Below are 72089 nucleotides of genomic sequence, written 5' to 3'. Positions count from 1 at the left end.
TCCCTTCCCTTTGCATTTCTTCAACTTATTCCCCTCCTCCTTCCCAATCCTCTTCCACACCTCCCACCTCATGTCCACCTCTTCAACATTCCTCACTGCCCTCCTTTCCCACCTCCCTTTCCACCTTTCTCATTGTTGCCTTCTCCCTCCCTTATCACTTGCCTTCTCCCCATTTTCACCCTCTGCACCCCAAGACAAAACCTCAGTTCCTAACCACTGAACCCAGAAAAAGCCCGCCCTACTGTGAGAACTCACTGGGAGTAGCCTATACAAGCTGACCTTCAGATATCTATTTCCCAGAGGACAGCAAATCCTACTCCAACAATCTGCCGACCAATTTAGCAGATCCAGCAGCACAAAAGTTCAGTAGTTAGTGCTGCTAGAAATGTAAGGGGGCTAACAGAGAGGATGAATGGATCCAGGTTAATTTCTGGGCATTTGTGGTCTAAAGGAATTGCCCACCTAGGGGAGGCATGCGAGAAAGGGTTGAAAGGAAGGGAAATGGGGTTAGGTGGCCAGTTATGGAGTTATAAAGAGGCATAAGACTCTACAGGGACCTAGTAAATTCAGCCAGACATAATAAAGCACAGAGATAAAACACGTACAGTGCTATAGGGTCCAATATAGACAGCCACACGAAGGAAAAACGCAAGCATAAAAGATACATGGAGACAAACTGCTGTACAATGCAGAAAATCTCTAGAAGGAAACAACAGTTAAAGTATTGGAATTAAATGCACTCAGGAAATTCTTTTCATGGTCAAATCATTCTTACTGTAAGATAAACACTGTGTACAAGACAAGAAAATCAGACATCCAGTGACAGTCACCAGGTTTAAAGACACCAACAAATGTCAATATGTGACGCACTTCATGAAGTAAAGTGGTAGAATCATTAAAATGCAAGATTTGAGCCTCCAGAAAATTGAGTTTCATAATAATCTGGCACCTAACATATCAAACATTGCACACTTTGTGCAGAGGCTACATATGCATTGATGCCTCGACAGTAGAGATTTGCTGCTCTCTGAGTATATATCAATAATATAGAAATCAGTGTGTCTACAAGTGAATTTCAGTACACTGGTGAGAAACAGGTAGCAGGGTAATGGGCTGCTAATGGAGATGTGAGGGAGACCCACTATACCACTTCCCCAACTGAACTATAAGGCAACATTTAACTTGTTTGGACTTTAATTTTTACTTTGAATCATAGAATCCCCACAGTGTGGAAAGAGGCCATTCAACCCATCAAGTCTGCACCAGCCCTTTGAAGACCATTCTACCCAGACTCACCTCCTGATCCTATCCCTGTAACCCTATGTTCTGATCTACACACCTTTGGACTGTGGGAGGAAATCAGAGCATGCGGAGGAAACCCACTCAGATATGGGGAGAAGGTACAAATTCCACACAGTCGCCTGAGGGTGGAATTGAACCTGGGTCCCTGGTGCTGTGAGGCAGCAGTGCTCACCACTTGTTTGTAGAGGTTTCTTGAGACCTGAAAAATGACGAAGGCTGGTTGTCTAGGGAGGTGAAGGAGTTTCACATACAGCCAAGAACATTATGGGGCCTGGAATAATATGGACCCATATTATCCTGGAATAACAGGAAGTCTGAAAGAATCACTTGTGATGTTCAGTGGATCTTATCTTGAAAGTTGCATTTTCAAACAATCTTCTGGACATTGAGTCGAGATTCTCATTAGAGAGCAGGGAGATGCCCATTAATTGGGAGTATTGTTCATTATCCATTCTCATTGACACTAAATCTTACATTTTTTAATATCAGCTTCCTATTCTACCACCCACCGGATAGAAATATCCCAATGTGACAGAGCAGGGCCACCCCCATGTTTCCTACATCAGACTTCATCCCCTGAAGTAAACTGTCTCTCTCGCTTCATGGCATTGGCGTTCCTGATGCTGTTGACTTCAGCTTACTGCTTGGTCCTCCAGATCTTCATTTTGGGCAACCAGTAGCCCTAAAGTTATTTTGGAGGGAATCGTGCAACCTTACTGATATGGGTTCATGGCTTTCAGGAGCTGTAGGGAAATACTGTACTCATCTCAGAATCTTATTCGACCAGGCTTTTCCATTTTAGATTGATGGATAACATTTAAGGTAATGTAATTTCAAAGTAAAACTAGGCCTGAATGAAATGTTACTGTATTTTTTGCCGGGTGAGAAGGTGTTCCCCCTGTTCTTGTATGATGTGTGGTTTGCGTAGCTGATAGCAACCAAAAGTCAATGTATCCACATCCGACTTACATGAGTGTTGTGCAGACCTGGGACTTGAAGTCAATGCATATGTCTAGGGGGTTAAAAGTGCTAACTCAGGATACCACACAGTGAAATAACTCCAAAGAGGCTGGTATCCCATCGCCAAGTTACCCTTCATCTCCACGTGCAGAGTCCTTGATACTGATTTAGCTTCCTCAGAGCCAGTTCTCAGAGTGAACAGGATGACTGACACTCCTGTTTATATCTGTCAGCAGGGCTCCTGGATTGCACCAGATTAACCACTCCAATCAGGAAACTCATATTTTATGATATCCACCCGGTTGACTTCATTACAATCATTATCCCCAGCATCCACATTTAGCACTTCTACTATTAAAAATCTGACTAGTTTTAAAATTAAATACCACTAATGTAGAAACCATCACATAGAAAATATTTCCCTCTGTTTAGGAAGTGAACAAAATGGCTGATTTTCACCAAACTTTGTGGAACACACGTGCAATTGCTTAGCTTAACTGGAATAAAATGATAGCAGGCAGTTTAAATATAAATGTAATAATGACATCTTAATAACTATCTGATTGTATATTAGATAATATGTCTCCAAAGATATTTTCTCCCAGTGAGAGAAGGTTTCTTACTTGTTCAGGGTTTAACGGTAAAACCTTACTTTGAATGTTGATGAACATTCTAATCTTGGAGATTGCTAGATGTTCTTAGGTTTTCTTGAATAGCTATGAATAACATCAAACTGGATTATATTAGATTTGGGATTATATTTTTAATAGTTTTTAGCATAGCAGTATACTTGTCTCCTTAAAAGGTATTGCTGTTTGGAAAGCAAGTAAATTGTCTCATTTAAGATTTCTTTCACAACTGAAAAGGACCTTACTCTCTACGTACTCCTTAAGTGGGAAGCTATATACACTGGAGAAAGAAATCCCAGCTCTTTAAAATATCAAGGCTGTTTATAGCATTGCTAAGCCATATTAAAATTAAGCAGGTTATTTGGAGGAAAGCAGCATTCTTGGGCAGCTTCTTTCCCTGTGGGATGGTTACATCAATCCAATAGGCTAAAGACTAAGCAGATTGACAAATTTGAACTCAGCAGTCAGAAGTTATCAGGGAAATAATCCCGCATTCCTTATGCATAAGGGTTGTGAGCTATAAATCACTTCATAAATGGGTATAGTTATTGAAAAATTGTCTGGCGTGTAATTATTTGTGACAATTTATTCAATACCAATTTTAAACTGAATGGCAAATTAAAAGGAATGTGCGTCCAATTGTAATTTGTTACACGTGATATATGACCGAGATTTTAAGGTTTCTGAAGGAGCAAGATAGGAGGCTGGTGAGTAGGGAGCAGAAAATTCAGAAGAGAGTGTGGGGGTGTATGGCCTTCATTTTCTCCCACCATGGAGGCAAGTGGTGAATGGGACTTCAGAGCTTAAAGTCAATTGAATCACTTCAGTTACCAATTTAAGGCTTGTCTTCATGATATTGGCATTTTACTGGTGAAAGCAGGGCTGTTGTGGAAAGACTGTCAGATTCCCTTTAGAATCAAAAGGCTTTCCCAATCAGACATTGACCCAGAGCAATAGTCATTCCCATGGCAGCAACAAATCTCACATCACCACATCCCATCCTCACCCCATCCCATTTCTACCTCTACCATCCCTGTCACTACCATCACCACCATCCCCACCACTACCATCCCCATCACCCCCCATCTCCACCACCTGCCATCCGCGCCACATCCCATCTCCACCATTACCATCCCACCACGTCCCAATCCCACCACCTCCCATCTGCACTACATCCCAACCACACCATATCCTAGCCCCACCATCTCCCATCCCCACCACCTCGCATCCATACTACATTCCATCCCCACCACCTCCCATCCTCACCACTTCCCAATCCCACCATTACCATCTCCATTACCTCCCATCCATACTACATTCCATCCCCACCACCTCCCAACCCTACCACCTCCCATCCCCACTATCTTCCATCCCCATCACCTCCCATCCATACCACATCCTAACCCACCACTACCATCCCAACAAAATGACATTCTCAACACATCATATCCCTCTCCACTAGCACCCTCACCTCTGCCGTCCCCACCACTTCCATTCCCACCATTCCCCTGCCCACCACCTCCTATCACCATCATCCCCACCACCTCCCATGCCCAACACATCCCATCCCCAACACTGCCATCCCAACCACCCCCAATCTGCACCACACCCCATCCCCACCACTACCGTCCCTATTACGACTAGCTGTCAGTTCTGACGTGTAAGCCATACACTCTGAAGACAACCTGAAGGCACATGACCACAACAAAGAGAAGAATATACCAGAGACTGGCAGTGTCAGAACACAACACTCTTTGACCCTACTTTAGATATCAAAGGGTTTTGAGGTTGCCAACTCATCACTGACTTTTCTCATCATTTTGTCATGGACAGAGGATGTCACATGGAACATCCTTCAGTAGGCAGTCAATATTCTCCAGTCGTGAAAATAGGCCCCCTCATCTCATATGGTTGAATGCCTTTGAGAGATTAATAGAGGAAATATATACAGGCTGTTCATGTTATAATGTATGTTTCGTTAATGCAACTTTGCTGTAACATGACTGATGAATTAGAGACACTGTTTGTATAGCATGAAGTTTTAAAACATGTATTGGCTATAACGTGATTCTGGCCTCATTAGTTTAAATGGTGCTGCTATTACGTGATTATCTTACAACATTGGGTTGCATGAGAACAGAACTATCGTGTTATAGCAGTGATTTGGAAATGCTGGTGTTGGATTGGGGTGTACAAAGTTAAAAATCACACAACACCAGGTTATAGTCCAACAGGTTTAACTGGAAACACTAGCTTTCAGAGTGCTGCTCCTTCATCACGTGATGAAGGGCTTTTGCCTGAAACATCGATTTTCCCACCCTTCGGTCCAACTTGTCCATACTGATTAGATGTCTTAAATAAATCTAGTCCCATTTGCCAGAATTTTTCCCATATCCCTCCAAGCCCTTCCTATTCATGTACCCAACCAGATGTCTTTTAAATGTTGTAATTGTAAAGGCCTATGCCACTTCCTTTGGCAGCTCATTCCATACATGCATTCCATTCTCTGCATGAAAAGGTTACCCCTTAGGTCTCTTTTAAATCATTCCTCTCTCACTTTAAAGTATGCCATCTTGTTTTGGAGAAAATACCTTGTATACTTATCCTGTCCCTGTCCCTCATGATTTTATAAACCTCTATAAGGTTGCTTCTCAGCCTCCAGCACTCCAGGGAAAACAGCCCCAGCCTATTCATCTACAGCTCAAACCCTCCAACTCCAGCAACATCCTTGTAAACCTTTTCTGCATCTTTTCAAGTTTAACAACTTCTTTCCTACAGCATGGAGACCAGAAGTGAACACAGCATTCCAATTACCTAAATCACAAAAGGTTAGCATGCAGGTATAGCAAGTAATTAAGAAGGCTTGGATTGATCTGGCCTGGTGGCTCATCACCAGAGCCCTCACTGTCTCATAAAATCCCAGCTGTGCTGTTTTGATTAAATAAACGTCATTGTATTAACATACATGGCTTTTTCGGAAATGTCTCAGATAAAGTTGTGGAATTCATGTTTACTGTTACAACTAGAGTGGAGATCTTTCAATTGAGTTTTATTTCCTTTGCTCATTGTCATATAAGGTCATGCATCTGAAAGGGTTAATATTGGAGAGTGCAATAAGCTCCACCTAATCTGGTAGTGTCATGTAGTCTTAGATGGGATAGAGGGGAATCTAGCTCAAGGCAGCATGGTAGTATTGCTGTACTGGTAATCCTGAGACACAGGTAGTGTTGTGCAGACCTGGGTTTGAGTCTGACAAAGGAAGATGGTGATATTGAAATTGAAGGGCCATTTATGGCATAGTGTTAGTGTTCCAAGAGGCTCAGATTCCAATCCTACCTTCTCCAGAGGTGTGACACAACATGTCTGAACAGGTTGATTCAAAATACCTTAAAAAGGAGGATTGTTGGCAGCGCTCTACCCCAACCATTAGCTGTGATAATTAGTTCCACAGTGTATACAACATTCAACATGACTTCTACATTGATGAACAAGTGTTTAGTAGAAATGTAGCTTACTAAGTTAGCATCTTTAGCATCATTGGCCTGAAATGATCTGAGCAAAGTCAGGGACTGAAACTATACGGAGCTTTCTTTTTCTGTGTTTCTCAGTTTCTTGCTGCAGTCCATGTTTGCAGCATAGTAATTTTGTGTTTGATAAGGTTGAGATCTTGTGGGTATGAAACTTCACATAAAGCGCATGCATGTTGCAAGACAACTTATAAAGTACACAAAAGCAACCCCATTCCTCCCTGAGGTTTGATATTCGATTTGACTATTGATCTGTGGGATGTGAAGTGGAATGTACTACTGTCAAGTCTACGGAGAAGATAGAGGAGACAAAGAAATGCATAAGCACATTGTCTCAAATTGGACTTTAGTCATGTGGGACAGTTGTGAACCCTACTTTTTAATTATGCAAAGTATTGAGCATTTGAGTGCAACTTTGTGGACCCTTTATCAATTTATTTGGAAAAATATTATTCAATTGAATAAATCTATATTTCAGTGAGTGTTTCCTTGATATAGAAGTTTAAATATACGTTTGTGTATGTAGTTCAACAGGTTTAATTGGAAGCGCACTAGCTTTCGGAATGTCGTTTCTTCATCAGGTGACACAATCACCTGATGAAGGAGCGTTGCTCCGAAAGCTAGTGTGCTTCCAATTAAACCTGTTGGACTATAACCTGGTGTTGTGTGATTTTTAACTTTGTACACCCCAGTCCAATACTGGCATCTCTAAATTGTGTATGTAAGTGTCCACATATATGCAATACATCTATCAATTGTATGTAGAAACCAATGGGAATATTGCATTGTTTAAGCCATATTCAGATGTCTCTGGGATTAAGGAAAAGTTATTTTAAAGTGAAGCAATTTCCCGAAATAAATGTCTTTAGGCCACATTGACCCAGTTGCATTAGGTAGAAACATGTAACTTTTGTGTGCCTTAAATTTTGCATGAATAGCTTGTCTTTTGATAAGAGTCTCTGATGTTTGAGGCAAGGTACTGGCTTGGATAGAGGCTTTGCTGACTGACAGAAGGCAGATGGATTAGTACTGGGATCACAACTATTCACATTAAACATTAACAATCTGGATGAAGGACCTGAGGGCATTGTTGCCACATTTGCAGATGACACAAAGACATGTGGAAGGACAGATAGTGTTGAGGAAGTGGGGAGGCTGCAAATGAACTTGGATAGGCTAGGAGAATGATCAAAGAAGTAGCAGATGTGAGGTTATGCTCTTAGTAGGAAGAATAGAGGTGCAGACTGTTTTCTACATTCAGAGCATGAATGAGATTTAATAAAAAAATGAGTTAAACAGGTTTGAATCTTATTAAGACACACTGAGTAGCACATGTTTTGGATAGCGAGATGCTGAACATTAAAACATAATAAATTGTGAGTGCTACTTCAAATCAATGAGATTTGACAGGTCTGACAGCATTGCAGTTGACCATACCTGACCCCAGAAGTGATGACTTGCTTCTGCTATAGTACATAAACTAAACAATGCTTCTTTACTGTTCATTGGACCAGCCAGTGGAGTACAAGATCCTGATTTTCATTCATTGAACAGAATTCAAACCAACCCTTGACTGCTTTTCCCGTTTGGTACGTTTTGGGCAAAAGCCCTTCATCAGGATTCTTTTGCCCGAAACGTCAATTTCGCTGCTCCTTGGATGCTGCCTGAACTGCTGTGCTCTTCCAGCACCACTAATCCAGACTCAATTAGTTAAGACAGAGGGAACAGTAGGTGTCCCATTTGATTTCACTCTGTCTGTAGTTTTGGCTAATTTTTGAATGGTTGCTGAGGCAGAATATTATGTAGCAATAAAATGCCCTGGGCTCAGAGGTGAGTAGAAGGGCAAAAATGACAATAAAACTATTCAGGCCACATGAAGTATTGACTAGAATAGCATTCAAAAATAGCCTGTTTATGAGTGTACTATTGATGTGGGTAGTGTTTGAATTCAAAAATACAGTAGAAAAATTTCTCTATATGCTCAGTATTCCTTTGTGTTACCATTTAGTATTCCTTTGTGTTGCCTTCCACAACTTTAATACGGTAAACAAAGAAAAACGTTAACCTTCCCATATTGTGTTCAGTTATCTATTTGATACCATAACTTAGACAGGCATATCTGTGACTTAAATATGGCACAGACACAATTTACAAGAGGTAAGACATGTTCTAAATAAGACTGCAATTTTTCAGTCATCAAAACATAATTGATTGGTATTTGTCACAAAAAAGGCAAGTATCAGGCTAACAGAGTATAGATAAAAGAATACCTGGTGACTTTCCTTTGATGTCCCTTTTACATAAGTCCTTGGTAATACATATTGATGAACTCCAAATGGTCTTGCCTGAAGGGAGAAGTACACTGCTTAACTCACTGTTATAAATATTCATCAAAAAAGGACAGGAATCATTTTGTCAAGCGTGAAATGAATAATTACATTGGTATGATTGCCTGGATCCATACATAATTGCTAAAACATAGGTACAGCTCCACAATTTTAAATAGGCTCTTCTAATATCTTCTTATAGCAAAAGAAATGGTGATGTGCAGATGCTTCCATCAGGGATTTTGCACAGCATCTTCTGAATTTGTCACAGTTAGTAGAATTGTTTGTATTCCGTTCATATTTATGATTATGAACAGTTTTGATTTTAATATCAATTGTTATCTTGCTTTTTGCTTGGACCGAGAAAAGGCTAATCCTTAGAGTAACACACTTTAATAAACTTTCTCAGGCTATGATGTGGAGGTGCCGGTGTTGGACTGGGGTGAACAACTTAAAAATCACACACCACCAGGTTACAGTCCAATTTCTCAGTCTAATTTCCCAGGCTAGTACTTTTAGTGCATACTTCTGGGGGCTCAGGTTATTGCTAATAAATGGATTCCACAAAAATAAATATATTTTGAACTGGCTAATTTTAGTAGTTGGGGGTATGTTCATTCTGTTTCTGAACACAACAGGTCTGTGGTCTTTTGAATGGATTTAATGATTTAAAGTTGAAGTGATGTTTTGTAAAGCAAAGGGCTAGAAGCGGATTGTGAAGTTTCTATAGTTGAATAGCAATTCAGAACTTGCACTGAATTTACATCAGCTGTAAGAAAATTAATTCTCCACAGTCCCGTGAAGACTTTCCTGTTCATCGATATCTATTCAAAGCCTTGACTCAAATGCTTTGAATGTTCACATATAAATATTACTATACTAACATCTATACTCGTCAGTACAATTTTCTCTTTTATGTTATTCCATGCTTGAATATGCTTCTTCTTAATTTCTCTCCTTTCTGTCTTGAATTCATCCCTCCACCACTGGGTCCATTCTTTTACTCTGCTTTCTCCTTTGTTATACTTATTTCACCTCCTTGCTCCATTGGAAAAATGTAACTCTTGAGCAGACGAGTCCAGAAGCATTTGGTGTTTCTTGGAATTAAAGAAAAATGATAAACTTCAGTCCTGAAAATGGAACTGCGAGGAATACATTCTATACAATGACTCCGGTCTCCCAGGCATTTTGACAGTGTCACTGTAATTGAACCAAATATCTTTTGACAGTCATAATTTAACTACCAGAGCACATGAGTAAATTTCACATCAAATGTTCAGTCTGCTTTAAAACTAAACAGTGAAGGTTTTTCAGAGAAAGGGGAGAATTAAAATGCAACAAGCTGATTGTGTGTTTGGATACTCTTGGTGCAAGAGGTACTGAATAAAAAAATGGTTCTACAGTATCAGATGTCTTATCAATTTAAAAGATTGAACAGAAAACCATGTTCTGTGATCTTGTGACCTCTTGGCTAAGAGCTCCTGTAAATTGGTGTTATAAAGTTCGAGTTCAAATTGCATTGTAAACTCCAATGCCAGTCCTTGTTCACAACAAAATCTATTTTAAAGACGCCATCATGTATCTCTGTTATCCATTGGAATTTTTAGGTGGAATGTAATAGAAGACAGCAACATTCATTGCTAGTATAAAAAATATCACGAATAGGAGCGCAGCCCTGAAATTTGACCATGAGCATTCACTTCTTGTGCACTAATTATAAGCCTGCAGTACGGTGGGTAGAAAATATGTATTCATTGGAAACTGGAAGCAGTCATCCTCCATGTTAATACAGATGAAGAAAAAGGCATACCTACCAATGACTTAAACATGCATATTAAAATAAATGACCTAATGCTTATTTGATTATGGAAATATATTTGTTCAGGATATTCAGTTATAGACCAGACCAAACCTCCTCAAAATATTTTAATAAGGTAGTATAGATCCTTTGTTTTTCTTATTTTAAAGATAAAGGCTAGCCATTGTGCTTTAGTTGCAATTTGATTGGTCAAACTACCAGGTTTGAAACAAAACACACTTTATTCATACACTGTAAGTAAAATACAGACAAAATAAAGAGAAAAGAAAAGAATTGGCTTAATTGTAACTATCCAAATGCTTAACTAAATAATATATATTAATTACTACTAATTAACTGTTCCAACATAGTAACAGCCCACGAAATATGCCCTTGGCAAAGCAAATTCCTGAAAATAGATTTTCTCACATGCATTCCTAGCAGTAATAAGAGAACCCCAGCTTTTAGCTGTAACAAAGAGTGGAATAAGAGCTTCAACATCCAGCTCCAAGACCTCAGCAATTGCTACTGAAGGCTTAAGCAAAAAGAAAAGTCCTGGTTCTGTGGGAGCTTGACCTCACCCATTCACACCACTCCTATTGTTCCAACTTTTAAAATAAATCCAAGGCCTCACAAGCTGTTAACTTCATTGCCTCTGGAGCAGACTTTATTAGATTAAATTAGATTCCCTGCAGTGTGGACTTCTCATCACCTCTGTCTCAACCTTTCTTCACAAAACAAAAACCAGGATCAAATACACCTCTTAAAGCCATAGTATTGTCACAGTTCTAAAATATCCCCTTGAATATCTGCCACAATAGACCTATCCCCTCATCTGATACTTATGATAGTTCACTTCAGCTAGCACAGCTTTCATGCCAGTAAAGTTACCCTTGAATATGTTTCAAATATTAGTCTTCAACTCACACTTCTCCTTCTTAATCCAAAGGTAAAACTCAATATTAGTCTTCGACCCAATCCTCTCCCTCTTAGATGAACGGAAAATTCAATCATACTGTAATTCATGCTGCATGCAGGTATGTTTACTCTGCGATCATTAGTTAATGACCTCTCATACCGTAGAGGTCTGACATAATGTAAAAGTAAAGCTACATACTTTTAACACTGGGGCAGGCACTTATTGCCAACATTTGTTTGGGAAAGCACTAAATGACTTGCTAATCAGTCTTTGATTTAGAAAAGGACTTTTGGCAACCAAGGTGAGGAGCATGAAGTAGGAAATTTCCTGACTTGCAGATGTGTACCCATATAAAATGAGTACAGGAGTTGGGAGGTCATGTTGCGGCTGTACAGGATATTGGTTAGGTCACTGTTGGAATATTGCTTGCAATTCTGATCTCCTTCCTATCGAAAAGATGTTGTGAAACTTGGAAGGGTTCAGAAAAGATTTACAAGGATGTTGCCAGGTTGGAGGATCTGAGATACAGGGAGAGGCTGAACAGGCTGGGGCTGTTTTACCTGGACTGTTGGAGGCTGAGGGGTGACCTGATAGAGGTTTACAAAATTATGAGGGGCATGGATAGGATAAATAGGCAAAGTCTTTTCCCTGGGGTTGGGGAGTCCAGAACTAGAGGGCTTGGGTTTAGGGTGAGAGGGGAAAGATATAAAAGAGACCTAAGGGGCAACTTTTTCACGCAGAGGGTGGTACGTGTATGGAATAAGCTGCCAGAGGAGGTGGTGGAGGCTGGTACAATTGCAACATTTAAGAGACATTTGGATGGGTATATGAATAGGAAGGGTTTGGAGGGATATGGGCCGGGTGCTGGCAGGTGGGACTAGATTGGGTTGGGATATCTGGTCGGCATGGACCGAAGGGTCTGTTTCCATGCTGTACATCTCTATAATTCTATGACTCTAAAAGCTTCCCCATGAATTATACTTAATCACGGAAGATGGACGTGAGAGTGGAATGGAATTGAGCCCAGCCCCACTGGAAACAATTCTCATGCAGCTATAGAGGCAGGACAGACTGGCTGGATAGAAAGTCCAGCTTGGCCCTCTGAGACTTCATCTCAGTTGCTATAAACATGATTAATCCCTCTAGCTATTATTCCTCACTGCCCCTGATGATGGTCATTTTGTCCCCAACTCCTTGTCCCTTCTATAGCCACTGGAATTCTCAATGCTCACTCATCCAGTGTACACGAGATAAGCAATGAACCATGTAAAAGCAAGTCTCGGTTTGCATTTTTGAAATTATCAATACAAAGAGCTGCTATGAACTTGGTTGCTGCTTTCATAACCTATCGAACAGAACAATTATAGTATCAATTGTAGGTGCTTATCTTCACTTCACACCAATTAGTTTTGGTCCAATAAACTTCCAAAGATTGAAAGCAACAATTCAGAGAATTAGTAAGTTATTATAATCTCATAAAGATGCAATTTCTTAAAGCAAATGCTCTACTTCAGCCTGTGAGAACAGGTTACTTGCTGACGTAATCCATTAATGAGCTTTGGAGCTCAGCCAAGCTTTCGTAACAATGCTATCTGGAGAAACGGATGTCTGGCCATCTGCTTCAGTTGATACAGTTCACAAATGGTCTCATTATGACTGTTTGGCTGGTCACTAATGCCCCCTACTAGCACTAGGGCAGGTTTAGCAGTAATGTCACTGAATGAATAATTCAGAATCTTGGGTTAATGTTTGAAACCCACCAATGGCAACTATGGAACTAAAATAACTTCACAGAGGCCGATTCATTCTTTATTTACACATGGAGAGTCCTTGAAACTGATCCGGCTCCCTCAGAGGCAGCTCTCAAAGTGAATAGAACCTCTGCCACTCCTGTTTATATCTGTCAGTCAGGGCTCCCTGACTGGACCAAATTAACAGCCTCAAACAGGGAACTCATATTCTGTGGACTCTATTACAATCACTATACACTTCCCCCTCGGAGTCTGAGGACATAGGCCGTTTCTTTTTTTATTATGGTTCCTCCTGGAGCGTTTTAGCACCGGGTCAGGTTCCTCCAACACTGCTTCTGGTATGGACAGAGCGGAATGCACAGTAGCTTGTCTCTTGTGCCCGGAGTGTCTTGGAAGAAATACATTTTCTTCTTCAGGCAACAATGCATTGAGGTGGCAACATCCAGCGTATCCATCTCAAATTCCAAGGTATCTGAAATGCTGGATGAAGAGGGGCAACCCATGGGTTCTGGAACAATGGAAAAGGCTGTAAAGGAGCCGTGCACATTTTCCTCCTGCACCTTTTGCGAGTTTAGCAGCTTACATTTGATTCATGAGCTTGTTCATGACCACTTCTCCTGTCCAAACTTTGTACATCACGGGACCTGACCTTTTCAGGTCTTCATCGGGTAGTAACAATATTGGGGCTGTCACATCTGCTGTGTCTATCTCATCCTCAGAGATTTCTTCAGAGCAATGTGGAGGGGGAGAACCCACAGATTCTGAGACCCTTGCTTGATGTATTGGGGGGCCGGATATGTTTCGCTGTTCCCCTGTTTGCAAGGTTATAGCTTTCATGTGGGCCATGTATTTCTTCATGAATTCCTCTCCTACCCAAACCTTGTACATTATGGGACCCGACCTTGTGTCCACCATGCCTCTGACCCAGGCAGGGCCTTTCCTGTGGTTTTAAAACCAAATTTCATTCCCTGAATTAAACTGTTTTTCTCGCTTAGCAGAGCCTTGAGTCCGACATTAATGTCCCTGATGCTGTTTCACCCTGTCTTGGAGAAATGTGTTCAGGCTATGTCCAAATTCTCTCAGTGCTTCTTATTGGTCTTCCCTGTTATTAACACATCATCTTAATACATCATGACCTGGGGTAGACCTTGTAAAATGCTCTCCATCATTCACTGAAAAAATGTATAACCTGACAATGCTCCAAATGGCAGTCTTATATATTTGTCCAAACCCTTATTCGTATTAATTGTAGCATATTTCTGGGCATTCTCATCGAGCTGCAATTGCAGGTACACATGGCTTACGTCCAGCTTTGTGAAGACAGCCCCCCAACAGCTTTGCTTATAAATCCTCTCAGAAAGGGATTGGGTATTTATCCAGCTGCAAAAAGTAGTTTACCATTTGTTTAAAACCCCCACAAAGGCAAACCGCCCCATTGAGCTTCAGAACTGGCATAACAGATGCTGCCCATTCTGCAAACTGGACAGGTTTGATGATTCCTTCACTTTCCAGCCTTCTGATCTCTGCCTCTACTTTTGCCTGTAAATGGCACTGGGCAGGCTTGCAGAATCATGGAATTGCTTTCTGGTCAACATGCAAGATGGCTTTGGCTCCTTTGATTGTCCCTAGATCTTCCTGAAAAAAACCTTCAGGTATTTAACTAGGACTTCACTCAGGCAGCATTTTCTAACCAAAGAATGTTGGGGCAATCAAGTTTCTTTCTCAACCAGTCCTGCCTCATCAAACTTGGGCCCAAGCCTTTTACTGCTATCAATGGTAACTGAACCAGCTGCTTCTCAGAACCAAAGTTGTGCCTTTAGTCTGTAAAAGTTCCTCAGTGTCGGTTTTCAGTCTAGTTAAGGTTGAATGCAAACTTAAGGGTTGGAGCCCAAAGTGAATCTTGTTAAAGACTTGTTCTGCAATTATTGAAATGGGTGACAATTTAACCTGGCATTTATTTTGATTGGCTCTGATTTGGATCTTGCTAAGCAATTCAACTGTTCCAAACCAGATTTGGTGGACTTTCCAGGGTATGCACTCTCCTGCTAGCAGCCTATGAATTCTCTTACTCAACCTGGGACACATTTGCTGTCTTGAGTCGAATATTGGCAGCAACTGTAATGGCTAGCCAGTCCATGTCCTGTAGAAAATTTGAACCATTTAGCCAAGGCTTGATTTTGTTTTGGGGTTTTGCTGTGCACTGGCCTAGATTACCTCTGATAAAGATATGTCCTGAATGAGGCTATGTAATTGCCTTCACTCAAGTGGTGTTCCCCAAGCTCAGTTGTCTGGTGAGGATGTCCATTTCCATCAGAAACCCTGTAACTCATATGCTCCACTTGCATTTTCCATTGACAAAACCAGTTGTGGAGCCTGTTGGAAGTCCAGTTGGACTTCAGCTATTAGGTGCTTTTGCATAGTTACATCACTAATCCCATATATCAAATAGTCTCTGTGCATCTCGTTAAGTGTTAAACCAAAGTCACATAACAAAGTCACAAAGTCATCAAAAATCCTGAAAAATGTTCCACTGTTTCTCAAGTGGCCGAGTAAAGCCATTAGCATCTCAGAACTAGAGGAGGCATAGGTTTGTAGTATTCCTTAACTAAATCTGTCAACTCTGACAACCACGTTTTCGTATCTGGTGCCTCAGAGAAAGTTAGGGTCCGAATAACGAAGAAAGCTACGGGTCACAAGCTGTCAGGAGAGTTACTTGTCACTTTTTATCTACCACAATGCTGGAAAACATAACACATTCTTTCCACATTTCACAGTCTTCAACAGCAGGATCGAATTAATCAAACTTCCTGAATAATGGCACAATGCCAGAAATGCTTACCTGGACTCCAAGATGACTGTTGTGAGCGAATTTCTTCAGGAACATGCTTTCTCCCATCACCACTGAAAAACCTCCACAGAGTCAGGTTCTCCTTCACCAAGTCACCCTTTATTTACACATGGAAAGTCCTTGACACTGATCCAGCTCTCTCATAACCAGCTTGCAGAGTGAACAGGATGTCTGACATTCCTGTTTTTATCTGTCAGCCAGGGCTCCCTGGCTGGTCCAGATTAACAACCCTCATGTTCTATCTTGTTACAATCACTACAATGGGTAGCACTGCAATTCAGTTCATAGAGTGAAATGAAATGTACTGACCTTCAGATGGATGGTAGTAGGCAGGGAAGATATTCTGGACAAACGCATCAGAAGGCTCCATCAAAAATTATACTGAATGGAAGTTGAAGAAAACCACTTGAAAACAGTTGGGGCACTTGCACATACCTGCCCCGTGCTCAATTAAGTTCCTGGTCACTAATTCTGCAGATTAGGTGAGATCAACATAATTGTCAGGATTATGTCCCTTGTATATTTCTGGATCTTCCAGTAACACTATATTTTACAATATATCTAAATAACCTTTTCAAGATTATATCATTTAACCACAGGATACATAAAGCATACTGAGGCAAAAGTAGTGCTTGAAACATATTGGTTATTAATTATGAAAATTTGCGAGGGCACTTTGTTAGCCACCTGCTGCATTTGTAACTTCCTGAGGGGAGAAAGCAGATGGTTGTCCAGGATAAAAGGACACCACATAAGAGACAGTCAACCAAAAGCCCTTTGAATTTGCCTGGGAGGGAGAACAGTTCCACGCTGCAGCACAGATGACATTAGATTTTAAAAATGACATAGATGAGAATAAAAGAGCACTTAAATGGTAAAAGAAATTTCAAGCAGTTGATAAATAGTGTAGAAAAATAAATAATTTGTATTTTCTTCTCACAAGTACAGCAATGCCCGTACTTATGATTCACTTGCAAGTTCTTTGAGTTATGGAATTTCTTTTAATGCTTGTTACTCATGTGGGAAATTTAAATGTAGCTTTCCATTCATCTGAATTTCCCACATGAGTTGTGAGCACTAGTGAACTGCAAGTGTCAGCAATAATGGATTTAAGAATATTATTATTCCACTTTTGTTGTCTATATTTAAACATGGGAAGAGTATGCCTTTAATTTAAAACAAAATGTAGCATTGGCAAGGTAATAACATTTAGCTTCATAAGTACTCTGCAAAGCATGACAAGTTCAGGTATGTATTCATGGAGAACATTTTGAATCTTTCTCTAAAAGCTTGTATGATCTGGGTGGAATTATTATTGATTAACCTGTATATTCTTAGTGACATGAACTGTCACCTGGCTGAAGTTTGAGACTGGACCACTGTTGTGTCATTACAGCTTTCAGGAGAATTAAATCTGAGGCAGAAGGTTGAGATTGCAGGAATCTGGGGAGAAGGCCAGAAGATAGAATAAGGTCAACATGGTGGCTCAGTGGTTAGCACTGCTAACTCACAGCACCAGGGACCTAGGTTCAATTCCACCTTTGAGTAACTGTCTGTGTGGAGTTTGCACATTCTCCCTGTGTCTGTGTAGGTTTCCTCCAGGTGCTCCAGTTTCCTCCCACAGTTCAAAGATGTGCTGGTTAAGTGGATTGGCCCACAGTTAAATTGCCTACAGTGTTCCAGAGATAGATGGGTTAGCCATGGAAAATTCAGGGACAGGATAGGTCTGGGTGGGATGCTCTTCAGGGGATCCATGTGTACTCAGTGGGTTAAATGGCCTGCTTCCACACTGTAGGTATGCTATTATTCTGGTGTGTTGGTGTTGGGAGGATGGACTTTGAATCAGGAGATTGGGAGAGAGGCTCAGCTGTCAGAATAAGATTGGGAATAGGTTGAGAGTGGTGGTGATGGGTAAGGCATCAGGTGCTGCAATGAATTTTATTGAAGTTTGGGATCAGGAGTAGTCCCTCTGCATCTCACATCCCAGTTACTAAGTGTGAAAAATATACCAGTGACAGCAGTATGCTTTGGCTTGACATAAACATAGGAACATGTGACAGGGGGCACAAGTAGGCCACTTATTCCCTTCACTTTAGTCTGCCATTTAATAACCTTGCAAGGATCTATCTATCTCTGTCTTAAAGTATTCAATGACCCCCATCCCCAGCATGTTCTGAGGCAAAGAGTTCCAAAGTTGTACAATCTTCTGAGAGAAAAAAAGAGCTCTTCCTCTCTGTCCTTGGCAAGCTCTAATTGTCTCTTGTCCACCTTGCTAAGACTATCCCTCACTCTTCAAAATTGCAGTAAAATCAATCCCAGTCTGTCCAATTCTTCTTTGTAAGACAATCTGCTCATTCAATTCATTGAGTCACTTCCAAAGATTTTACAGCCTTCCTTAAATAAGGAAATCTATTTGTGATATGGTCTCACCATAAACCTATTTAATGAAAGAATAGCATCCTACTTTTATGCTTAATTCCTCCCATAATAATGGGTAAAGTTATTTTAGCCTTCTTCTCTACCTCAGGGAAAACCAATCTTTCAGTAGAATTATCCATCAGGCATTTGATCTTTTTTTATTCCCAAGTGCCATAACCAAACTATTTTGTTTTGATTTTCCATTTTTTTGTGGGACACAGGCATTGCTGGCAAGAACAGCAATTGTTGCTCGTCTTGAATTGTGGTTGAACTGAGTAGTTTGGTTTGCTGTTTCAGAAGACAGTTAAGAGTCAACCACATTACTGTGGGTCTAGAATTATATGAAAGCCAGATCAGGTCAAGGAAACAAATTTTCTTTTGTCTAAAGGATAGTAATTAGCCAGGTGGAGCAGTTGATGTTTCATGGTCATTATTATTAAGACTAGCTTTATATTCCAGGTTTATTGATTGAATTTAAATCTCACTTGCTACCCTAGTGGAATGTGAATCTGTATCTTCTGAAGCCGTCTTTTGGCCTATGGATTACAAGTTCACAGATATTGCCACTACAGCAACATCTCCCTAAAGTGTGTATGTTATCATACTTTCCATTGAGGAGTTTTACTTTTGATTGCCATTACTGTGGTTTGAATGGGCTTAATTTGCTTACGAACATGCAGACAAGGAACATAAGTGGCTGATCTGATTTTAACCTCAACTCTACAAGCTGGACACATTGCATCTGGACAGGATCAGAACTGATGTCTTAGGCAGAGTATTTACTTGTGCTCTTAGGGAGGATTCAGACTAAAATAGCAAAGGGATGGGAACATATAAAGGGAAGAAGAGAGGCAAACAAGGACAAAAATGAAAGACAGAATGGGAAATAAGAAAGGTGATAGGCAGGGAATTTAAGCCACAGTGTAAAAAATACAAACAGGACCAAAGACAAGACTTAAGGTGTTGTGCCTTAATGTGCAGAGCATTCACAATAAAATTGATCAATTAGTAATAAATAGGTATAAATTGATATGACAGCATTGGGATTAAGAAGACGTGGCTGCAGGATGACCAAGGATGAGAATAGAACATAACGAACTGTTCAGTTTTTCAGAAGGATGGGCAATAAGGAAAAGGAGGAGGAGGTAGCATTTTTGGCAAAAGATGAAATTAATACAATAGTAAGGAAGTATATTATCTTCAGTAAAGTGAAATTTGTGTGGATAGACATTAGAAACACCAAGGAGCAGGAAACAATAATGGGGTTGAACATAAACATTAAGACTAGTGATAATGTTGCGGAAGCACTAAACAGAAAATTAGTGATACAAGCAATAAAATTACAGCTGTATTTATGGGTTACTTTACTCCGTACATAGATTGGGAAAATCAAGTCAGTAACAATGCCATAATGGATGAATTCCTGGAGTGTGTACAAGATGGTTTTCTGGATCAATACATTGAGGAACCAAATAGAGGATAGGCCATCCTTGACTTGATAATGTTGTTATTAGCATTAAGAGAAAGGAATAATTGACAATCTAGCTGTGCAAGGTCCCTGAGGAAAGAGTCATCATATTATGATAGAATTCCTCATCAAAAATAGAGAGGGACATAGTTGATTCTGAGACTTGATACTTAATCTACAATGGACAAAAATATTTTGAGGTGAAAGCTGCCTATGATGAATTAGGGATTGTTACTTAAAGCGATGATGGTGGATTAGCAATGGCAAATATTTATAAAGAGTGCATAGAGGAACTGCAACAATGGTTCATTCCAAACTAGTACAAAAATAGAATTGGAAAGGTGACCCAACCCAGGCTAATAAGCAAAATTAGGAAGAGTATTATTGATTTTTGATTTGATTAATGTAGCTACATGTACCCAAGTACTGTGAAAAATTTTGTTTTATGAGCTGCACAGGGAGATCATAGCAAACAAGGATATACTGATCATGGTGTGCTTAGATAGAGTGAGGCATACAAGGTTACAACTACACAGAAGGTAGGCAAAGCAAAATCAACATTAGCAAGATCAGCATTATTTTAAGTTAGAGAGTTCTTTCATCAGTCTAATAATGGCAGGGAAGAAGCTGTTCTTGAACCTGCTGGTGCATGTGTTCAAGCTTCTGCATCTTCTGCCTGACTGAAGAAGTTGTAGGAGAACATTATGGGGATGGGAGGGGTCTCTGATAATGTTGGCAGCCTTTCTGCAGGGAAGTGCAAATGGAGTCTGGGCTGTGCACACAACTTTCTGTAGTTTCTTACAGTCCGAGACTGGCTGTTATTGACCCGAACAGTATGCTTTCTGTGATACACCTGATAAAGTTGGTGAGGATCCTTATGGACATGCCTCCTGAGGAAGAAGAGGCATTGCTGTACCTTCTTGACCATTGCATCTACGTGGGAGGTCCAGGATAGGTTGTTGATTATCATCATTCCTAGAAACTTGACACTCTTGACCCTATCCATCTCAGTTCCATTGATGTAGATGGGGCCATATCCTCCTCTTTTCTTCCTGAAGACAATGATCAATTCTTTTGTTTTGCCAACATTGAGAGAGAGCTTATTATCATTGTACCGTGACACCAAGCACTCTATCATCTTCCTGTATTTTGCCTCATCGTTGCCTGATATCCGTCCTACCATGGTGGTGTCGTCAACAAACTTGTACATGATGTTCGTTTGGAATTTGGCTATACACTCATAGGTATACAGGAAGTAGGGTAAGGGGTTGAGAACACACGGTGCCAGTGTTGAGGATTATCATGGAGAAGGTGCTGTTGTCTAACTTCACTTATTGGATTGCAGTCTGTCAGTCAGGAAGCTGAAGATCCAGATGCAGAAGGCAAAGCTGGGACCTAGGTCTTGGGTTTTTGAGATCAGTTTGGAGGGGATTATGCTGTCAAAGTCAGAATAAGAGCCTAACATAGGTGTCCTTGTTACCCAGATGTCCCAGGCATGAGTGTAGAGCTAGGGAAATTGCATCTATTGTGGACCTGTTTCATAGAATCCCTATAGCATGGAAGCAGGCCCTTCAGCCCAACAAGTTCGCACCAACCTTCCGAAGAGTATCCCACCCTGACCTGTTCCCTAACTACTCTACAGTTACCACAGACTAATGCACCTAACCTCGCATCCCTGAACACTATGGGCTATTTAGCATGGCCAATTCACCTAACCTGCACATCTTTGGATTGTAGGAGGAAGCCGGAGCACCTAGAGGAAACGCACGTAGGCACGGGGAGAATGTGCAAACTCCGCACAGGCACTCACCCAAGGTAGGAATCGAACTTACGTCCCTGGCACCGTGAGGCAACAGTGTTAATCACTGTTCCACCATTTCACCAGTAAGCAAATTGTAGTGGATCAAGGCAAGCTAGGAGACCAGAGTTGATGTGGGCCATGACCACTCTCTTGAAGCATTTCAAGATTATGGAAGTTAGAGTCACTGGACGGTAATCATTCATGTAGGTAAAAACAATGACTGCACTTGCTGGAAACTAGATTTTGGATTAGTGGTGCTGGAAGAGCACAACAGTTCAGGCAGCATCCGAGGAGCAGCAAAATCGACGTTTCAGGCAAAAGCCCTTCATCGGTAATCATTCATGTGTTTTCTTTGGTACTGTGATGTTGGTGGTCTTCTTGAAGCAAATGGGGACCTTGGTTTGTAGCAAGGAGAGGTTGAACACATCAGCGAATATCTAGCATTGTTAGCAATCGGGTCTGGACATTCACAGGACCTTCACACCTGTATGTAGATTTAAAAAAACATTATTAGTAATTTTTACAAACTTAGAATTTAGGTTTAAAAGTGTGGAAAAGTTATAAGAAATGTGAAAATAAGATTGGCTGTAGAGACCTTCCAAAGCATCTCTCAGTGTTGGCACCATCTTGAATTATTAGATCAAAGCAAGGGACATGAAAGTTGACCAAAACATGTGGCAGACTTAAGGAATGAGGGCAGTTTTGATTTCAGCAGAGGACAAAATGATTGATTAAGAGGGGAAAAGTAGTGTGGAAGAGTTAGCTTGCAGGGAATATACAAAAGGATTATAAACATTCCCATGGATATGTGAAGAGAAAAGGGTTAGTGAAGATGAAGTGTATATCTATTACAATCAGAAACAAGTGAAGTTATAATGGCAACAAAGTGAGGGCAGACCAACTAAGCACATTTAGGACTGAGATGAGGAGAATCTGGAATTCTTTGTTATTGATTGTGGTTGAGGTCAAAACATTGAATGTTTTTGTGGGGCTAAAAGGATGAAAGGATATGTGGCAAAAACAGGAGCAAGACACTAAGTTGGATGATCAGCCATGATCATATTGAATGGTGGAGCAGACTTAGATGGCCTACTCCTGTTTCTATTTCCTATGTTTATATTCCTGCATATCCCCAATAATCTTTCATCCCCTTGGTAATGAACTCATTGGCTTAATTCTAAATCCATGCCAAGGGGAGCTAATCTCAACTCTGTATACATGTGTGCAAACTACAATTAATATCAAAATTATCATACAGAATACCTTGGGAAAAATCTTGTCCAGAAATAAGTAACTAAATAATTTGTGTTTAAATCGAGCCTTTCATAACCTCAGGGTCTACCAAAGGTCTTCTCAGCGAAATAAATACTTCAGGAATGTAATCACTATTGAAAATTTGCAAGTATGTCTCGTCCATGGTAGCTTTTGTTTAACTTCAGCTCAATTAACTCTGATACAGGAGTCTCAAGCTCAAATTCCCAATCATTGGGAATGTTTGGTTGGATGCAAGTTCTTCCAATTTATCTGTTTTCTGTATGTTGGAAATGGTACAATTTTTCATTTAAAAGCACTCATCTATATTGAACTGGCACATTCCAGTTCAGCACACAATTTCTGTGGCAACAGTTTGGACTGGCTGAGGTACTGGGAGTCACTCTCAGATAGATCTTGTGGGAAGGTGAGCCAATAGCTGCTTGCAGTGAAGCTGGAAGGATCATTCATGCTCAAATAAAATCAAAGTACTATTGTTGTTGGAGATCTGAAATAAAATAGATAGTTCCTCAGAAACTCAGCAGGTCTGGCGGTATCTGTGGAGAGAGAAACAGTGTTGAGATTTCATGTCCAGTGACCCTTCTTTTATGGATGCCAACAACCACTATTGTTTGACAGTAAGTGGAAGAAGTGTATCATGGGGGTGTATCATGGGCAATCTGTATTTACTGAGCAGAGTGTGTAATGATTTGTGGGATAGAATAGATTTCCTGTTTTTTCATTCCTTGTCTGGTTGTAAGACATGTGTTTTTAATTTGACAAAATGGATTTGCCAAGCCAGTCTATGTGCTGAACTGGTTATGTGCTGGTTGTAAGGATTAATGAGACCTGGGAAAATTCATTGCAAAGTTAATATCATTCCTGAAAATCAACACACGCACTCAAACTATTGCACACAATTACAGCAAAAACAGGAAGATAGATAAATTAGTCCAAAGCCTTCATTATGTAAAATAAGAGGCAGTTCATAGTCTATACGTGGTATCCTAGACCAGCTGTAATTTACAGGCTTTTAGTTTCACATTCAGACAATGTGTTCCATTTTTCCTTCTGGCGACGTTACTGTAGAATCTCAGAAGCTATTCCAATGGAATTCTGCAGGGATGCAAACTAGAAGTCACGAATTAGAATACACCAAACAAGCTGTTAGGCTGGAGAGTAAAGAGTGAGTAGCTTTTACTTCCTCTTGCCATTACATTCTCTGTCAGTCTAAATCCACACACAAAGCTTGGTTTATCATGTGACTTTGATTTAACTTTCATTTTGAACTTCAAATCCACCGTATATTCCAAAAGATGGTTAAGGGTTAGTTCATGTCTGCTGTCATTTCATAGTTTCATGGCTCCAGGTGATGAGGTTTCAATGTCCCGTCACATTCTTTGAATCCCCATTTGTGCTACAGTAAGAAAGAAACTGTTAGCACCTTTCTGGGAGTGTACTGTATCTGGTGGTCATCCAAGGCCATGCATCTCCATGAAATAGATTGTTGCTTAAAGCCACCGGCACTGCAGCCACTTTAATCTGTGTCGAAGTCTCTTGGTTTGTGAGATTTCTTTTTCAAAAACAAGCACAGTCTGAAGTGTGAATCTGGCCAACTAAACATCACTTTTGCATTAGACACAGCACATTTCCATGACAAATGGGATTCTGTGAGTGGAATGGGTAGGATGAGGAGGGTGATATAATTTTGCATCCAGCAGAATGTTTTACCTGATGCACCAAGTCTTATATCATCTCCAGTAACATAAGAAACTGGACATGGATATTTTGATCTTAAAAATGTGTCCAATGTTTATTATGGCTAACTGTTGCACACAACATTAGACTATAATTGAATGGCATACTTCCAGTCATGTGCCATGTTTCAAGTGATCCTTGGGTAAGATGACAGAAATTTCAGGCATGATAGGGGCAATGTAGGAGAGGTGGCAGCATTGCCTTATTGATAAAGGAGACTGTTACTGCAATAATGTTGGAAGATGTCTTGGAAGGTTCTTCAGATGGGGCTATCTGGTAAAGCCTGGATATGAAAAGGGGCAATCACTTTGCTGGAATTACACTACAGGCCTCCCCAACAGCCAGAGGGAGATACAGAAGCAGATATGTAGGCAAATTATGGAGAGGTGTTAGAAGAACAGGGTTATAATTGCAGAGTATTTCAACATTGTTAATATTAACTGGGTTCACCAAAACAAATATGACAGCACAGTGGTTAGCACTACTGCCTTACAGCACCAGGGACCTCGGTCAATTTCAACCTTGAGTGATTGTCGGTGTGGGATTTGCATGTTCTCCCCATGTCTGCATAGTTTTCCTATGGGTGCTCCAGTTTCCTCCCACATTCCAATGCTGTGCAAATTAGGTAGATTGGCTATACTAAATTACCCTGTGGTGTCCAGGGATGTGCAGGCTAGGTGGGTTAGTCCTGGGAAATGCGGGATTATGGAGGTAGGGCGGGGGCTAGGTCAGGGTGGGATGTTCTTCAGATGGTCAGTGTAGACTCAATGGGCTGAATAGCCTCTTCCTACACTGTAGAGATTCAGTTATTCTAAGATGATGTATGAGATCCTTATTACAGCATGTAAGGTGAGAATACATATTGTTGATATTATAAACATAACTCTTAAAGGTATACTGACATACTAACCTTGAAACATAACCACACGGTCAGGAATGTAGTATAGTAAGTGCTGCATCTGGCATTACTGTTTCCCATTTTCCACCAAAGTTGAAAGTTAGCCCCAAGACACTTTGCTGAACAGCAAGATTTAATGGTCTCCTGGACAACATAGCTTGTTCTAATAAAAAAAACTCTTTATTTGTGTGTTGTTTTCATATTGTCTGCTGCATTTTCTATGCTTAGCAGTATCTAAATTTCAAATATTGACTGTGATAAGATGATGCATTGAATGCAAGTGATACTAGAGTCCTATTGTCGAATATTCTTGGAGGTCTCTGGGCTCTCTACATGGATCATGATACTGAGTTGCGTACTTGGAAGACAGTTCATTTCAATTATGTATTTTATTTATTTTTTTCTGTGTCAGCACTACAAGAATAAAATATTATTTGCTAGAAATCTTGCAAGATAAAGAAAAAGCTGATAACTTGTAAAAAATATTGTACATATTTTGTGATCATTAAGGTGAGGAATGCTGACATTAATAAATAAAATCCTCTGTGTCAGCAACAGGCATTCACATCCAACGTGTGCACATGTTGAATGCAAAGTAAAGACCTTTCCACTTGTCCCAGCAATGCACCTAAGTGCCTGAGTTAGATTGCCAATTAGTTTCCATTCTGTGTAGATTAGGGTTAGGAGTAATACTTTACCATTCTTCTTTCCTTCTGAAGAATTGCAGAAAATCTTTCAATCCAAAAAAAAATCTAGATTTGCTGAGATGTTTATCCCGCATTTGGAAGCCAATCAAATTCTGAGTGAAATTTTTGTTCAGTCATGATGATCTTTTTTCCTGAACAGGCCTAAAAAACAAATTGTACAGACTTGTTTCTTCTACTCTGAAGACCTTACAAAATTTACAAGCTGATTTGAAATGAATTCCCTGTAAATGGAAAACTTGCAGCTGTTTATTATTGTTAAGATAATGATCAACGAGCAATGTGAATATTGCAGGGAAGAAGTGATGCCAGGAACTTCCTGGTACCACAGCCAAAGATTTCATGGAGTGAATTTTTAAAAATTACTTCATGGTTTGGGGTTCTCGCTGCCAAAGCCATCTGTTTTTTGCCTGCCCCTCATTGCTCTGAAGAAGATCGTGGTGCCTTCTGAATTGCTGCAGTGCAGGGGCGTAAGGACCTCCTTTAGGGCTGTTCCATGATTTTGACCCAGTGACAGTGAAAGAATGGTGATACAATTCCAATTTAAGACACTTTGTGACATAGAGGAGAACTTGCAGGTGGTAGCGTTCCCATGTATCTGCCCTTGACCTTCCAGCTACGAGATGTTGCAGCTTTGAAAGCAGTCTTGGTGAGTTCTGGAAGTGTGTCTTGGAAATGGTCCACACTGCTGCCACTGTGCAGCAATGGTGAAGAAAGAGAATGCTGAATTTAATGGATAGGGTGTCAATCAAGCGGGCTGCTGTTTTCTGGATAAGAAACTACTCACAAGGTGAGCTGCACCCAAATGGCAAGTGAAGAATGTTCTATTTCACTCCTTTTGGTTCCTGGCAGGGTCAACCAACTCCTGACCTCAATTCGTCCTTTGTCCAAACATGGACAAAAAAATGGAATTTCAGAAGTGAGTGTGAGTATCCTTGGCATTAAGGTGGCATTTTACTGAGTGAGGCTGCTTCATCAATGACCTCCCCTCTATCATAAGGTCAGATGTGGGAATGTTCACTGATTGGATAATGTTTAGCACCACTTACCTGAAACATGCCATGTCCAAATGCTGCAAAATCTGGACAATATTCAGGTTAAGCCAATGGTGACAGGTAACATTCGCACCACACAAATGCCAGGCAATGACCATCACCCCTCGACATTCAATAGCATCACCATCACTGAAAACAACATCCACAACATCCACGGATTTACTATTGACGAAAAACTGATCTAGAATCACAAGACAAATACAGTGTGTACAAGAGCAGGTCAGGGACTGGGATTCTGACAAGTGAGTAACTCACGTCCTGACTCCCCAAAGCCTTTACACCATCAACAGGACCATAGGTCAGGCATACAATGGAGTATTCCCTGTTACCTTGATGAGTGCAGCTCCAACAATGCTCAGATAGCTTGACACCATAAAGATAAAGCAGCCACATCCACAAACTTTCAGTCCTTCCACCATTAATGCAGTAGTGTGTGCCATTGACAAGATGAACTGCAGAAGTTCACGCAGGCTCCTTTGAAAACGCCTTCTAAACTCATGACCATGACGATCTAGAGAAACAACAACAGCAAATTCATGGAAACACCAACACCTGCAGGTTCCCATTCAAGCCACTCACCAAACTGACTCAGAATATATTGACATTCCTTCAGTTCCTGTAAGGGGAGTTGAAGTAGGGAACCTCACAACCTTTAAAGAGAACTTGGATGACCACTTGAAATGTCATAACATTCAAGGCCATGGGCCAAGATTGGAAAATGGAACTGCTGGAGACTTATAGTAGTTTTCTGTAATTGCATACCTAAAGGGCCAAAGGACCTATTCTGTATTATATAATTCCATAGTGGATTGAAATTGGGGAGGCAGGAGGTGAGTTATTCATCACAGAATTCCTAAGCTCTTTCCCAATCTTGTAGCTACTCTTTTAAGTAACTGGTCCAGTTCAGTTTCTGGTCTTTAATATTCTGTAAGTTGTTGATAGTTGGGGATTCAGCAACAGTAAAGCCATTGAACATCAAGATTAGATGGTTATATTCTCTCTTCTTAGAGATGGTTTTTTTTTCTGGTTTTTATGTGGATATTGCTGCTAAGGAGGTTTTAAACAAGATTAGCAGGATAGTGGGAAACTAAGAGGGACCTCAGATTCAAGGGAAACAAAATTGGTACAAAGAAATAGAAAAATAGAAAGCGAAAATAGAAGACAGTGGAAGCATAGGTAAACATCAAAACATCACTGGAGTAGAAAATAATGCAAACAAAACAGAATTAAATTCACTCGAACTGTGTACATGTAGTATTTTGCAAAAATGTTGATGATGTGGATGCACACATTGAGGTAAACAGATATGATTTAATTGCAAAGGCATGACAGAGACATAGCTACAGGGTGACCAAGTTTGGGAACTGAATATCCCGCCTGTCTGTGTGGAGTTTGCACATTCTCCATGTGTCTACATGGGTTTCCTCCGGGTGCTCCGGTTTCCTCCCACAGTCCAAAGATGTGCTTGTCAGGTGAATTGGCCATGCTAAATTGCCCATAGTGTTAGGTACGTTAGTCAGGGGTAAATATAGGGTAGGAGAATGGGTTTGGGTGGGTTTCTCTTTGGAGGGACGGTGTGGACTTGTTGGGCCGAAGGGTCTGTTTCCACACTGTAGGGAATCTAATCTAATCTAATCTAATCCAAGCAAATTTGGCATTTAAAAATAACAGGTAAAAGGAAAGAAGATGAGGTAGCGCTCCTTAAAGGGTTAATACTGCAAAGGCCAAGTGCTAGGTCCATAGCTGTTCACAATATGATTTGAATGTGGGGATTAATTGTAATATCTGTAAGTTTGCTGATGACACCAAAGCAGGTGAGAACCTATGTTGTGAGGGGAGCTTCCAGATGCCTTGGACAGGTTAAATGAATAGACTAGGACATGACAGATGGAATATAAAGCGAATAAATGTTGTTACTCATTGTAGTGGAAAACAAAATATAAAGTCAGATTATTTTTGAAATGGAGAGAGGTTGGGAGGTGCAGGTGTCTAAAGAAACTTGGAGGCACCTGTTCATGAGTCATTAAAAGTTAACATACAGGTACAGTGAGTAATTAGGAAGATAAATTGTATACTGGTTTTCATAAGAGGATTTGCATACAGAAGGAAAGATGTTATTGCATGAGTGATATGCTTGTCATAGAGGGACTACATTGAAGGTTCACCAAATTAATCCCTCGGATTGTTTGCTGAGTAGAGATTGTGGAGAGTGGATCTGTCTGAAAGATGGGGGTCAAGAGTTTTAAAGGGGATGCGAGGAAAAATGTTTTCATCCAGAGGTCATTGGGAATCTTGAACTCACTTCCTACATGAGCCGTAGAAGCAGAAGCCCTTGTAACATTTACAAAAGACTTAGATGCATGCTTATGTTGCCAAAGACATACAAGGTTAAGGGCCAAATGCTGGAAAAGGGGATTAGAGTAGTTCAGTGTTTGTTTTTTGAAAGGTGCAGACTCAATGGGCTGTATGCTGTAGACTTCTGTGGTTCTATGACTTTGTGTTCAGGAGTGTTTCAGAGGATAGGAGGTGACCTTCTTGAAACTTACAAAATTCTCACAGGGTGCAACAGGATGGATGTAGATAAGATGATTTCCATCACTGATGAGTATAAACTGAAGGGACATCATTTCAATGTAAGGGGTTTGGCCATTTAAAACGGAGATAAGAAGGAATTTCTTTACTCTGAGGGTGGTGAACCTTCAGAATTTTCTTCCCAGGAGAACTGTGGAAGCTTAATTATTGCTTATGTCTAAGCCAGGAGTTGATTGATGTCTGGAGACCAATGAAAGGGATATGTAGGTAGTGTAGGGAAGTGGTATTGAGGTAAATGATCTGAATGGTGGAGCAGCCTTTTTATGATGACTGGCTTACTTCTGTGCCAGATTCCTTGGTCATAACATTATGGTCGATAAAGAAGATTTAGTTCAGAAGACGTACGACTAAAGCACTTGAATGCAAAATTGTTAATAGCTTAGAAAATAAAATTGACTGTCAAACCTGGATACATTTATTATTTAATCTTCTCAGAATCTTTGCCATTGAACCTTGTGAGATTTTCTAGAGTACTGCCAAAACCTGAAATATAATTCAGTAATAATATTATCAAGAAATGTGGTTTTAGTTCCCCAGCTGTTCTACTTTCTTCTACTTTCCTGTGGGCTCTTTGATTAATTTTGTTCTTCACATGGCTGGATTTGTAATACCCTTTTAGAAGACAACACACAACAAACCATTAACAAGGTCATACCTCACATCTGCAGGTAGTTCCTTATGAACATTGACACTGTACAAGCTGGTTGGAAGAAGGAAAACTTAACTTAATAGCATTTTACCTGCAATGCAATTTCCCCTAATGCCCTGCTATATCATATTATCACGTTAAAACTAATTTGAACATCTCTTAGGACTGATAGTCATTTAATAAAGGTAAATGTGATTGCTCACTCAACCAGAACATTGCACACACTATGCTGTAGTACCAGGACAAGTATGTATAAATCTAATTAGAGCAGCTGTTCAAAAGGATGACACACCTAGTGAAGAATCTGCATTTCTTTCATTTGCCATTTCAGGTAGACAACCTGCATTATACATACATGATTTGCTATGTGAACAGTGATAAATGTTCAATACTCAAATTTACCATTGTATTACCTTTTTGTTGTTCATTAGGAAGAGTATCATTACTCAAAAATAAAACATGTTTATGAATGATGTGTTTTATTCACATTATACTTAGGGGCTTATCTGAAAACGTTTATTCAGCTCAATTAATGAACAAATGACTTCTCTATTAAGACCACCTTTTTTTGATGACTCCTATTTACACTCTTCAGCTTTTTCCCTTCATAAGCAGTGAGGTTATATTTACTACCTTCCAGTCAAGAGTATTTTTTCCATAATCTTCAGAATTATGAAAGGTAACCACCACCACATTCATTATTTGTATTTCTGCCTTGTTCAAAATTCTGGGATGAAGGATTAACACCAAACCTCAGTGAAGATTTTTTTTCCCAAGTACAATGACCAAACATTTCTAACAGTCATTGGCCAAGAGTTTGTGATCCATTGTGAGATGATGGTGCCTGATCAAAGTTGCCCACAAAGATCTTGTCACCTCTATAGTATATATTCAATCTTTTCTGATATTTTTTATTAGATTAGATTACTTACAGTGTGGAAACAGGCTCTTCGGCCCAACAAGTCCACACCGCCCCTCCGAAGCGCAACCCACCCATACCCCTACATTTACCCCCTACCTAACACTACGGCAATTTAGCATGGCCAATTCACCTGACCTGCACATCTTTGGACTGTGTGAGGAAACCGGAGCACCCGGAGGAAACCCACGCAGACACGGGGAGGACGTGCAAACTCCACACAGTCAGTCGCCTGAGGCGGGAATTGAACCCGGGTCTCTGGCACTGTGAGGCAGCAGTGCCACTGTGCCACCGTGCCGCCCACTAATTTATTCTATGCCAGTTAAAGGGATTTCTGACACTGAGCAACATTTATTTGATTAAGCTGAATGAGTTGCCTATGAAATTAAAGAATGCAAATGGAAAACAAATCAGGAATGAACAAGTTCCATGTCTAGGAATGTCTTATGATGGAAGCTTTCTTTTTTAAGAGTAAAACCTTTCTCAAAGTGGATTATCATTATACCAGACTGACTGGTGTCTACATAGTTCCCATTTGGTGAAAAATTCGTTGCCACTCAGAATATCACCACCAATGTGGTTATTTATGATTATGGTCCACAGTTTGTCAATGTCTGCTGTATATTCTTTACCAGACTGTATTGTTCTGAGCAGAGGAATATAGATTGGTTAAGTAAGAAGGCGAGAGTCTGGCAGATGGAGTACAATGTTGGTAAATGTGAGGTCATTTATTTTGGTAGGAATAACAGAAAAATGGGCTCTTATGTAAATGACAAAACATTATAGCATACTGTTCTGTGGAGGGACCAGGGTGCCCTTGTGCATGAATCACAAAACATTGGTTCAGGTTCAGCAGGTAATTAAGAAGGCAAATGGAATATTGTGCTTCATTGCTAGAGGAATGGAGTTTAAAACCAGTGAGGTTATGCTGCAGCTGTATGGATTGCTGGTATGGATTCCAGAATTGGGAGGGTTATGAGGAGAGGTTGAGTAGACTGGGACTATACTCTTTGTATTCAGAAGAATGGGGAGGGGGGATATCTTATAGAAGTGTATAAAATTATGAAGGGAATAGATAAGATAGAAGCAGGGACCTTGTTTCTACTGGCAGATGAAACTAGAACTTGGGGGCACAGCCTCAAAATACGACAGAAGCAGATTTAGGACTGAGTTGAGGAGGAACTTCTTGGAATGTGGAATTCCCTGCCCACTTGAGGCTACCTAATTGAATGCTTTTAAGGCAAAGATAGGTCGAGTTTTGAATAGTAAAGGAATTAAGGGTTATGGTGAGTGGGTGGGTAACTGGAGCTGAGTCCACCAGAAGTTTGGCCAGGATTGATTGAATGGTGGCGCGGTCTTAATGGGCGAGATGGCCTACTCATGCTCCTATTTCTTATGTTCTTAATTGCCAGATAAACTTAAATCCCACAGGGCAGCAAAAGGGTGGATGACTAGTCTGCATCTTGTTTAGAAGCAAGTTGATATTGTTTTGAACCTTACTGAACTACTAAACCTTTCCTCTCACAACCATCTGACTCCCTCAGAACTTCAAATGGGAAGGAGGCTACAAATTCATCATACAACTTTTCAGCAACATGTCAGTGGGGCCAACAGTGGTACCGTTTGACTGGGAACAATCAGTATCTTATAAACCAGCGACTGCTTTTAACCGTCACCACCAAAAGTACAGGACCTTTATCCTGGAAAATCTGTTTGGGTCCAGGTCCGGCGCTGCTCTGGCCACTCAGCCTTTAACTCACCCCTATTCTTATTTGGTCCATACTGAGAATGGCATCAATCAAACAATCAATCTGCTTTGATCCTTACTGATAATTGATTTGTGCTAGTTTTGTTTGATTGCCCAGTGATTCTGGACAGTGCCCCCAAGCACTTCTGAGGCTACTTCTCAATCTCATTGGCTTTGTGTCTTGCTAATGTCATCAAGCCAACAGCTCCAGCTGATTGGCTAAAATGCCAGCATCTTGCCATTTATTTGGGCAAGCTGTGTTCATTACATGACAAAATGGGTTGAGTATCAACTTGTAAATTCTTCCAATATTATTCAATGGCAAGGAGTAAAGACATGAGAAGCTCCTATTCAGACATTTGATGGAAAGGATCACCACTATCCACAGCTTCAGGATACAACATTTGTGTAGAAGGGCATCTTAATATACTAGCTCATACGTTCGGTTTGATAGGCTGGACAGCTGCTGTGGATCGGAGAGCTGCCAACAGCATGGGCCTTTGCTCCTGCTCCTGCTCCTGCTCCTGCTCCTGCTCCTGCTCCTGCAGATTTGAGAACTGATTTCTTGCCCTACCCATAGTGGAGATTTTGGCCCTTTGAGTGGGGTCTGCCTTTGGGCAGGGAGCCAAAGAAGAATCTATCTGCTAGGAGGAATACTTTCCTTTATAACTTCACCATTCCTTCTCAAGCATTGCACTCAAGAATATGGAACTATTTCAGTAATTATCTTGCCTGCTGCACTGTCTTGCTAGGCAGTGTGCAGCATGACAGAAAGAACTTCACCTTTAAGGCACTGCTACTGACAGCGTCCTTGTAGTGGAATGGTAGTGCCTCTACCTCTGAGCTAGGAGAACTGGTTCAAGTCCCACTTGCTCTAGAGGAATGTGAAATTAAGTTGATGAGAAAATATAGAATCATAGAATCCCTACAGTGTGGAAACAGGCCATTTGGCCCAACATGTCCACACCAACCTTGTGAAGAGTATCCCACCCAGACCCAATCCTCTACCCTATTGCTCTACATTTCCCATGATTACTGCATCTAATCTACACATCCCTGGACACTATGGACAACTTAGCATGGTCAATTCACCTAACCTGCACATCTTTGGACTATGGGAGGAAACTGGAACAGCTGAAGGAAACCCATGCAGACATGGGGAGAATGTGCAAACTCCACACAGTCATAACTGGAATCGAACCCAGGATCCTGGTGCTGTGAGGCAACAGTGCTAACCACGGAGCCACCATGCTGCCAAATGTTATGTAATTATAATGAATGATATTTCTATCTTTGTTCAGAACAAATTCTGTCACTGCTTTACAGAGTTGAAGTTCAAACATGGCTGTAAGAGAAAGTACGGCACTTCTGTTGCTATTGTCTGTTACTTTGGCCGATGGACTTGTATACTATAGACATCATCATGCACAGCATCCAGCTGATAAGTGTTCATGAGGTGATCCTTGTGGGCTTCAATAAATGTGGTGATCCAAGTTGCCAGAAAAGATGGGGGCAGCTCGCTATGTACTTCAAACATTTGTTGCTGGTTTCACTTCAGTCTGAGCTAAATCTCAGACAAGCAATTTTAATATTCACATTCCTCCCACAGCACCTTGTTTATCCAATATTCTCCACGTAAAATACCCACATGATAAACACTCTCTTAAAGCAGGCAATCCTAGCTGCTATCATTTAATTTTTCTAGACACTTTAGAATGCAAAATTGTGCACAGGTTGATGTACACTTCAATTTTCTGTCCCTCCCAAAGGGGAATCCTTCACAAACTCCTCAGACAACCAAGGTGAGACTAAAACACTCCTGCACTCCTCATCCAAGTCACACAATATTATTTATCCCACATGCATTATCACTTTCTGGCTTACTTAAATATTAGAAACAATAGATTATCTCCAGTTATTTTCTCCCAAACAGTCCCCATCAGTGAATGCAATGGTATTTATGGGTGATGAGAAAAGCATATGTCTAATTCTGTTCATTCTTGCTCAATATATGTCTACTGGATCACAAGCTGAAAAGGACAACAAGATTCAAGTGAATTATAACCATAAAAAAGATTATTTTAACAGCATTGTCAACTTTAAGTACAGTGATAATCATTTGTAAAAGCCTGCAACAGTGACTTCCATACTGCTAGTGCCAGAAATGGATAGGAGGAAAAAGGGTATGTGGCTATCAGTGGGGATCATCAGACGACTGAGTTATAGTGGAAATGGGAGGTAAAATAAATACTCTGGAGTTTTTGGATTTTTAAAAAAATTCAAAATAGTTCTGAAAAGAGCTCAGATTAGAGAAGGTTAAACTGAGTAGTGTCTTCAATATTTGAGAGTTGCCAAATTATGGTTTATGTCGATATTTTACTTTGGAGAGATGCAAGGATGCAGCCTCAAACTACCTCAGTCAAAATGGGGATCAAACCCTATCATCTGAATCATATCTTAAGGTACTGTTGCATGCCTTTTAGTGGTTGCAGTGCCTGATTTCTCTTTCACATAATCAGAATTTGTCTGTTGGGAGGATGCTGAATTCATTACATTTGGTGCGAAAGGTCGGGGCTCCATGCCAATCCATTCAGGCGTGCGTTGTGTGTGCCCAAGCGACCTGACTTACAGCTTTACTTGAATGTTGCACCCCCAAACCCCTGAACCACCCCAGCATCTCTCAAAACCGGGAAGCAAAACAAATTCAAGACAGATGGCAACCTAATGCCGGGGGATAAGACAAACTGATCAAAGATGAAATCTTTGTTTGTGTGGAATAAGTGGTACAGTGCACTGATTGAAGTGAAATCCCTACTGAAAGACAAGTTATCAGCATCAGCTTAATTCCAAAAGGAGAGTGTTACTTTGTTTTGCCTATGAGTTGTATCCATGCCAGGTGCAAAAAAGAACATTATTTAAAATATATTCTATATTTTTGGGTGATGAAATACCAGATACTTAATTCATAGATATTAACATAATAACATTCTGAGGCTGTCTGACAGCAAACTCATCATTTTATCATATTTATGACAAGTAAATGAACCTTGTTAACAATCAATCTTTGTTGCATTTAGTCAAAGCCCTTTGAGTGTGAATCCAACATATTCAATGAAGAAAAGTAACTGTCCACTGAGGATACAATGCCTTGAGCAAGAACACTTCAAAGCTTCTAAATCTCCTAAGATTAATTCATTGATGATGTGCTGTCTTCATGCAGGATTATCTGTCAACACTTCTGATGTATGGAGTGCAGAATTGTTGCCAAGTCCCGGAAATGAATTTGGAAGACTTAAGGATAAAGGTGAGCCCTTCCCTCTGCTCCCCTCCCCCTGACCTTTATTTCACCCTCACAATGAACACTGAAGCGTCAGAAGCTGATGAGGCTGCCTGCCCACGTTTCTTCCCTTCCCTGATTCTCTGAAAACATTCACATTATTTAGGGTAAGAGAACACAAATGAAATTCTAGAGATGAAATAATGCTCCAATTGTGGACAAAGCAGGAAAGTCACCGATGTTATAAATGACTCAAATACGCCTGCACAACTCTCAATCAAGTAAACTATATTCAGCAAAAATGGAATAGTGGCCCTAACAAAATAGTGAGCTTTTTTTGGCAGATGTGTTAAAATAAAATCTTGAAAGTACTGGCCCTGAAGCAACTGGGTATCTGAGTGATTTGGCAACATAATCTTATGATATAGTATAGAACAATGATTGTGATGTTGAAGATTTTAGCAATCCTCTCAGAGATAGTAATTGGATGCTACAGGACAATGAGAAGCTCTCTGGTTTAAGTTCAGCACTGGAAATTGTCTGAACTGGACTATCAAGGGCAAGAATCAGACATTGCCGCAGAGCAAAATAATGCAAACACAACTAAGAAGGTTAAAAACACGCAATTTAAAGACTTGTGTCTTAATATGCAGAACATCCACAATAAAGTGGATGAATAAGTCACACAAACAGATATAAATGGGTGTAATATAGTTGGGAATTACAAAGAGGTGGCTGCAGGGTGATCAAAGATGGGAAGAGAATATTTGGGATATACAGATTTTAGGAAGACAGACAAAAAGGAAAAGGAGGTGGAGTAACATTTCTAGATAAAGATAAAATTAACACAATGGTGAGGAAGGCTATTAGCTCTGTTAAATGGAATCTGTATGGGTAGAGCTTAGAAACAGCAAGGAGCAGGAAACAATAGTGCGGTTGTACATACACCTCAACTGTAGGGGGAATGTTGGGAAGGAATTAAACAGAAGCTTGGAGTTACAAACAATGGAAGTGGAGCTGCAGTTATGAGTGATTTTAATCTCAATATAGATTGGCCATATCCATTGATAAAGAAGGCAAATGGCCTATTGATCTCCATAGTGAGGGGATTTGAGTAAGGAGCAGCGATGTCTTGCTGCAGTTGGTGAGACTCCACCTGGAATATTGTGTGCAGGTTTGCTTTCTTTATCTGGGGAAGGACGTTCTGGTTCTGGTTCCCCAGACAGAGTGCAACGAAGGTTTATCAAGCTGATCCTTGGGATCCATAGCTTCATGGAGTCATGCAGCATAGAAAAGGCCCTTCGGCCTATCAAGTCTGCACCAACATAACTCCCACTGTAGGTGCGCTAATCCGAATTTCCTACACTTGTTCCACATTCTTGAATGCTATGATATTAGAAGTGCTCATCCAAATAATTCTTAAAATTTGTAAGGTTTCTAGCCGCCTTCACTTTCCCAGGTAGTATATTCTAGATTCTCACCTCCTGCTGAGTGAAAAAGATTTTTTTCCAAATTCCCTCTGAATCTCCTACCCCTTACCCTAAAACTATGCCCTCTCATGATTGACCCCTCATCCAAGGGGAACAGCTGTTGTCTATTCACCCTGTCCGTACCCCTCATAATCTTATACACCTTAATCATGACCCCACTCAGTCTTCTTTGGTTTGGACAATACAATCCTAGACCATCTAATCTCTCCGTATAGCTCAATTTCTCCCTCCCAGGTGATAGCCTGGTGAATTATCTCTGTATCCCCTCTTGTGCAATCACATCCTTCCTGTAGTGAGGTGATCACATCTGCACACAGTACTCCAGCTGTGACCTGGCCAATGCTGTGTAAACTCTAACATTACCTTCTTGCTCTTATGTTCTATGCCATGACCAATGAAAGTAAATATCCCATATGGTGCCTTAACTATCCTATTCATGTGCTGTGCTGACTTCAGGGATCTGTGAATAATTACCCAAAGATCATTCTGTTTCTCTGAGCCACGCAGTGCCCTGCCAATCATTAGGTTCCCCTTCATTTTCTTTCTCCTTCAAAAGTGCATCATTTCACATTATCAGGGTTAAATACCATCTGCCATTGGTCTGCCCATCTGACAAACCCATCTTTGTCTACCTGTAACCGACAATCAACTGCTTCACTGTTAATCACGATACTAATCTTGGTGTTATCTGCAAATTTGCTTGTCATTACCTCCACATTACCTTCTATATTATTTATGTACATTACAAACAGTAAGGATCTCAGTACTGATCCTTGTGGTACACCGCTGGACACCAGCCTCCAATCACTCAAACAGCTTTCTATCACTACCCTTTGTGACCTATTACTAAACCAGTCTCTGATCCATCTTGCCAAGTTTCCCTGAATTCCATCTACTTTAACTTTCCCAATCAATATCTTACTTGGAACCTTGTCAAAAGCTTTGCTAGAATCCATATAAACTGCATCGGCTGAACGTCCCTCATCCACACACTTGATTACATTTTCAAAAAATTCTAACAAATATGTTAGGCATGACCTCCCTCTGACAAAGCCATACTGACTATTCCTAATTGACCTTTGCCTTTCCAAGGAGATAATTAATTCACTCTTTCAAATATTTTCCCTACCACTCACATGAGACTCATCAGTCTGTTACTTCTTGGTTCATCTCTACCACCCTTTTTAAAATGTGATGCTACATTAGCCATCCTTCAGTCCTCTAGCGCTTCCCCCGAGGCGATAGAGAAATTAAAGATTTCTGTCAGAGCCCCTGTAATTTGCTGCCTTGCATCCCACTGCATCCTGGGATGCAATTCATCTGGGTTGAGAGATTTGTCTGGTTTTAAGCCCAAAATAGCCTCAAAACCTCCCCATTTCCTATGTCAAGCTGTGCTAGTTCCTCACAGTTCCTTTTCCTGAATGGAGATTAAAGAGAAGCATTCATTCAATACCCTTCCTGCGGCTTCACACACAGATTGCCCCCTTGGTCCCTATGGTCCCTATCTTTTCCCTGGTTAACCTCTTCTTCTTAATGTGTTTATAAAATACCTTTAGATTCTCCCTAATCCTGATGCAAGTTCTTTTTCATGTCCCCTTTTTCACTCTTCTAATTGCTTTCTTAAATTCCCTTGCGCAGTTCCTGTATTTCTCTTAGGCCACAGTTGAATTGCTTCCTTTGGACTTCCTAAAAGCCCTACTCTTCTTCCTCATCCAGTCCTGAACTTATTGCTCCAACATTTCCCTCTAAACGATACGTGTTGGACCTGTACTGTCCCCAACTCCTTTTTGAATGCCCCCATCCTTTGCTCCATTGTAGACTTACCCTCCCAGTCTACTGTGGCCAGATCCAGCTTTATTTTAATAAAATCTGCCCACCCCCAATCCAAAACCATCTTTTGCAGGCCATCTTTTCTCTTGTCTAGAAAAAATTTGAACGATACTGTGTTGTGGTCGCTGTCGCTAAAATGTTCCCTCACTGCCACATCGATCATTCGTCCGGCTCCTATCCCAAGAACCAGACATGGCATTGCATTGATCTTTGTTGGGCCTTTTACATAATGATACAAAAAAACCCTAGATACATTTCAAAAGTCCTCCCCCTCTAACCCCTTAACACTATGACTATACCAATTTACCCTGGGAAATTTGAAATCCCCGAGTGTAATTCCCTGATTATTACTTTTCCACACCTCTGTGAACTGTCTATATATTTGCTTCTCTGTTTCATAGAATCAAGAATCATAGAATTCCTACAGTGTGGAAACAGGTCCTTTGGTCCAACAAGTCCCTCCCAAGAGTCACCCATCCAGACCCACTCCCCTACTCTATATTTACCCCTGACTAATGCACCTGTAACCTATACATCCCTGAACACTATGGGCAATTTTAGCACGGCCAATTCACCTAACCTGCACATTTTTGGATTGTGGGAGGAAACCAGGGCACTTGGAGGAAACCCACACAGACTCAGGGAGAATGTACAAACTCTACACAGACAGTTGCCTGAGGTTGGAATCGAACCTGGGTCCCTGGTGTTATGAGGCACTAGTGCTAGCCACTGAGCCACCATGTCACCCCTGCTGGCACTTCAGAAGCCTCCCTGTGAAGTAGCTGCACCCTTAACATTCCAAATTTCTCCTCGCAGCCTCAATTGAGGATGCTTCCAAAATATCATCTCTCCTTATTATAGTAGTTGTTCCTTAATTAACAGTGCTACACCACCACCCTCTTTAACACCCTCTTCTGTCTTTAACATCTGTCTAAAGATCCCATCCACCAGAATGTTGAGTTGCCAGTCCAGCCCTCCTATAAATTATGCTTCTGTAATGGTAACAATATCCTACTTCCATGTGTCAATCCATGACCTTAACTCAACTGTCTTACCTGTTACACTCCTAGAGTTAAAGTAAAGACCATCCAGCCTTGCCTACTCTCTTGACACTCATCATAGCTGAACGCACTCTTTGCTGTAGCATATTGTGCCTCTGTTTCATCCATGTCCTGTGACCCCTCCCCCTGCCAGACGAGTTTAAACTCCTCCCAACAAACCTACCTGCAAAGATGTTGGTCACAATGTGGTTCAGGTGCACATAAACTGTCCTGCTTACACATGCCCTACCTTCCCCAAGAATGGTCCCAGTGATCTAGGAATCTAAACCCCTCCCTCCTGCACCCAACTCTTGAACCACTCATTCGTCTGTCCTATTTTTCTATTTCTAAACTTGCTAACATGTGGCATAAGGAATAATCCAGAGATTACAACCATTGAGGTCTTGATTTTTAACCTGCTGTCCAGCTCCCTCAGTTCTTAACGCAACACCTCATCTCTCACTTTGACCATATCATTGGTACCAACATGTACCATCACATCGAACTCATCTCTCTCTGGGAGAGAGAGAGAGATGACTGATGGTGGTTTAATCTGAGCATTAACACATTTTAGGGGAGAGGTTGAGAGGGGGAATCCTCATGGTAATCTCAGCTGGTATTGGAATTGAATCCCCCACTATTGAAATCACTCTGGATCACAAACCAGCTGTCCAGCCAACTGATCTAAACTGATCCTCACAAAAAATCAGGGCTCATTCGGGATTTTGAACCTGGGACCTCTCACATGTCTATGATGCATAAGTCCCTAAGCAAGAGTCATATACTGAGGCCAATGAGCTGTGACTGTGTGCCCACCCCAAACCAGCTGAGACTCACTCTGAGCAAAGTACATTCCATATTGCTCCAGAGATTTGAGCAGCAGATGTCAGGACTAATGTGTGAAGAGAGACTGGATCAGTAAGCACTGAAGTTTAGAAGAATGAGGAGGGACCTCATAGAAATTTTTCACAGGACTAGACAGGATAAACACAGGAACAATGACTGAGGAGTCCAGAACTGGAGGTCACAGCTTAAGGATAAGGAATAGGCCATTTTGGAGAGGAGGAGAAATTTCTTCACCCAGAGAGCCTATGGAATTCTCTGCCACAGAAAGTTATTGAGGCCAAAAGAATGAAAGTTTTTGAGAACAATTAGATATGATTTTAGGACTAAACGGATTTAATTTGATTTATTTCTGTCACATGTACCAAGATGTGGTGAAAAGGGTTATCATAAGTGCTTTGCAGGCAGATCGAATGGGGAACAAGATACCAAGTTGAATGATCAGTTATGAATGACCTATTACTGCTCCTATTTTCTAAGTTCCTGGTTTTATGACCAATTACATATTTGGCATGCTGAAGTTGCCCCACTATAATTAAGACTCTTCTAGCTGTCTGACAAAGTAGAAAATTGTCCAGGCATGCCATGCAGGACAAATCCAAACCGACCAATTACTGCCCCATCAGTCCGATCAAACAAAACTAGAGTCAATGCATATCAGGGAGTCATACCAAGCACAAAGGAAGAAAATTGTGGCCATTAGAAGTCAGTCATCTCAGTTCCAGGACATCTTATCAGGAGTACCCTGGGGTATGTCCTAGGTCCAACCATGTTCAACTGCTTCATCAATAACTTTCCTTTCATCGTGAGATTAGAAGTGGGGTGTTCACTGATGATTGCACATTTTTCAGCACCATTCATGACTCCTTAAATGCTAAAGCCAATAGTGTTGAAATGCAGCAAGTCCTGGATGATATCCCGATTTGGGCAATTAACAATTACATCATCCCCAATATGAGAGAATTGAACCATTTGACTCTTGATATTAAATGGAATCTCCATTGCTGTATCTCCCAACTGAAAATGTCCTGGGTGTTACAGTTGATCAGAAATTGAATTGGAATAGCCGTCTCAATACCTTTTGTTCTTAATTCATTCATGAGATGAGGCCTCACCAGCTAAGTGATAAATGTTGGCCTAGCATTTATGTGGAAATACCACCACTTACAATTTCCTTATCGAGAAACTTGACATGGAAATATATCAAAATTTCCTTACTGCCAAGAATGATTAAAGAAGACAAAATAAAACTTTGTGGTTACACAGGCAGATCAGAAGCTTGGAATCCTCCAGTGAATAGAACACTCCTGAGATACTATCTACCCATCTACAAGGCAGAAGTCAGGAGTGTGATGGAATACTCCCCACCTGCCAGGATGCATGCAGCTTCAACAACACTCAAGAAGCTTGACACTATCCAGGAAGAAGCAGGATTTTATTGGCACTATACCCACAAACTTTCACTCCCTCTACCACTGATGCTCTATAACAGCGGTTTATGCGATCTACAAGATGCACTGCAGAAATTCACTAAGACATCTTAGTCAGCACCTTCCAAATGCAATATCACCATCATCGAGATAAGTAATAGTAGCATATATGTGGAAATATCACCACTTTCAATTTCTTTACCAAGGAACTTGACATAGAAATATACCAAAATTCCCTTACTGTTGCTGAGTTGACATCCAGGAACTCCTTCCTGAACAGCACAGTAGGTGTATCTACAACAAATGGACTGCAGCATCTGAAGAATACAACTCATCATCACCTTCTCCAGGGCAGCTAGATGGGTTCAATAAATAATGTTCAAGTTCGCAGAACCCACAATCCATGTGTCAGTAATGTAAGCATTGATTAAAAACTGCCACCAAGTTTTGTAAATTTATAAGGATAGTAAGAACAACAAGAAAATAATTGTGAAAGTAAAAAAAAAAGTGATTAAGAAATTTGGAGTAAAATACTATACTTGGAAACAAGAAAGGAAAGAAACCAGGAAGTAATAAGGAAAATGAATAGATTAAAAAGCAACAAAAGATAACTATTTCTAAGTTTATCCCAAATTGTGGATAAATTGTTTTGCAGTCTGAATAATGTAGACTATCAGATTGAAATTTAAAGTCTCGTGTCATTCTTAATACAATAATGCGTGGATAGGCACCCTGGACTCAAATGTGGGAAGTTGCTTTTGACTCCCTGACTTCTTTCACTGTTACCTTCACCTACCTGAGTCCTCGGGTCCGTCAGTGACCTTTAGTCCCTTTAGCACGACCAGCTGTATCCATACTGCCAAAATAGAGAACTGCTGGCCATTGATTGGCTAGCAACTATTGGCAGGTGAGCTTTCTGCCAATAGAATCCTAAATCTCCAGGAAAGCCCAACACTGGCCAATTAAATGCCAGAATGTGCTCCCCAGAGAACCAACTTAAATTTCTCACTGCTTCTTCAATTGTCGGGTGGAATTCATATCGGGACAATTAAATTTTGCCGAAAAAGTGGCATTTGTTTAAAGCTCTCTTGGTAGCACAGAAACAAAGAAAAATTACAGATAATCACCTTTGTACCAAGTGCACATTCCCCATTATGTGGCTACATTGCAATGAAGTTTGCATTATGGTTCAGTGGGCAGTGGTTCCTCCACCTGATTCAACATTTCTGCATTACAATGGAAGCTATTGTTGCCTGACAAAATGTTTGTCATATACCCTCTTTGTAATGCAGTATGTAGAAGATGGGAAAAGTGCACTCCATGGTTTTTGTGTTATCTCTTGCAGCTCACAGATCTGCTTTAGTTCATGTGATCTGTGTTCTAGTGGTAAAATAATGCAGGAAAAATTAAGTACATCGGCACATCTCATGATACTATAATGTTTCTTCCCCATTTGACCCCTCCCATTGAATATTTTTCTCTCATGTTTCAATGGGAGAATGGCCTTTCAATCCAAAACTGATTCTTGTCTTTTCTGCATCAAGAGGACTTCCAGGTTATCTTCAGTGAGCTTTCCAAGCCTAGATTACTGATTGTATTTATTCTACAAAGTATCACAACAGAAAAATTTGTTCCCCAACTGGAGACGGTTCAGCAATAGTCCTTTAAACGAGGTTGACTGCTTCCAGTCAATCATGCTGCCATAATGACTGAACCAATTTTTCACTCAAATGAAGTAAGCTACAAAAAATATGAGCTTTGCGAAATTTAGAAGTGATAGTGAATGTCACCTTCACCACCTAGAAATGGTGACAAAAACAGTTTAATTACCTCAGAGAGCTGAGGAGCCCCCATCCAGGACCTTGGAATAAAGCAACACTGTAAACACATATGACATTTGTCTTCACAGTTTTTACAATATATATTAAAATGACTCTACATAATGCACTTGAGAGCATCAGCATTCACTCCAATGTTTCCATCACTTGCAAAAAATCCATTACCACAATGTGAATGAATAGTGCACATATATGATATCATGTCCACTATGGGGTTAATGCAAGTAACCTCCACAGTAGTCAGGAGTTAATTATTTCATTCTGCTTATAGAGCGTATCTCACATCACAGTGTTTAAATGCAGGAGGAGGGATGAGAAAACTCTCAAACCTGGAGAGCAAAATGATGAGGTAACGAGAGATGATTATGGAGAGGTAATGTTGGAGATGAGAAAGTTGCAGACTTGCTGTCAGCCTGGGATTTATTATATACATTAGCTGCTCATTTTTTTTCCTAATTCACTAATGTCAGCCAAGTGTTTACATAAGCTTTTTATCACTGCATTAGTGCTGAAAGCTGCAAGGAAGCTTCTTTCTCTTTCTCTTGGCACACTGCAAGAAGCAAACCAAAGCCATGACATTCTGTTGTGCAAGAGGACTTGAACATCATCCAGAGTAAAACTCAAGATAGTGTTACTTTGGTTTCACTGGTTTCAGTTCATTTACAGTCATGCAGATTAAATGGTAACAAGAATATAGAAAGATTCGATGACAATATAGAAAGCATGGTTAGTAAATTTGCAGATGATACCAGGATTGGTGGTATAGCAAACAGTGAAGAAGGTTATCTAAGATTACAAAGAGATCTTGGTCAATGGGCTGAGGAGTGGCAGATGGACTTTAATTTGAATAAATGTGAGGCATTGCACTTTTGTGAAACAAACAAAGGCAAGACCAACATGATTAAAAATAGGGCCTTAGGTAGTGTTGTGGAGCAGAGAGACCTAGGGGTTCAGGTACATAATTCTTTGAAGTTTGCATTGCATATAGATAGGGTGGTTAAGAAAGCATTTAGCACACTTGCCTTCATGGCTTAGACCTTTGAGTATAGGAGTTGGGATGCTATGTTGAGCTTCTACAGGATGTTGGTGAGCCTCTTCTGCAGTACTGTGTCCAGTTCTGGTATCCCTGTTGAGGAAGGATACTATTAAGCTGGAGAGGGTTCAGAAGAGATTCACCAGAATGTTGCGGGGAGTGTAGAATTTGATTTATAAGGAGAGGTTGATTAGATTGGGACTTTTTCACTGAAGCATAGGAGTTTGAGAGGTGATCTTTTAGAGGTTTATAAAACTATGAGGGTATGGATAAGATGAATGCAGGTGTCTTTGCTCTAAGGTAGGGCATTTCAAGACTAGGCAGCACATTTTTAAGGTGAGAAGAGAAAAACTTATAAAAAACATGAGGGGAATTTATTTTTATTGGGTTGTTCATGTGTGGACTGAAACTCCAGAGAAAGTGGGGATGCGGGTACAGTTACAATGTATTCATGCGAGTACATGAATAAGAAATGCTCAGAGGGATATGGGCCAAGCACAGTGAGATGGAACTAGTTTACTTTCGGATTGGCATGGACTGGTAGGACTGGAAGATCTGTTTCTGTGCTGTTTGACTCTGAGGCTATTACTCTAACATTGTTAGTGTTTCTAAAACCTAGGACTGTTACCTATGAAAGATGAGCGATCAAAAGAAAGAGAAAACTTTTGGCTTCAGTTGCTTTTATTTGAAATAAGATTGTTACTGCAGTGGACTGAAATTCTGACCTTTATGAGACTTTTGAGGAACCATACTTTAATCAGGGACTCAGGCTGGATTTGCTTTAGATGTCTACGAATGGTGCAATCCATTCTGTTACTATTCATATCGAGAAAAGCAAAAGATTATTCATATCATAATTCAAGCTAGATGATGAGTGATATCCATAGTAACAGCACCTCAAAGTATTTTCTCATATTTTTCAACCTTTTCATTGCAATTCTTTATTAACTCTTCATTTGTATATTGACTTCTTTCTCTTCTGCTTTTTGATATTTATCTTGAGTTCTACAATTATTTCCTGTGATCAATCTAATTGTATGTTCTACCTTTTAGAATTTATTTTATCAGTTTAACCCAGCCAATTAACTTTTCCTTTCTTAATTGCATTTTGGCACTTCTCTTATGGACAAAATATTTCTAGTTTCAGGTCTGATATCATAGAATGATTGCTAAGAAACCACTTGACCCATCATATCCATGCCTCATTCTTCAAGAGCATCTTATCTACTTCCACTCCCCTGCCCTTTCTCTGCAGACTTCAAATTCCCTCTCCTCAGCTAATTATCCAATTCTCTCCTGAATCTGCTTCAAACACAGTCTCTCATATTGAATTTCACATCCTCATCACTCGCTGCATGAAAAATGAGATTCCTAGTGTCCCCGTTGCTTCTTTTGCCAACTACCTTAAATCTGAATCATCTTGATCTTGATCTTTCCAGCCGTGGTAACAATTTGTCCCTGTCTACTCTGTCCAGATGCTACATCATTTTGAATGCCAAAACCCAATCAGAAAATTTCATATAAATGTCGTTATTGTCCCTTTTATTCCATGGCTCTAACTTTGCTGACAAACTTGTTATGTGGCACTTTATTGAATGTCTTTTGGAAGTCAGTGCACACCACATGAACTATCGCCCACAACAAGAAGCTGAAACAAGTTAGTTAAACGTGAATTGCCCTTAATGTATCCTTGCTGAGATTTCTTAATTAACCCACCTTGTTCAAGTGACTGTTAATTTGGTGCTGAATTATTGCTTCTATAAGCTGAATCTGGTTACACAGAAACATACAACATAGGTGATGGAAGAGGCTATTCAATCCCTCGTGATTGCTTCACCATTCATTATGGTCATGGCTGATCAGCTAGTGCAATGTCGCAATCCTGACATCCCCCCCATATCCCTTTATCTCTTTAGCTATATCTATTCCCTTCTTGAATGCACAATGTTTTGGCCTCAAACACATTCTGTGGCAGTGAATTACACAGGCTCCCCACTTTTTAGGGGAAGGAATTTCTCTTCACCTCAGTCCTAGAAGGTTTCCCCCTTATCTTTGAACTTTAGACTCCCCCAACCCCCCCACCCATTCTGAATCTAACCTGTCCAATCCTTTTTGAATTTTATAGGTTTCTATGAGATCCCCTGATTCTTCTAAACTCCAGTGAATATAATCCTAAGCCACCCATCCACCCTGCAAACTAACTTTCTGACATCTACAAATTTTGAGAAATTACACTTAATTTTCTCATGTAAATTATTCATGTATGCTGTGAACAACTGGGTTCCTAGTACGGTCCCTGCAGTACCCTGTTAGTTACTGCCTGCCATTCAGAAGAAGTCCCATTTATTCCTAGTCTTTATTTCTGTCTGCTATACAATTTTCTATCTATCTAAATACACGCCCCACAAACCCATGCACTTTAATTTTAAACATTTTACACAGTCTCAAATAGATGCAATGATCCAATTTGCACTGCACGCTGAGGAAGCAACTTCTACAGATTAATGGTTCTCTGTCAGAAAAAAATTCTTTGCATCTTCATCTTAAGTGGCCAACTCCTGATTTTTAAACAGTTCTCCCCAATTCCAGTGTCACCCATAAGTGTAAGTCTCACCCCAACATTCATCCTGTCGAGTCCTTTCAGAATCCTGTATGTTCCAATGACCGCCTTGCATTCTGTTAAGCTCCAGTGGGTATGAGCCTAACCTGTTCAACACTCCTCATAAAATAATTGCTTCATCCCATTAATCAGACAAATGAACCTCTTCTGAACTGATTTAAATTCAATTATATCCTTTCTTAACTAAAGAGACCTAAACTATGCACAGGACTCCGATGTACTCTCATTACATCCCAATGTAATATATGGGCTATTAATATTTAATTCCATTTACTGATTTAATATCAAGAACTTCTGTTTGAAAGGAAGCACCTTTTCAATCAAGCAGGTTTTTAGATGGTAGTACAGGTGACCTGACATCCAAGAATGGTCAAGTTACTAAAACCTCTGGCGTAGGTTAAAAGAAGATATGCCTGAGTAGTTCCCCTGCACAATTTTACACTTGCAATTATTTGAACTATCAGGAAGAAAATACAAGGAGCTGTATTTTATGTCCACAGCCTCAGTGGAAAAATGGATGAATCCACCAGAAGGCACCTCCTCGGTCTCTGTTGACGAGTGTACTGAGGCTTTGGAGGGAATATCAGCACGGCTATCTCCTGCACTTTCCACTGGCTCAGACACTGGACCCCATGGCAATCAGGGACTTTATCCACATTGACCAGTCAAAACAGGATTGGCAAACAGGGACGTAGGGCACAATGGCCCTCAAAGCCCAGAAACTGGAAATGTAGGTTTACAATGCAAAGGGATATGGCAGCTTCACAGGGCTGTTATTTGGGTAGTGATAACCAAGGTGTGGCAGGAAGGTACAAAGTGTATAAATGTAGAAAAAACAGCAGTAAAATGGATCGAAAAGGAAAGAAATGGTAAAAAGGCCAAATTGATGGCTCTAGATTTCAAAGTATATAGTATTTGGAACAAAACGCATGAATTAATGGGACAATACTGGTTAATTGGTATGATCCTATACCATTATGGAGACATTGTTACAAGGAGATCAAATCTGGGAATTAAATATTCTGGTGCATGTGACTTTTTAAAAGGCAGGAAGGATAGAGTACGGGGTAGCATTGTTAATGTAGAATGGAAGAAGTACAAAAGCAAGAAATGATACTGGATCACAAGAATTCGAATCTATGTGGATGAAGGCAAGAAAGAGAAAAGGGAAACAGACAATGTGAGGTAACGTCTACAGCCTCTTTAACAGTAGCTATAAGGTAATACAGAGAATATATCAGAGCTTAATAGGGGCATTAATAAAGAGTGTACTTTAATCATGGGTGAATTTAATTTTCATGTAGATTGAATGTGGACAGAAATGGACCCAGCATTGATCCCTGTAGTGCGCCACTGCACACGGGCTTCCAGTCACACAAACAACTTACTGTAGATTGAAATAGATTAACAAAGGCAGCCATGAGGAAAAATTGGCTGCGTATATTCAAGGCATTTTCCTCAAACAATATGTTATGGATCCAACCAGTGATCAGGGTATTTTATATCTGGTGAATTGTAATGAGGAATGTTTAATGCACAATGTCAGAGAAAAAGGTCTTCTTGGAAACAGTGACCATACTAAGGTAGAATTTAGCAATCAGTTTGAGAGTGAGCAACTTGGGTTGGAAACAATTGTGCTAAACTTAAATAAGGGTAATTGCAAAGGAATGAAGATGGGGCTAGCTGGAGTGGACTGGAAAGGATTCCCTCTAATCAGATATAAATCTCCTATTTTTCACTTTAAAAATAAGTGCTTTAGCTATTGACCCCAAGTAAGGGGAACGGCTGCTTTCTATTCATCCTCTTAATGTCCCTCATCGTCTTATACACCTCTATCAGAACTCCATAATCTTTCTCAGCTGTGAAGAAAAGTGGCCAAACCAATGTTCTATACAGCCTCAACATGATCTCCCTGCTCTTATAATTTATACCATGACTGAAAAAGACCAGCGTCCATATGCCTCTTAATATCTTATTAACTGGTCCTGCCACCTTCAGGAATCCGTAAACAAATTCCCCAAAATCCTTCTATATATCACTGACCTTCTTACTGGCCTGTCATTCCTAGTATGCTCTCTTGTCTTGTTCCTTCTTCCAAAGCGCACCACCTCACACATCAGGGTTAAACCCCATCTGCCAGTGATCTGCCCACCAGATGAATGAATCTATATCCTCCTGTGACCGAACATCTTCCTCCTGACTGTAAAACATACAGCCAATCTTTCTGTCATTGCAAACTTACTAATAACTCCCTCAAAATTTTCATCTGCATCATTTATATATATCACAAGCAGAAAGGGACCCAGCATTGAACCCTGTAGTGCACGTAGGCCTCCAATCACACAAACAGCTTAGTGCCAGCCTTTGTCTCCTACCGTGAAGCTGATTTTAAGAAGGAATGCTAAGAACAGCATTAAATTGAAATAAAAAAGAATATATAATGTGACAAAGATTTGTGGTAAGACAAGATCATTGGGAAAGTTTTAAAGGTAACAAAGCTGAGCAAACCAATAATAAAGAGGAAGAAGATAAAATTTGAGGGTAAACCTACAAGTAATGCCAAGGTGGACAGGAAGAGCTTCTTTACATAATAAAAATGAAATGAGAAACCAATGTTAACATAGACCCCTTCAAGAAGAAGGCTGAGAAATTAATAATGGGAAACCAGAAAGTAGCAGAGAAGTTGTATAAATACTTTGCATCAGTATACACGGGAGAAGACACTAACAGCATAAAAAAAAATCATGGAGAGAAAGGAGGAAAGGAAATAAATACATAAACTATGATTAGAGAAAAACTACTAGGGAAACGAATTTGACTAAAGACCAATAAATCATCTGGACCTGATGCATCCTTGTGGGGCCACAATTATTTACTATATATAACATACACACATATATATATATAATGACTTGTATGAGGAAAGTGAATGTACTGTATCCATGTTTGTGGATGACGCAAAAATAGTCGGAAGGCAAGTGGTAAGGCTGACATGAAGAATCTGCCAAGATATGTAAACTGGTTAAGCGAGTGGGCAAAAATTAAGCAGATGGACAGATCTGAGGTTATGGATTTTTCAGGAAGAATAGAGGGGAGTTAAGTATTAATTTAAATAGATGACGACAGCAGGAGCTGAACCATGGAGAATTTTGGCAGTTGGCACACATAATTGACCAAAAGCTTGCATCCAGGTTCAGCAGGTAATAGGGAAGATAAATAGAATGCGGCATGTATTTCAAAGGAGTGAAGCATAGAAGTAGCAAGGCTTTGCTGAAATTTGCAAGACATTAGTTAGACCATTGCTGGAATAACATGAACAGTTTGGGCCCACAATCCAAAGTGCAGCTTAGGTGGATTGCCCATGGGAAATATATGGTTACAGGAATAAGGTTGGTGTGGTGGGGTGGGTCGGATGCTCTTCGGAGGGTCAGTGTGGTCTCAATGGGTTGAATTACCTGTTTGACAAGGTAGGGATTCTATGATTCTATTTTAATTCATCATTCTATGATTCTATGAAAGATATACTGGCACTGGAGGCAATGCAGAGAAGGTTCACTCAGCTGATTGTAGGTATGAAGGCCCTGTCTTATGAGGAGAGTTTGAGTATGCTATGCCTGTACTCAATTAGTTTAGAAGGCCTTATTAAAATATACAAGATTTTTCGACAACTAGGCAGGGTAGATGGGGAAAGTTTATTTCCCTATGTGGGAGAGTCCCAGATAAGGTTATCCACTTAAGACAGAGATGCAAAGGAATTGCTTCCCTGATGATATTGAATCTATACAGTTCTTTACCTCCGAGGGCTGTGAATGCTGCATTATTAAATATGTTCAAGGCTGAGTTAGACAGATTTTTAATCAGTAAGTGAATCACATGTAATGGGAAAAAGGCAGGGAAAGGGAGTTCATGATTATCAAATGAGCCAAGATCTCATTGAATGGCGGAGCAGACTCAATGGGCTGAATGGCCTACTTCTGCACATTATATCTTATGGTCTGATGGTCAATACACTGTAACCTTTAATTTACCTTCATAATCACTTGCTGTATGGTCTACAAAGACACCCAGATCCCACTGTACTGCAGAGTACTGCAGTCCCTCACAATTCAATTAATATCCTGCTGTTCTATCAAAGTGGTCGAGTTCATATTTTCCCCACATTATAGTGCATATCCTGTGCTCATACAATTAATTTGTAGATTTTTTTATTTCCTCTTGAATATTTGCCTTTCCAACTACCTTACATTTTGTCCCTTCATCCAGGTCATTCATAAGCGTATTCTGAGAACCACCAGCCAGAAGAAATGTGATTTTAAGGGCCCTGTACATCTCCCTAAAGAACATCACCAGGCATCTGGTCGGGTGTTCACGATCAGGGATTCATATCTCTGCAGTCTGGGGAGTGGGTCACAGTCAGTCCTGGGTAAATTTATTCTATTAAAGCTAGTTTTATACTTGTATTTCTTCTGTGTGCTCAAATCGTTTCCGATATTTATAGATGACATTTATGTGACATTCCTCTGTTGATTTATTTTTAATACTTTCTTGCCTCTGTTGAAATAGCAGACAAGGGAATGGTCAAAGGCTAATATCACAATTTGTAAATTAATATTTCAATACATATTTTTGCTATCATGTGGTGGGCCATCATTTGAGAAGCTGCAAGATTGCAGGTTTATTTTTAAATTCCAATCAATTGTTCATTATTTCCTACCTGCTGCGTTGTCTATTCTATTAAGTTCAGAACGTGAGGTTTTAAATTTGGATGGAACTTCCAAGGAGTATTCAGAGGGGAGATAAGCTCCATTTTAGTTACTTTCTATTTTCTGGTCACAGAATGGCACATGCAGAGGTCAGATAATCTATTGCTTGTTTGTTATCTCCATTATGAAATGTTTTTAAGTCCAAATGGGTGAGAAAGGTGAATGAAGAGAGCAAAGTAAATGAATTGCAACTCTCTGATCACTCTTTAAGCTGTGCTATCAAAACTCAGCTTGATTTTTTTCTCTCACCACTGTTTAAAATTGTAAGAGTGCTGTCAAGAATGCTGCTCTTTAATTGTAGATCTGGTGATAGATTTCAAATAATTTCACAGAAGCAAAGAATTGCTCTAGTACAGGAGGAGAGAAGGTGAGGACTGCAAATGCTGGAGTGTCAGAATCAAAAATCACAGCAGGTCAGGCAGCATCCGAGGAGCAGGAGAGTCGATGTTTTGGACATCAGCTCTTCCTGATGAAGGGTTTATGCTCAAAATGTCGACCCTCCTGTTCGTCGAATGCTGCCTGACCTGCTGTGCTTTTCCAGCACCACACATGCTATAGAAGGAGACCAGTCTGCATTTATCAGTCATTTAGTAAGACATACTCATCACATATTGTCCCTTGTTGAATTTCGAATAGAAATTCCTCCTGATCATCTTATGACCAGCTTCTGCTGTTTCCCCATCTCATTCAACAGAGTGATTCATTCTTGAATGGAATTGCTCTCCTTTAATGATCTTTACATCTGTCCATGCAGCCCTTTGATAACTCATTTCAAAACAATTGGGCCACAATTAATAGGCATCATTAACCCAATGGGTAAGATTGTTCTGAATAGGTATAACTCAATATTCTTGGTTGCCAACTTACCTAGGAGAAGATAAACTCTGATTTGAAACCCAAAAGAGAAAGTTCTTCAACAGCTGACAGTGCAGGAAAATGTGCAGGCACAATGGGCCAAATGGCTTCCTCATGTGTTGTTATAAATCTGTGGTACTTTCAAGAACAGAGGCAGTTCCAGTAGCCATGTAGATTGTCAGCGTGTTTGAGCAGTTCATTTATGAGAAAGGTGACATTAAAATTAACGGGGAAATTCCCTGACACTCAGCTGAGTCTGTTTAGTTTGTTATCTAAAACTTAGCTAAAGGCATATGGAAATCAAAAGCAATGAAGTTAAGGACTAGTTACCATCATCGCTACTTATTCATGGGGCAGCAGCAAATACCTCATCAGTGGATAATTGTCCAGACATTAGCAGACCAGTACTGTGCTATGTATTCAACAAAAAGGGTCACTTCTGAATTGTCTGCAGGAACAACAAATCAGTCCCAATAGTGGGACAAAAAGGTACAAATAAATCACAACAACCTATTCCTGTCCAGGAGTCAGATGCTAATGAGGAACAAGATGATTTTTTTTCTGGTTGTGGAACTCAAGGTGACCTTTGTGACTCTAACATTTTTTGTTAACAGCAAGAACACTCACTAATTAGATAAAGGCCGAAACATTTGTACTACTGTACCTGGTTCAAACATTACATTCTTCCACCTTCACCTTAAACCTGACTGTGAGATACAGGGGGTAATTCAATGAAATTTAAGGGGCAGTTGTGTGTAAGAATTTAGGGACAATCTGGCAGTAGTTTCCAATCATTGCATGCTTGCTTCAGCAATAAACATTCTTTATTCAGTAACAACAGACAACTATAACATACATTTTTTTTATGGCACTACAATCCCAGGATGACAGGTGAGTTTTCTGAATCCTCCATTTCCTTTTGTGACCAAGCAATAGTGCCAGACATGAAGGAGACCAGCTGCAGGATGCCGCTTTAGATCTCTTTGAAGACAAAAGTTGCCTGAGAAAGAAAAGGCTATCATTACCGATGATTTCATGGACGAGGTGGTCCTAGATCTAAGCATGACCTTTCCTCACAACACAGGGAATGCTCTGGGGCAGCCACTGTTTGTGTAGTTTCTGTTCACTCTTTTGACTTGCATTAGACTTTCGCTGACTATGATGTGGCTATGCTTTTGTCTCACAGTGCCACCTCACAATGTGAGGCAAAAACATCCACAGATTCCCTACTCCTTTTGTTCTTAAGAGGTGGTCCAAATGAACTTCCTTCTTGCAGCCAGAACACTTTGTGGGGAATCAATTATTCCTGAGAATGCAGAGCAGCTCATGGTAGACACTTTTCTGACCACTTTTATGTACCAGATGGTTTCATACAGTCTGGAGAGCACAGTCTTCAGACTCCCCTTTGGATCTACAAGCAAGAATACCAAATAATGTTCCAAGAGTCGCTACTGATTTCTGCAATTCCATAAGTCAGCTTGCAGATCTGATTCTGCAGCAATATCTTTTTAAACAGTGAGTCCTTCATTTAGATGAAGCCCTCTTCACCTTGAAGAAATTCATCAGATCAATCTGTTATGGAGTCTCTTTACACTGAGGTGATACTGTCTCATCACACTGAGTCTTTGGAGATCTTTGATTGTCCTTAATTCCAATTTTCCTGAATCTGGTGCAGAGTAGACATAAGAGAAATGTTAATTATTAAAATGTGAATGGTACATGATAGTGGTTTATAAGGATACAGTGAAAGACTTGGAGTGTGATGCGGAACAATGATTAAGGTCCGTTGTTAACCAGCCATATTAGAATGAGTATCGATGCAGCATGGTTTGAGGAATGCTCTCACCTACCTAACTCTGTACATATTGGGCATAGTTAATAAAAGGTTCCAGTTCACTGGTATGCAGACAGATACACCACTCTCTTTACATTCTTAACACAACCTCACAACACAGCTGGTCTCAGGGTGATGGTAACTCACTAGAGATCGGGCTGAAGTGAAGCTTTTATCCTCACAAATGTATAGAAGGTGATGTTTTTTTCAGATATCATGCTGTTGGATCCAATTCAGGGGAAAGAAAGAAAAGTATCACTAAGCACAGCTTTCCTCCTTGCACATGCCAGTTCACTGCTTCTAATTGCTCATCAATCATTCCTGTCAAATTGCAAAGAAATCTCAAACTACCAAAAGAAACATGCTTTATGGACTTTCAGAACACCATGCAAAAAAATACAAACAACCTTTGTGCCCAGAACAGAGGGCAGGTATGATATTGAGGCAGCCAGCTTTAACTGAACCAGGTTTGCCTCAGTGTGGTTTTTTTGAGGAAATAGACTCAAGCGGCACATTCTACTAGAATGGCAACTCCAAAGGCCAGATTTGACTGCGAGGGGTGGGCTTTGCCATTCAAACTTTAGTGGCCATGCAAACCCAACATGCATCTCAAGGTCCTAATGATGGTCTGATACTTGTAGACAGTCATTTGGAAGCCAGTGTTCAACATTTAGCAGCATCATGGATCAACAATATCATAGAAAGACAAAGTTAAAGAACAATCTACAACAATTCAAAAGTGGCCACACCTCTACTTTCTTTAAAGTGAATTTCTTTAACCAGTCCTTCAGTTACCTACATGCCAAATGGTGGGCAACAATGTTTTTCGTTATGTGTAGCACATTAGGACATTTTTCTGTATTAAGGACTTCAATGCAGGTTTTTAGCAGTCTGAGTAAATATAAGTACATATAAGCAGATACATGTGAAGAGAAATTTCAACCTTTTTGTATGTAGAATAAAGATTAGATAATGAGGTCAAATGTTACATGGTTCAGTGTAAATGGTCAATTCAATTCTGAATGGACTAAACTTTTTTAAAAAATGTTTATAACTTAATTTTTTTGCTTGTTTGTTGTTTCTGAATGTTGAATGTGTTCTGTAGATTGCCCCCCCCCCCCACCATTTAACATCAGAATTCTGGTCAACCTGGGACTAATGAATGAACTGGAATATAAATGAAGTCATAGAGTCATACAACATGAAGACAGACCCTTCGGTCCAACTAGTCTATGCTGAACATAATCCCAAACTATATTTGTTCCAGCTGCCTGATCCTGGCTCATAGCCCTCCAAACCTTTCTTATTTATGTACTTATTCAAGTGTCTTATAAATATTGTAACTGTATCCACATCTATCACTTCTTCAGGAAGTTCATTCCACATGTGAACCCTCTGTATAAAAACTTTTCCCCTCATGTGTTTTTTCAAATCTCTCCTCTCGCCTTAAATATATGTCCCCAAATCTGAAATCTCCCATCCTAGGGCAAAGACAATTACCACAACTCTATCTATACCTCCTTCTATTTTATAAACTTTTATCAGGTTGCCTCTCAACCTTCTACACTCTAGTGGAAAAATTTCCCAGGCTTTCTTTATAACTCAAACCTTCCATACCCAGTAACAGCCTGATAAATCTCTTCTGAACCCTCTCCAGCTTGATAATATCCTTCCTATAACTGCGTGACCAGAACTGGACACAGTATTCCAGGACGATGTCCCACCAATGTCCTGTAAAACCTCAACATGATTTCCCAACTCCTATACTCAAAGGACTGAGCAATGAAGGCAAGCACGCCAAATGCCCTTTTAGCCACCCTGTCTATATGTGATGCAAACTTTAAACAATTGTGTACCTGCAAGTCTAGGTCCCTCTGTTCTACAACACTACCCAAGACCCTACCATTTAATTGTATAACCCAACCCTTGTATGCTGTGCCAAAATGCAATACCTCGCTTCTCCAGATTGAATTCCATCTGCCATTTTAAAGTTCGTGACCCATTTGTTCAAGATCCCTGTGTATTTTAGTAAACCTTCTTTACTGTCTGTTATGCCACCGATTTTGGTGTCATCTGCAAACTTATGAACCATATTGTTTATATTCTCATCCAAATAATTTACGTAAGTGACAAAGAAAAGAGCACCCAGAACCAATCCCTGTGGAATACCGCTGGTCACAGGCCTCCAGTCCGAAAAACAACTCTCCACCACCGTTCTCTGTCTTCTGCCATTAAGCCAGTTATGTATCCAATTGAACAGCTCACCCTGAATCTCATGTGAGCTAACTTTACTCATTAGTCTACCACATGGAACTTTCAAAGGCTTTACTAAAATCCAAATAAACAATATCTACTACATTGACATCATCAATATTTTTGATTACTTCCTCAAAAAACTCAATCAAGTTTGTGAGAGATAATTTTCCTCACACAAAACCATGCTAACCATCCCTAATCAATTTTTGCCTCTCTTAATATCCATAAATTCAAGCATTTATAACCACCTTCAACAATTTGCTCACAACTGAAGTTAGACTCACAGATCGATAGTTCTCCGATTCAACCTTTCTCAAATGAAGGTACAACATTAGCCATTCTTAAGTCATCGGGCACCTTATCCTTATAAACTCCATTGAGTACTGACCCAGAATCCTCAACCACTCCTCATATGACAGGCTCTTCATCCTTGAAATCATTCTTGTAAACTCCTCTGGACGCCTCCAATTCCAGCATGTCCTTCTTCATTTACAGGGCCCTAAAAAATACAGTCTGACCAGAGCCTTATACAGCCTCAGCAGTACATCCCTACTTTTGTATTATAACCCACTTGAAATGAATGCTAACATTGCATTTACCTTCCTAACAACCAATTGAATCCTCATGTTGGAAATCCTGAACCAGGAGTCCTATATCCCTTTGTGCTTCAGATTTCTGAAGCATTTCCTCATTTATAAAGTCATTTAAGCCTATATTCTTCCTACCAAAGTGCATTACTTCACACTTTGCCACATTGTATCCCATCTGCTACTTCTTTTCCCACTCTCCCAGCCTGTCCACACCTTTCTGGAGCCTCCCTTCCACCGATCTTTGTGTCATTTGCAAACTTTAGCAATGCCCACAGTTCCTTCATCCATTAATGTATAATGTGAGTAGTTATTGTCCCAACACTGACCCCTGCAGAACTCCATTAATCACTGAATGCCATTCCAAAAAGCACCCTTTTATCCCACTGTCTGCCTTCTGCCAGTCAGCTAATCCTCTTTCCATTGACAGTACCTTATCCTTAAAATCATGGGTTTATATCTTATTTAGCAGCCTCTTGTGCACCACCTTCTCAAAGGTCTTCTGGAAATCCAAATAGATTATGTCCACTGGCTCTTCTTTGTCGAACTTGCTTTTTGTCTTCTCAAAGAATTCGAACAGATTTGTCAGGGATTGATGAAGCCATGCTGACTCAGTCCTATATTATTATACACTTCCAAGTGTTCCACAAGCTCATCCTTTATAATGAACTCTAAAACCTTACAAATGACCAAAGTCAAGCTAATTGACCTATAATGTTCTGCCTCCCTCCCTTTTTAAACAGGGCTGTTACATTGACCATTTTTCAGTCCTCTGGGGCCGTCACTGACTCCAATGATTCCTGAAAGATCACCACAATTACCTCTACCACCTCCTAAGCTATTTCCTTCAGAACTCTAGGGAATATCCATCTGGTCCCAATGATTTATTCATCTCCAGCCCTTTCAGTTTCTCCAGCACCTTCTCCTTAGTGATTGCCATTACACTCTTCTCTGCCCCCTGACTCTTCTGAAGTTCAGGTATTCTACTGGTGTCTCCATCATGCAAACTGATGCAAAATACCTTTCCATACCCTCCACCATTTCTTTATTCCCCATTGCCACTTCTCTTGCCTAATTTTCCAGCAGTCCAAAGTCCACATTTATCTCTCTCTGATGTTTTATTTATCCAAAAAACCCTTACAATTTGTTTTGTACTTCTAATTAACTTTCCACCAGGTTTCATCTTCTTCCATCTTATTACTTGTTTAGTTGTTCTCTGCTGGTTTTTAAAGTCTTCCCAATCCTCTGATTTGAAGATGCCAGCATTGGACTGGGGTGGACAAAGTTAAAAATCACACAACACCAGGTTATAGTCCAACAGGTTTATTTGGAAGCACTAGCTTTCAGTGCGCTGCCCCTTCATCAGGTGGTTGTGGAGTGTAAGATCGTGCTTACAGAATTTATAGCCAAAGGCATCCAGTGTCATGGAGATGTGATACAATAAACAATCTTAGATTAAAACTTTCATCTTTTACAATGGGACATGCTGGTTTCTGTTCTTTGATTTGTAAATCCCAGAACTTCTTTTAAATTACATTCTCAAGATAGCTCAGCTTTTTAAACAATCAGTCTGAAGTCTATCAGTGTCCCAATGCTATGTTAGACTGACAGCCCTCTGTAGACTTTTACATTGATTCATGCAGTTTTTGAGCAAAATCAAATGTAATTCTGCAAAAATAAATTCAACCCATAAGCTAATATGTGCGTATCTAGGAGCAACAGATTGAGTGTGCATGTGAGTGTTCCCGCGTGTGTGTGAGTGCACATAATAGAGTGTGTATGTACATATGTGTGTATGTAAGTCTGGTTAAGTGTGTGTGTGAGTGTGATGGGGTATATATGAGAGGGTGCGTGTATCAGTGTGAGTGCAAGGGGTGTGTGTATGAGAGAGAGCTTGTGTATGAGGGAGGGTCTGTGTAGATGTGTGAGTATGTAGGAGTGTGTGTGTGTGAGAGAGATAGAGGGACAGAGACAGCATCGTGCAATGGGGTCATCGGTTGAGGCCATTCCCATGGGTACCTAGCTTTGCTATCAGCTTCTACTCAGCCACTCTGTGTTGTTGCTTGTCCAAAAGCCTGTCTTGGAGGCTGGTTACCTGAAGGTCTGAGGGCAAATGTCCAGACCGCTGAAGTGTTCCCTGACTGGGAGGGAACACTCCTGCCTGGTGATCATTGTGTGGTGTCCATACATCTGTTGTCGTAATATCCGCTCGGTCTTGCCAATGTATCATGCCTCAGATGGACAACTATCTGATGAAGGAGCAGCGCTCCGAAAGCTAATGCTTCCAAATAATCCTGTTGGAATATAACCTGGTGCTGTGTGATTTTTAACTTTGTGTGCCTCAGGGGGTTCATGTCACACTACTGGTGACCCTACGTATGATACACACCTCGCACACACGCGTGTGTATGCACACACACACAGACACCTCTACATAACTCAAAACCCTACACAGACCCTCTCTCATACATAAGCTCTCTCTCATATACACAAACATACAATGATTGCACTCACATCGATACACGCACCCTCTCATACATAACCTAATCACTCGCACACATTTAACCAAGCTTATACACACATATGCACACAGACACTATCACATGCACTCATACCAACAAACACACACTCACATGCACACTCTGTCGCTCCTACATGTGCACACCTATAAGCTTATGGAGTTAATTTATTTTTGCAGAATTACATTTAATTTTTCTCACAAACTGCATGAATCCATGTAAAAGTCTGCAGAGGATTTGTCAGTCTGACATAGCATTGGGACACTGACAGACTTCAGACTGAATGTTTAAAAAGCTGAGCTATCTTGAGAATGTAATTTAAAAGAAGTTCTTTGACTTACATCTCAAACAACAGAAACCAGCATATCCCATTATAAAAGATGAAAGTTTTAATCTTACTTTGTTTCCTGTATCACATCTCCATGACACTGGACTCCTTTTGCTATAAATTCTGTGAGCATGATCTTATACTCCACAACCACCTGATGAAGGAGCAGCGCTCCGAAAGCTAGTGCTTTCAAATAAACCTGTTGGAGTATAACCAGGTGTTGCGTGATTTTTAACTCAATCCTCTGACTTCCTACTAATCTTTATCAGTTAACTTTTGTATGACAACATTTGGAAAAACTGACTGAGTGTGGACAACTGGTGCCTATTTGTGCACGTTTTAAATTATCAATATTACTTTCAAGGATTGCTCGTGCATAACTAAGCCTCCTGAACTAAGAATGGTATCCTAGACATTTGGAAATAATTCTAAATCATAGTTCAACCTTGTCACTTACACAACGGTGAACACTACATTTGTAACAAAAATATCAAAGAAAATGTCAGTGTTCAACAGATTGCCATTTTGAATATAAAAGGTGACACCTTATTGTGCCTGAAGTGATGCTTACGTTGAACTTCCAGAGGATGGCTTGTCAGTTAATACTTCATTTGCATTGATTAGTCTAGATTCCCCTCCGTGTGGAAACAGGCCCTTTGGCCCAACCAGTCCACACCAACCCTCTGAAGAGTAACCCACCCAGACCCATTTCCCTCTGACTAATGCACCTAACACCACGGGCAATTGAACATAGCCAATTAACCTGATCTGCATATCTTTGGACTGTGGGAGGAAACCGGAGAAAGCCCACACAGACACAGGGCGAATGTGCAAACTCCACACAGACAGTCACCCAAGGCTGGAATCAAACCTGGGACCCTGGTGCTTGAGGCAGCAGTGCTAACCACTGAGCCACTGTGCCGCCCACACAGAGGAAGTTGAAAATTTTGCATTTGGTATATTATTATGTAAAACCAAAACAGCATGCTGTATTTGCATCACTTGCATAGAGGCCAATGGGTAAAATGTGGTTCCTTCAGTGATTCTGATTCTTATAATTTGCTGAGCTGTGGAAATTGGGGCTGGCTTCAGACTGCTGTTAAGTTACCAGAAGTACCTCAGTTCCAAATCAGAAAACAGGAGACAATTTGTCATTGGATTCGTTTAGCTTTCTAGCTCTGCCACTGATTGATGCTATATATCTTACAGACATAAAATGCACGTTAGAATTAGTAGGTTGGAGTTCTCACTCAAACAGGGTCAACTTAGGAAATCATTGTTTTGGCACTAATAGAATTTATGTAATTCCTCAATAAAACTGACAGAGAATCATGGACCTAAAAACCTGACCGAACTCCACTACAAGATTGCAAGACAGATTCAAGTGAAGACAGTCCTTTGATTTATTTGTTCTAATCCTTTCAGAATACGAAGACAATAATCTTGTTATTACAGCACCGAGCTGCTTCTTAAATGAGTACACTGGGTTAGTGTCAAGCACTGTCTGTTTTACTAGTTGATCATTTGCTGCATCGAGAACTACTTGTTGCAAACCAAATGAAAATTGTTTTCCACAACCTTGAAGCTGCGATCTTTATTCCTATTAGCCTGGCATTTCTGGAAAATATATATATATTTACATTATGTAATGAATTAAGTGTGGCAGACTTGATGAGTGATGGATTCAGCTTTCCTGCTGTGCATACAATATTGCATACATATGGTAATGTGATGAGCAAGAATACTGGAAACTAAGGCTCAAGTTAACTAAGGTTAGTCTATCTCTGTTGTTATGAAAATGCTGGAATTCAGCCTTAAAGAAGTAGTGGCAAGATATGTGGAAAATCGTAGGACAATCAAGCATTGTCAACGTGATTGTATGAACAAGAAAATTATTTTTGAGAAATTTCAGATAGTTTGGATGCAGCAAGTTTTGTCAAGTGTGTCCAGAAAGGATTCCTGACTCAATATGTAGATAGTCCGACTAGAGGGGAGGCCATTTTGGTGCTTGGTACGAACCAGGCCAGGTGTCAGATCTTTCGGTGAGAGAGCATTTTGGTGATAGTGATCACAACTCCCTGACCTTTACTATAGTCACAGAGAGGGATAGGAGCAGACAATATGGGAAAGTATTTAAATAGGGGAGGGGCAATTACGATGCTATTAGGTAGGAACTGGGAATAGATGTTTTCAGGAAAATGCATGACAGAAATGTGGAGGTTGTTTGGGGAGCACTTGCTGATAGTGCTGGATAGGTTTGTCCCACTGAGGCAAGGAAGGGATATTAGAGTGAAGGAACCTTGACTGACAAAGGATGTGGAACATCGAGTTAAGAGGAAGAAACAAGCTAACTTAAGGTTGAGGATGCAAGGATCAGACAGAGCCTTAGAGGATTACGAGGTAGCCAGGAAGCAGCTAAAGAATGGACTTAGGAGAGCTACAAGGGGGCATGAAAAAGCTTTAGTGGATAGGATTAAGGAAAACCCTCAGGCATTTTACACCTATGTGAGGAACAAGAGGTTGGCCAGAGTGATGGTAGGGCTGATCAGGAATAGTGGAGGGAACTTGTGCCTGGCGTCGGAGGAAGTAGAGGAGGTCCTTAATGAATATTTTGTTTCAGTATTCACTAGTGAGAGGGACCTTATTGTTTGTGAGGACAGTGTGAAATAGGCTGATATGCTCGAACAGATTAATGTCAAGAAGGAGGATGCACTTAAAATTTTGAAAAGTGTAAGAACAGGTAAGTCCCCTTTCAGATATAGCTAAGGTTACTACAGGAAGTGAGGAAAGACTTTGCTGTGATTTTGGTGATGATCTTTGTGTCCTCACTGTCCACTGGAGTAATGCCAGATGTTTGGAGGGGGACAGATGTTATTCTCTTGTTCAAGAAAGGGAATAGGGATAATCCTGGGAATTACAGACAAGTCAACCTTATGTCTGCGGTGGGCAAATTATTCGAGAGGATTGTGAGGGACAGGATTTATGATTACTTGGAAACCATAGATTGATTAGAGATAGTCAGTAAGGCTTCGAGAGGGGCAGGTCATGCCTCACAAACTTTATTGAATTCTTTGAGGATGTGACAAAACACATTGATGAAGATAGCGCAATAGATGTGGTGTAAATGGATTTTAGCAAGGTGTTTGATAAGCTTCTCCATGGTAGGCTCATTCAGAAAGTAAGGAGGCATGGGATACAGGAAATCTGGCTGTCTGCATACAGAATTGCCTGGCCCATAGAAGACAGAGGGTGGTGCTAGATAGAAAGTTTTCGGTCACCAGTGGTGTTCCACAGGGATCATTCCAGGACCTCTGCCCTTCGTGATTTTTATAAATGACTTGGATGAGGAAGTGGGAAGGTGTGTTAGTAAGTTTGCTGATGATGTGAAGGTTGGGGGAGTTGTGGATAGTGTGGAGGACTGTTGTAAATTGCAAGCAGGACATTGACAGGATTCAGAGCTGGGCTGATAAGTGGCAGATGGAGTTCAACATGGAAAAGTGTGAACTGATTCATTTTGAAAGGACGAATTTGAATACAGAATACAGGGTTAAAGGCAGGATGCTTGGTAGTGTGAAGGAACAGAGGGATCTTGGGGTCTATGTCCATACATCCCTCAAAGTTGCCACCCAAGTTGAAATGGTTATTAAGAAGGTGTATAGTGTGTTGGCTTTCATTAGCAGGGGGATTGAGTTTAAGATTCTAGATTAGAGTGGTGCTGGAAAAGCACAGCAGTTCAGGCAGCATCCGAGGAGCAGGAAAATTGAAGTTTCGGGCAAAAGCCCTTCGTCAGGAATAGAGGCCAACTGCCTGCAGGGTGGAGCGATAAATGAAAGGAGGGTGGGTGTGGGGAGAAAGTAGCATAGAGTACAATAGGTGAATGGGGGTGAGGATGGAGGTGATAGGTCAGAAAGGAGGGTAGAGTGGATAGGTGGAAAGGAAGATAGGCAGGTAGGACAAGTCATGGGGACAGTGCTGAGCTGGGAGTTTGGAACTGGGGTGAAGTGGAGGAAGGGGAAATGAGGAAACTGGTGCAGTTCACATTGATGCCGTGGTGTTGAAGTGTTCCAAGGCGGAAGATGAGGCGTTCTTCCTCCAGGCGTCAGGTGGTGAGGGAGTGGGTGTGAAGGAGGCCCAGGACCTGCATGTCCTTGGCTGAGTGGGAGAGGGAGTTGAAATGTTGGGTCACAGGGCATTGTGGTTGATTGGTGTGGGTGTCCGAGAGATGTTCCCTAAAGCGCTCTGCTAGGAGGCATCCAGTCTCCCCAAAGTAGAGGAGACCGCATTGGGAGCAACGATTGCGGATTGAATTTAAGAGCTGTGATGTTATGCTTCTGCTCTATAAAACCCTGGTTAGACCACACTTGAAATATTGTGTTCAGTTCTGGTTGCCTCAGTAACGGAAGGATGTGGATGCTTTAGAGAGGGTGCAGAGGAGAGTTACCAGGATGTGCCTGCACTGGAGGTCATGTCTTAGGAAGGTAGGTTGAGGGAGCTAAGGCTTTTCTCATTGGAGCAAAGAAGGGTGAAAAGTGACTTGACAGAGGTGTACAAGATGATGTGAGGCATAGATAGAGTGAATAGTCAGGGGTCTTTTCCCAGGGCAGAAATGGCTATCACAAGGGGCCACAACTTTAAGGTGATTGGAAGAAGGTTTAGGGGAGACGTCGGGGTTGGTTCTTTACACAGAGAGTGGTGGACATGTGGAATGCACTGTCAGTGGTGATAACAGAGTTAGATACATTAGGGATATTTAAGTGACTCTTGGATAGGCATATGAATGATAATAAGGTAAAGGGTATGTAGGTTAGTTTGCTCTTAGATTAGGTTAAAAGGTTGGCACAACATTGAGGGCTGAAGGGCCTGTACTGTGCTGGATTAGTGGTGCTGGAAGAGCACAGCAGTTCAGGCAGCATCCGAGGAGCAGTCAAATCGACATTTCGGGCAAAAGCCCTTCATCAGAAAGGGCTGATGAGCTGTTCTATGTTCAGTGTTCAATGCTCTCAGAGAATGCAAAAAGTAGGATGCAGTGATTGGAACAAGGTTGGCCAGGTGGATCTCATTGAGTCTTTACTGGGGACTGGAGCTGTTAATGAGGGAATCCTGGCAAAACTAAAGCAGCTGGTGGTGATGGGGGAAACTAAAGAGCCATCACAACCAGAATTGAAACCTTTTTGTATCCGGAGAGACCAGATCACAATAGAGGATAATGAGGAGCATATTGTAATGAGGAGCAAGAGTGATTGTCGCGAGCAAAGGTTGCCACCAAAAACTGGCTAAAATCCATCAGGGCCATCCAGGTGTCTCCAGGATGAAGATGTTAGCAAGATGTTATATGTGGTGGTCAGGATTGGATGTCCACAAAGCTACATTGGTAGGCCAGTGCCCAAAGCGCCAACAAGGGCAAAATGTACCACCTGCAGCTCTCTGACATTTAGAACATAGAACATAGAACATAGAACAATACAGCACAGAACAGGCCCTTCGGCCCACGATGTTGTGCCGAACTTCTATCCTAGATTAAGCACCCATCCATGTACCTATCCAAATGCCGCTTAAAGGTCGCCAATGAATCTGACTCTACCACTCCCACGGGCAGCGCATTCCATGCCCCCACCACTCTCTGGGTGAAGAACCCACCCCTGACATCTCCCCTATACCTTCCACCCTTCACCTTAAATTTATGTCCCCTTGTAACACTCTGTTGTACCCGGGGAAAAAGTTTCTGACTGTCTACTCTATCTATTCCTCTGATCATCTTATAAACCTCTATCAAGTCACCCCTCATCCTTCGCCGTTCCAACGAGAAAAGGCCGAGAACTCTCAACCTATCCTCGTATGACCTACTCTCCATTCCAGGCAACATCCTGGTAAATCTTCTCTGCACCCTCTCCAAAGCTTCCACATCTTTCCTAAAGTGAGGCGACCAGAACTGCACACAGTACTCCAAATGTGGCCTAACCAAAGTCCTGTACAGCTGCAACATCACCTCACGACTCTTGAATTCAATCCCTCTGCTAATGAACGATAATACTCCATAGGCCTTCTTACAAACTCTATCCACCTGAGTGGCAACCTTCAAAGATCTATGTACATAGACCCCAAGATCCCTCTGTTCCTCCACCTGACCAAGAACCCTACCATTAACCCTGTATTCCGCATTCTTATTTGTTCTTCCAAAATGGACAACTTCACACTTGGCAGGGTTGAACTCCATCTGCCACTCCTCAGCCCAGCTCTGCATCATATCTAAGTCCCTCTGCAGCCGACAACAGCCCTCCTCACTGTCCACAACTCCACCTATCTTTGTATCATCTGCAAATTTACTGACCCACCCTTCGACTCCCTCATCTAAGTCATTAATAAAAATTACAAACAGCAGAGGACCCAGAACTGATCCCTGCGGAACTCCACTTGTAACTGGACTCCATGCTGAATATTTACCATCTACCACCACTCTCTGACTTCGACCGGTTAGCCAGTTTTCTATCCAATTGGCCAAATTTCCCTCTATCCCATGCCTCCTGACTTTCCGCATAAGCCTACCATGGGGAACCTTATCAAATGCCTTACTAAAATCCATGTACACTACATCCACTGCTCTACCCTCATCCACATGCTTGGTCACCTCCTCGAAGAATTCAATAAGACTTGTAAGGCAAGACCTACCCTTCACAAATCCGTGCTGGCTGTCCCTAATCAAGCAGTGCCGTTCCAGATACTCGTAAATCCTATCCCTCAGTACCCTTTCCATTACTTTGCCTACCACAGAAGTAAGACTAACTGGCCTGTAATTCCCGGGGTTATCCCTATTCCCTTTTTTGAACAGGGGCACAACATTCGCTACTCTCCAGTCCCCTGGTACCACCCCCGTTGCCAGTGAAGACGAGAAGATCATTGCCAACGGTACTGCAATTTCCTCTCTTGCTTCCCACATAATCCTAGGATATATCCCGTCAGGCCCGGGGGACTTGTCTATCCTCAAGTTGTTCAAAATGTCCAACACATCTTCCTTCCTAACAGATATCTCTTCTAGCTTATCAGTCCGTTTCACACTCTCCTCTTCAACAATACAGTCCCTCTCGTTCGTAAATACTGAAGAGAAGTACTTGTTCAAGACCTCTCCTATCTCTTCCGACTCAATACACAGTCTCCCACCACTGTCCTTGATCGGACCTACCCTCGTTCTCGTCATTCTCAGGTTTCTCACATACGCATAGAATGCCTTGGGGTTATCCTTGATCCTATCCGCCAGGGATTTTTCATGCCCTCTCTTAGCTCTCCTAATCCCTTTCTTCAGGTCCCTTCTGGCTATCCTGTATCCCTCCACTGCTCTGTCTGAACCTTGTTTCCTCAACCTTATGTAAGCCTCCTTCTTCCTCTTTACTAGACATTCAACCTCCCTCGTCAACCAAGGCTCCCTCACACGACCATTTCTTTCCTGCCTGATCGGTACATACATATCAAGGACACGTCGTATCTGCTCCTTGAAAAAGTCCCACATTTCCACCACATCCTTCCCTGACAGCCTATGCTCCCAACGTATGCTCCTCAAATCCTGTCTTACAGCATCGTAATTTCCCTTCCCCCAATTGTAAAAACTTCCTTGTTGTGTGCACCTATCCCTCTCCATAACCAAGGTGAAAGTGACAGAATTGTGGTCGCCATCACCAAAATGTTCACCCACTAACAAGCCCACCACTTGTCCCGGTTCGTTACCGAGTACCAAATCCAATATGGCCTCCCCTCTGGTTGGACAATGACTGGGTAAACCCTGGACTCAGATACACATTGATGACGTCGGTCCATTCACAGGCTCAATGTTCTTGGTCAATGTGGACACCTACTCAAGGTGGCTAGATGTGCACAGAATTCATGTATCACACCCAGGGATGACGATTGTAAAGCTGCAAGCATCAGTGGCTCAGTGGTTGACACCGCTGCCTCACAGCACTAGGGACCCAGGTTCAATTCCAGCCTCAGGTGACTATCTGTCTATGTGGAGTTTGCATATTCTCCCAGTGTCTGCTTGGTTTCCTCTGGGTGTTCCGGTTTTCTCCCACAATCCAAAGATGTGCAGATCAGGTGAATTGGCTACGCTAATTTGCCTATAGTGTTCAAGGATGTTTAGGTTAGGTGCATTAATCAGGGGCAAATATAGGATAACGGGGAATGGGTGTAGGTGGGATATTCTTCTGAGGGTCAGTGTGAACTTGTCGGGCCGAAGCGCCTGATTCCACACTGTAGGGATTCTATGATTGTTTGCAAGACACAGACTCCCAGAAGTCACAGACTATGGGACATCATTTATCAGCAGGAATTTTGAGTTTTTTTCTAAAGTTTAATAGCACTCAGCATGTTCAGACAGCTCCATATCATCCATCATCCAATGTTCTGGCAGAAAGACCAGTCCAAACATTGAAGGCAGACTGAAAGAAACAGCCTACAGTTTCACTCAATGACCAAACTGTCCCAGTTCCTGTTTGATTATAAGACCTCCCCTCATACAACTACAAGGATACCTTCAGTAGAATTACTGATGAGGAGAAGACTGCGCACCAGGGTAAATCTGATACTCCCAGACCCAAGGATGGGGAAAGGTGAAACAGTGTCAGTAACGTGAATGCCAGCCCAAATGCCTCCTCTCAGTATGAGAGACAGTTTACTGCAAGGTTGAAGTTTGGTATTGAAATCATGGATATGGTCCTGTATGGGTATGAAGCAAGGTCGATATGAGGTCAAATCCTGTGAAATATAAAGTTTGGATATGAGAGGCAGTCCTGAACAACCACAGAGATGGCATGAAAGCTGCTTCCTCACAAACAGGCAAGAGCAAAATGTACCTGGCCCCTCAGAACAGTCAGAAAGGCTGTCAGAAACAATGGGAATCTCCACCCTATTCTAGTGTCATAGAAACCTCGATAGCATTCCCGCCTAAAGAGGAGGAGGAATTTCTTCTGAGATGCTTCAGGTGCAAGAGATAGGTTACAAGTCATTACACGCTGTCTGTATCTGAGTAAGATTCAGAAGAACTGGACTGGGGATGAAAATGTCTTAGGAGAACCTACTAAATAAAGACATTGGGGGTGTGAGGGGGTGGGGGGAAGGAATGGAGTGATTGGAACCACATTAGCCAGTTGGATCTCATTGAGTATAAATTCCCTGATTAGGGCTGTTAACCTGGGCCAATCAAGTTGTCCTGGGTGACGGAAATAAACAGGAGACAAAATTAGAGTGGTGCTGGAAAAGCACAGCAGGTCAGGCAGCATCCGAGGAGCAGGAAAATCAATGTTTCAGACAGGAGTCCTTCATCAGGATTTTGCATATTCCTGCCTGACCTGCTGTGCTTTTCCAGCACCACTCTAATCTTGACTCTGATCTCCAGCATCTGCAGTCCTCATTTTTCCCCGGATATAAACAGGAGTCAAATTGCTGCAATTATTGAAAGCAGTTCATATCGCAATTATTCTACACAAGTCCCTCTTGCTGAGTCACCTTTCCTCAAACTTGTTTTCATACGTTGTGGACAGTGTGAAGCAGATGTTGTTTTAAGTGATTATACCAAAACATTTTTCAGCAAAAGCTTATTATTGTGTTACCCTCAAACAGTACTCTAAATGTAACAGATCAGTTCTGAAATTTGAATATTTTGGCAGTTGTAGTACCTTACTGATTTGAAGACACTTTCCAAATATTTTGTTTCCCTTTTTGACTTTTGGGTATTGATTATCATGTAAACCATAATGGTTTGTGAAAGTTTACTAAAAATTACAATTCTAGGAATGCTCATGATAACAACTGGATGAAGTGAACTATCACTATTCCTGTTGCATAATCTGTAACTTGAGAAATCTGTTTTAATGAAATAAAGATGTGTGGTAAAAAATATAAACAGTAGTCTCAGCACACAGTGTCCACAACACCCCTGAACTGTTCAGGGAGAGGTGGGCACAGCAGAGGGTGGAGTGTTTTATTTCCCCCTCCAACTCTATATTGATTTGATCCCTGTCCTCCCCCTCACTTTTTGATCACACAGCATTGCCCTTTGATAAGAAGGGCACTGCTTGTCACTGGCCATTTGGATGTTTCCTTTCTTCCTGGTGGGGGAATATAAATAAAATTTATGGACTTGTTCTTCACTGTGTCTGATACCTACACACACACACACACACAACATGGGTGCAGGGGAAAAATAAGCACTACCGCAGTTAAGTGGGAGTATGGAGGG

This window comes from Chiloscyllium punctatum, chromosome 3 (assembly GCF_047496795.1).
Source record: "Chiloscyllium punctatum isolate Juve2018m chromosome 3, sChiPun1.3, whole genome shotgun sequence".
Classification (NCBI taxonomy): Eukaryota; Metazoa; Chordata; class Chondrichthyes; order Orectolobiformes; family Hemiscylliidae; genus Chiloscyllium; species Chiloscyllium punctatum.
This window is presented reverse-complemented; position numbering follows the sequence as displayed.